Raw genomic sequence first — 72,089 nt, 5'->3', positions numbered from 1 at the left:
TGTAGCAGTGATTACACAATGAGCACCCAAACAAGCATCAACAAGGGAGAATATGATCTTACACCAATCACCAACCTGCCTCTCTGCAGGATTTAGGTTCTTTACTTCCAAATTTTGCTCCCAGACGACTCATCTTCTACAGACTGGACCACATGAGCAGCATCTGAGGTGTCGCTCTGCAGTGATGAGGGAGAGAGGTGTTTTCACAGCTGTCTGTGGCTGCGTGCACTTGCATCCCCACATGTAGACAATACACGCACACACAATCTCACACACACTCTGAGCTTACTGCCAAAGTTTCCCAGTATACACAGCAGAGAATGGAGATTACATCCTTCCCCCAGCAGATGCAAGAGTGGAATCAACTGCACTGTAGAGGCAGTTTCTCATTGTGAGGATCAGAAAAGGAAACGAATTATGTCAACGTGAAAGGTTATCTTTGGATCAGTATAAACACCATATATAATTAGACACACGCATGTCGTGTGGGCCTGATGTGCCCTAAATGTCACAGCAAATCTGGCCCTTGCAAAGTGGACCTGTGGCTGAGTTGCAGCAGCGTTTCATCCTCCACCTTCCCTCCAAAAACTCCACACCCCAACCTCCCAAGTCAGCACTGTCAGTCAAGACCATAGAAAACTGCAGACCTTGGGCCAAACATACATTACTTTTCAAGTAGGCTATAAAAAATATTACTGCAATTGACACTTTCTAGAACATATATATATATATATATATATATATATATATATAATTTTACACATAAATTTTAACTAAAAATTAGCCCTCACTTTTAGTTTAAAGATGCACACTCTATTATATGAAATGAGGATTTTATCCTTGATCTTTTTCTTGTCAAACAGGAGTCACTTTAAGAAGAGGAGAGAGACTTATTACGCCAACCAACAACCTCTGGATGTCCATATGACGTGGAAAAGTTTGAAACCTGTCCTAATCCATTATATGTCATCAATATTTTAGGCCTCTGAAACCAGAGACCTCTGAAACTCAATAAAATGCAGAAAATGGATGGATAATTATGAATTCGTTTTCTGGAGTGAGTTCCTAAACACTGACCTTCAGTTCTGATGACGTTGTGGGGTTAGTTGACTCATGATAGCCTTCTGCATCTATGTAAACCAGATCCAGAAAAGGTTTGCCTTTAGTTGCATGTTGAATGCATTTTTCTGTGGTAATATTCCAATCTGAGTTAGGCAAATACATAGCAATTCCACATAAAGATGCACATGTGAACTAAGCCCTAAAATACAACTTAACCTAAGCAGCAGTTTGATGAGTGTTAAGAGATTAAGGGCTCAGCCCACTTAAACTAACATAAAGAGGCAAGAATTTCTAAGCTGCTATATCTGAAGGTGGCTGGCTGTATCAAACTCCTTCCCTGATCTCTTCAAACATTCTGCCTGCTTTTATGCTCTTTTTCCTCCAGGTTGATGTCCTAAGATTGATGTCCAACCAATAACCCGAACCCTGAATATATTCAATTAACAGCAACATCAAACAATAACAACAATCAAATCATCAGCTTTGTGGAGGGCTTATTTTTATAGAGAAACAAACTTTTTTCCAGGCCAAATAAAGCTCTTTTAAATTATGGGATGCAATTTCCTCTCCAGCTTAGGGGTTATCTGCTTTAAGCTGCGCATTTGTGAGTTATTCTGATTTGAGGCTGTAACACTGTAACATTATTAACAAGATAATCAACCTCTGTAGGAGTAGTGTAGGTATGTTAGGTAGCTGCTCTACATTGTGGCGGCACATAGCACTGAACATAACAGTATACAGGGAACATAACAGGAATTACATCCTTAAACTGAATTACAGCACTGTCAGAAAGGTGTCTACAGTAATGAAATTTATTTCCCACTGCTGTGTAGTCCATTATGTAAATTTAAATGTTATTAAGAAACAATCAGACAAATGAGGGTTTTCAGGGAATAGTAAGTCTTCAGTTTCTATGCCAAATATCAGAACAAGTTGTAGAGTGTGGTGCGTGGACTCATTTACATTTTGAGAGAAGCCAGTTGAATCTAATTGTCACGTCCACAGAACGAAAAGACACAAGGAGGGTGAGCGTTAACAGGTTTATTCACAGTAGAATGTGCGAGGGGAAGTGAGCAGGGGCGAGAGTTGTTGAGGGAGAGGAGAGGCTGCCTCCGACGAGGAATACGAGTGACGGTGGTCCCAAGGGTCCGCAGGAGCGGGGGGGCAAGACGGTGGCGGCGATGGAGCGCGGGCAGGAATCCACAGCTGACCTGAGGCGAGAGACGAGGAGTTAGATAAGACAAATGGAACAGGTAAGTCATTAGCCTGATACTGAGCCGACACTGACTGTAACTCTGTCAATGATCCAGCAACGAGTTGAGGCCTGCTGTCATCTTAAGACGGCTGTGCTGATTGCCTCAATGGAGAACAGGTGTGGAGCAGCTCCATGGAGGGACCGCCCTCACAGGGCATGACAGTACCCCCTCCTCAACGGGAGCCTCCTGGCGACCCGAATTTGTCTGGATGCCGCCGGCGGTACTCCTGCACTAGGCGTTTGTCCAGCATGTTTGTTTGGGACACCCAGGAGCGCTCCTCCGGCCCATAGCCCTCCCAGTCCACCAAATACTGATAACCACGGCCGCGGCGGCGCGCATCCAGGATGTGGTTGATGGTGTAGGCCGGATGGCCGTCGATGATGCGCACCGGAGGAGGAGAGGCTGCCGGCGGGCACAGAGGGCTGGTAGAGACAGGTTTCACTTGGGACACATGAAATACGTTATGAATACGCATGTTGCGAGGGAGGTTAAGCCGGACCGAGACAGGATTGACCAGGGAGTGTATTTCAAATGGACCAATGAATGTAGGGGCGAGTTTCTTAGATTCAGCCCGAATAGGCACGTGTCTGGTGGAGAGCCATACCTTCTGGCCAGGTTGATAGGCTGGCGCCGGGGTCCGATGTCGGTCTGCCACTCGCTTGTTTTGGTCCTTGGTGCGCTGTAAGGCCAACCGGGCCGCCCGCCACACACGGCGACAGCGGCGGAGGTGGTGTCGGACGGAAGGAACCTGGAGATCCCTCTCGATGGTGGGCAAGAGGGGAGGTTGGAAACCCAAGGAGGCCTCGAAAGGTGACATGCCTGTGGCGCTGGACGAGAGGGAGTTGTGGGCGTATTCGATCCACGCCAAATGGGAGCTCCAGGTGGCCTGGTTGGTGGAGGCCACACAGCGTAGCGCTGCCTCGAGTTCTTGGTTGGTACGCTCTGTCTGACCATTAGTCTGAGGATGATAACCTGAAGACAGGCTCACCTGGGCTCCGAGCGACTTGCAAAACTCCCTCCATACTCGAGACGTGAATTGGGGCCCTCGATCGGATACGATGTCTTCAGGAATGCCGTGCAGGCGGAAGACATGATCAGTAAGCAGTTGGGATGTTTCCAGGGCTGAGGGGAGCTTGGAGAGTGCAATGAAATGAGCAGCTTTAGAAAACCGGTCCACAATGGTAAGGATGACAGTCTTACCCTCAGAGGGAGGAAGGCCGGTGATGAAGTCCAGAGAAATATGTGACCAGGGCCGCTTGGGGGTCGGCAGGGGCCGGAGGAGACCAGCGGGTGAGGAGGTCGATGGCTTATTTTGAGCGCAGGTACTGCAAGCAGCCACATACTCCCGGACATCCTTAATCAGCGAGGGCCACCAGAAATACCGTTGGAGGAAGGTGACGGTTCGGTGAGCCCCTGGGTGGCAGTTAAACCTAGCGGTGTGGCCCCACTGTAGAACCTGGGCCCGAACCTGGGAGGGCACGTAGAGGCGGTTAGGAGGGCCGGTACCGGGGTCCGGTTCAGTCCGCAGGGCCGTCTGGATTGCCGACTCGATCTCCCAGGTGATAGAGCCTATGACACAGGAAGGTGGGAGTATGTAGTCCGTCTGGGAGAAGTGGTCCGGGGAGGCATACTGACGAGAGAGGGCGTCTGGTTTCACGTTCCGGGACCCGGGTCTGTAAGAGATGGTGAAATTGAATCGGGTAAAGAACAGGGCCCACCTGGCTTGCCGGGGGTTGAGTCGCTTGGCCGATCGGAGATAAACCAGATTTTTGTGGTCCGTCCACACCAGAAATGGATGTGTAGCGCCTTCCAACCAGTGTCTCCACTCCTCGAGTGCCAGCTTGATGGCCAACAGCTCGCGGTCCCCGACGTCATAGTTGCTCTCGGCGGGGGAGAGTCGACGAGAGAAAAAGGCGCACGGCTGAAGGTTACCTGCTGCCTGTTGAGAGAGGACGGCCCCTACTCCCACATCGGAGGCGTCCACCTCCACGATGAAAGGTTGTGACAGGTCGGGTTGGAGCAAGACCGGGGCGGTGGTAAAACGGTCCTTCAGGAGCTGGAAGGCCTCGGCCGCGGCAGACGTCCACCTGAAAGGGGTTTTCGGAGAGGTAAGAGAGGTTAATGGCAGGGTGATCCGACTGTAATCCCTGATGAAGCGTCTGTAAAAATTGGCAAAGCCCAGGAACCGTTGCAGCTGTTTGCGATCAGCGGGTGTTGGCCATTCCAACACGGCCTTGACTTTGACAGGATCCGCCCTCACCCGCCCCTTCTCAATGACATAGCCCAGGAAAGAGGTGGTGTCAACATGGAACTCACACTTCTCCCCCTTCACGAACAGGCGGTTCTCCAATAACCGTTGCAGCACCTGCCGCACATGTGTCTGATGTTCCTGTAATGAGGAGGAGAATATGAGGATGTCATCGAGATACACAAAGACAAAATGATTAATGAAATCCCTGAGTACGTCATTAATGAGGGCCTGGAACACTGCGGGGGCGTTGGTCAGTCCGAATGGCATGACCAGATACTCAAAATGACCGAGGTGTGTATTAAACGCTGTCTTCCATTCGTCTCCCTTGCGGATTCTAACGAGGTGGTAAGCGTTGCGGAGGTCCAGTTTCGAAAAGATGGTGGCTCCTTGTAGTAGCTCGAACGCGGAGGTGAGTAAAGGAAGTGGGTACTTGTTCCGGATGGTGATGGCGTTGAGGCCCCGGTAGTCGATGCATGGGCGGAGAGACTTGTCCCTCTTGGCAACGAAAAAGAATCCGGCCCCTAAGGGAGACGTGGAGGGCCGGATGAGACCAGCTGCCCTGGCCTCCGTGACGTACTTTTCCATAGCGTCTCGTTCCGGTTTGGAAAGGCTGTACAGGCGGCTGGAGGGATAGGGAGCTCCCGGGCGGATGTCGATGGCGCAGTCGTAGGGGCGATGAGGCGGCAAGGAGACAGCGTGATCTCTGCTGAACACTTCAGCGAGGTCGTGGTATATTTCGGGCACTCCGGAGAGGTCGGGTGGCGTGTTGTCCTTAGGAGACGCTGCGGGCGGGATGGAGGGAGTAGCGGCCTTAAGGCATCGCAGGTGACACTGCTCGCTCCATCCAGAGATGCTCCGAGTGGTCCAATTTATGTGTGGATTGTGTCGTTGAAGCCAAGGAAAGCCGAGAACGATGGGTGTCTGGGGAGACTCGAAAAGGTAAAATGAGATTAGTTCAGAGTGGTTACCTGAGAGAGTGAGCGAGATGGGGTCAGTCCGGTGGGTAACTGTGGAAAGTTTGGCGCCATCTAGGCCAACCACCTGAAGCGGCTGAGGAAGCGGGACGAAGGGAATACCATACTGGTGAGCGAGAGCACGGTCCAAAAGATTTTGCTCAGCCCCTGAGTCCACTAAGGCGAGCGCCGGATGACTCTCGGGAGGAAGGTTAATTTTTGCCTGGATGGTTAACCTGGGTTGGGAGGGACTAGCATTGACCGCGCCCGTCAGTATCCCCACCATTACCGACGGGCGGCCCCTTTTGGCCGAGTCGGGCAGGAATTAATGAAATGCCCTTTTAGTCCACAATAAAGACACTCACCGCTCGCCATCCTCCGGCGGCGCTCCGCTGCTGACAGTCCAGAGTGACCGAGCTGCATGGGCTGCTCCACCAGGCCAACAGGTGTCCCCGCAACCTCTGGTCCCTCTTCCGGGGTGTCATCCTGATCAGCCGGGGCCGTGCGACGAGAGGCCTGATGGGAATTGTAGTTTCGCAGCCCGCGCCGGGTGCTCAGGCGATCGTCCAGGCGAATACAAAGGGAGATCACAGCCCCCAGTGATGGCGGCAGGTCTCGGGTGGCGAGTTCATATTTGATTTCCTCATTTAGGCTGTTAAGAAATATACCTCTGAGCGATTTTTCTTCCCAGCCCGCCTCCGCCGCGAGGATCCGGAAATCCACTGAAAAGTCTGCAACGCTTCTTTTCCCTTGGCGTGCATTTATGAGTTTTTGCGCGGCCGCCTCCGGACAGGAGCCCTTATCAAACACCTCTTTGAATTGGGATAGGAACTCACGGTAAGTAATTCCCGGGTCCCTCTGCAGCACCGCGTGTCCCCAGTCCAGCGCCCGTCCCCGTAGTAATCCGAGAATGAAGCCGATCTTGGTGCCGTCTGAGGCAAATGCGGTCCGCTGCTGTTGGAAGACAAAAAGGCATTGGGTGAGAAAACCCCCACATTTTCCCAGGTCCCCATGGAAAGGCTCCAGAGTCGGAAGGGCTCTCTCGATCGGTCCGGCTGGTCCCGGGAGGTCTCCCGGCGGCAGCTGGGGCTGTGGTGGAGCCGAAAAGAGGGGAGCGGAGGGCGTTCGTGATGCGGTGGCCTCCAGCATACCTTTCAGCTCCGCGAGCTGCTGCGTGGTGGCGCCCAGCTGGCTGGAAACCAGCCGCAGCATGTGCTCATGCCGCTGGAGAGTCTCCTCCTGTAGAGCCATGGTCCGATCCAGGGGGCTGGCGGTCGACGCGTCAGTTTGTGGCTGGATCATTCTGTCACGTCCACAGAACGAAAAGACACAAGGAGGGTGAGCGTTAACAGGTTTATTCACAGTAGAATGTGCGAGGGGAAGTGAGCAGGGGCGAGAGTTGTTGAGGGAGAGGAGAGGCTGCCTCCGACGAGGAATACGAGTGACGGTGGTCCCAAGGGTCCGCAGGAGCGGGGGGGCAAGACGGTGGCGGCGATGGAGCGCGGGCAGGAATCCACAGCTGACCTGAGGCGAGAGACGAGGAGTTAGATAAGACAAATGGAACAGGTAAGTCATTAGCCTGATACTGAGCCGACACTGACTGTAACTCTGTCAATGATCCAGCAACGAGTTGAGGCCTGCTGTCATCTTAAGACGGCTGTGCTGATTGCCTCAATGGAGAACAGGTGTGGAGCAGCTCCATGGAGGGACCGCCCTCACAGGGCATGACACTAATAATAGATTAAATGCATTTTCATTGCCATGTCATTTTCAGCATCTACATGGGTGTTAAAATCACCCACTATAATTATTTTATTTGAACTGAGCACTAAATCAGATAAAAAATATTTGAGAAATCAGACAGAAACTCTTAGTAAGGACCAGGTGGACGATAGATAATAATTAAACCAGTTTTTGAATTTTCCAATTAGGGCAGACAAGGCTAAGAGTCAAATGAATTAAAACTTAGTCTGGGTCTTTGATGAATTAATAAGCTGGAGTGGAAGATTGCTGCTACTCCTCCTCCTCAACCTGTGAGGAGCTCCAGAGAGGCGTGTAAGACTGCAACTCTGCTTCCTGGTCTCAACCCTGGATAGTCAGGTTTTAGGAGGGTTAGGGGAGAGTGGGGTAAGATGAGCCACTTTTTACTTTTTTACAGGAGGAGTACATTGAAAACATCAATTTATAATTTGGATTGTTGTCTAACAAATGAAATTATAAGAATGAGTCTATAACAAACAGCTCTGGAAATATGACATCACAAAAAAATTTTTCCATTATTAAAACAGACATAAAACAAACAAAAAAAAATAAATCCAGACAAATCCATTTAAATTTAGGTTACCTGAAACAACACAAAACCAGCTGGGTATGGATTGATTTTCTTTTATTTACCACTGATAAACAATAACTTTAAGGTGAGGGTGTAAATGGTCCGTGTACTTTTTGTTTAGGAATCAGAAAACAAAAATCAGAAAATGACTTGTTTCATGATTACCATTTCAAAATTGGTAAACCAAAAATGAAAAATGAGCCATTTCCCGTTTTTTTAACTTGTTTTTAAACAGAGTGTAGCCTGGTCTCCTGTTCACTAAGCCTAGCCTTCAAAGGTACAAACAGGCTATATTTATTGCAAGTTAATAAGTTAAGTATTACTAAAAGAGGCTGAGGAATAACTATACATTTGACACACTGAGAAGGAAAGTGCAGGAGTGACAGGTGAAGAAGCCATGCTGATAGTGACTCAGCTAAGTTAGTAGCTACGCTAAGCTAGTGGATCCATAAAGATACAATGAGTAAATACTATGACTATAATTTGCAGGTGATTCAGCAGAGAGTATGCTTTGGATAAAGCATGTGAAGATTACATAATGAAATAAGTCATTATCCAAAGTTTTGTAATTAAACATTTGGCCTGGAAAAAAAGTTTGTTACTTTATTTAAAAAAAAAAAAAAAAAAAAGGCCCTCCCTAAAGCTAGGACATTTCACTATTTATTATTGATAGAGGAGAACAGGAACAACCTCAGGTTTCTTTTCAGCATTGTAGCCAGGCTGACAGAGCGTCAGAGCTCTGCTGAGCCGAGTATTCCTTTAACCTTAACTAGTGATGACTTCATGAATTTCTTCACAAATAAAATTTTAACTATTAGAGAAAAAATTATTCACAGCCTTCTTACCGATGTGTACTGTAATAACTGCTGATATTTACGTAGACTGTTTCTCTGATCAGTCTTGCTGAGTTAAAGTCAATAAATACTTCCTCTAAACTATCAACATGTCTGTCATAGCCCAAGTCTTACCACTAATTAATCCTCCAATGTCTGATTGTCTGCAGAAGGTTTATTTGAAGAGTTTGTCAGGATTGTATCATAGCACAGAAACAGCACTAGTGAAAGTTGCAAATCTTCTTATGGCCTCTGACAGTGGACTCATCTATCTGCTTGTCTTGTTAGACCTTAGTGCTCACCCCCTTTTACATTGCTGCACTGTATATCTGCAAATCCTCCTAAACTGAAAACCTCTTTATGATTGCTTTGGTTGCTAGCAGATAGTTTCTGTGGAAGATGCTTAATTATCTGCAAACACTCTGCAACAACTCGCTGAGCAGCACTCAAACTTTGAAGAGTGTGATGCAGACCAGAAATAGAGGACATTTGCCTTCAACATAAAAATTACACCTTTTGAAGCATGTTGGTTGTAGCAGTATGGCACAGCTTTTTCTCTGAAGGCAAACATTCTCCTTTCACTTTTTCACATTTCACTACCTGTACAACCCTTTGCCAATCAGTTTCGCTCGTGAGCAGAGGTTGTCAGGGCATTGCCAACCGGTCTCTAGGCTGGTGTGATTGAGACCTTAAGCCACAAGAAGCACAAGGAGTCCACCAACGCAATGTCACAGAGGCAAGTCCTCCAAGACACTGGAGCAATCAACATACTAAGTACTTTGAAAAACTGTTCACAAGTGAACAGCAAAAACTGAAGCTGTTTTAATGCACCAAATAATGTTTGGATTTAGGTTTTCTGTTTACTATAATATGTATGACATTCATACATAGCATTTGCACAGGACAGCATGCACAAAGAATTTCCTCACACCCCTCACACACTTGTAAACTTTGAGTTTGTTGCAGTTTTTATCATCCACAGCTATAACTTCAGACAGGTAATCCAACAACCATTTTGAACACTTAGAGCTTAGAAGTGATTTCTGCCCGGCATCCTGGATAGTTATGTAATCTTGTTCTTCATGCTGAGCTAAATGGGCATAAATGAATGTGATACAAAAAACACCCAATGTAATGATCTATCTATCTATCTATCTATCTATCTATCTATCTATCTATCTATCTATCTATCTATCTATCTATCTATCTATCTATCTATCTATCTATCTATCTATCTATCTATCTATAAGTTTTGACCTATTTGTGTGAAGCTGCATGAACAACCATGAAGCCACATTCCAGGGAGTGGCCTGGTTTAATTTTGGACTTTCTGATTGAGAACAGAATGTGAACGGATGAGGGACATTGTATCCTGCCATGCGAGTTGTATTTGTCACAGTGTTATTTCATGCTCCTGACTGGAATAATCTCTAAAAAGTCTTTGATGTCTCGACCCTGCATTTTCATGGACTCTTATGGTTGGGTGGCTAAAGCCACTCTGCGGGGAAAGGCTCAGTGTAAACACAGTGAATCACAACCACACATTCAACAAGTTTGCAAGCACATCCTGAAAATAATTTGGAAATGTCCTCTCTAGGAAGAGATAAGGAATGAAAAGGAATTAAATCTTGTGGTATTTGCATCCTGGGCTTTCACTCTAACCCCTGATAGCAATATTACTGTATTCATCTGAATTCTAGCCATCACCCACGCTCGTAGGTGTGTGTTTGAGCATTCATGAGTGGGTGTGTGGTATCCACACCCAGAACTATTCCCACACAGGAATCTAAGCCTCACTCATAGGAATGTGGCTTCAATTAGATCCATCTGATTTAGTCCAACTCTGCATGAGTCAGGAGCATCCTGCTTTCTGTTCATCATCCCTGATCTCCTGTGTATTCAGCTTTAAATGTGGCAAACAGAGAGCCTGTAAAATAGCATTTCACAATTAGGGCTCTCCTCTTGCCTTTTCCCACCTGAGGGACTCTTTACATGTAAATTGAATTTGGGTCCTGTTTCCCAATATTTATTGTATTGTTTTCATACTAGGAAACATGTGAGTGGAGTTTACAATACCAAGCATAGCTGACTGGTGAACCACAAACCTTGAGACTGCAAATTCATTTAAGCTGCAAACACTGTTTGTCACTTGGATCAACAGTAGGATTTGGAATGGGAATTTCTTTGTTAATGCCCTTGACGTTAAAACAGCAGTTATTCTGCCAACCTGAGACATTGTTTTGTATATGAACTCAAACACCGGTTGATGCTTGTTGTTGCGTCAATATATCTTGAGTCTAATATCCAGTGTCAACATGTTTTAGTGCCTCACAAAAACACTTTTGTTGTGTGTGATTCCTGAAATGGCACATTCCAGCTACTGTAAGTACTCATTCTGTTTTTATAGTGTGTTTGGTAGGTCTGAAGATGAGGTTCAAGTGAAAAACAATGCATCTATAAACAATATTTTCCTCTGGTTGTGAAAAAAGTCAAAAAAAAAAAGTGGATCGTGCACAGTTGTGGCCAAATGTTTTGAGAATGACACAAGTATCGGTTTTCATAAAGTTTGCTGCTTCACTTTCTATGGTGGCAATTTGCATAATGCTCCACAATGTTATGAAGAGTGATCAGATGAATCATAAATAATTGCAAATTCCCTCTTTGCCGTGAAAATGAACTGCCACAAAAGTAACTGCTGACATCATTTCAGTGATACTGTGGTGGCCACATATATGCACATTTCACACCAGAATGCCCCAAGCTCTTATTGCGGAGAGAGAGACCGGAATAGATCGGGAAAAGGCGGGAGAGAGAGGCCTGGGATAAAAGGGCTTGACTCCTCCTTTTGAGGAGTTATATTTGGAGTTCTAGTTGTTGTGTGTTTTACGAATAAAGCTGAGACTACATACCTGCTCGTGTCTCCTTCCACCGACTCCTACATTGGTGACCCCGACTAAAGAACATGTCTGCTGACGACAGCTCAACGGCCGCGGCCGCTGTTTCCTCACCAGCCGCCGCCGTTTCTCCCGCTATTTTTGCGGCCACGGTCAAGCTCCCGGAGTTCTGGCAGCACGATCCAGAGCCTTGGTTCCAGCATGTGGAGGCCCAGTTTCACCTCCGCGGGATCACCTCAGACGACACCCAGTATTACCATGTCGTCGCGGCGCTGGACTCTGCTTCTACCCGCCGGCTGATGGGACTGCTCCGGGACCCGCCGCCTGCTAACAAGTATGGAGCGCTGAAGGAGAACCTGCTGCGGATTTATCAGCTTTCAGACGAAGAGCGGGCTGATCGCCTGTTGTCCCTGAATGGCTTGGGAGATGGTAAACCCTCCGAGCTGATGGAGCACATGCTGGCTCTGCTCGGCCCGGGCGACGCTTCGTTTCTCTTTACGCATCTGTTCCTGCGCCAGCTCCCCCCTCCCGTGCGCACCGCGCTAGCCAGCTCCGCTCTGATACGGGCCAAGGATTACCGCGGGCTAGCTGAAGAGGCGGACAAGATTTTGCTGGCATCCAGGCATTCCGGTGTGCATGCACTTTTACCGAGTGCGGCTCTACAAGGGGCGGAGACGAGAGAAGCTGGTGCTGTGGCCGCCGTCGCAGAGCGCCGGAGGAAGGAGAGCGTGCTCTGCTTCTATCATCGCCGGTTCGGAGTGAAGGCGAAGCGCTGCATTCCGCCGTGTACCTTCCAGCACCAGGGAAACGAGAGGGCCGGTGCTCACTAGCAGCTGTGTGCGCTGGCAGCTCGGACAAGCTGCTCTTCATTGAGGACACTGCTTCGGGACGCCGTCTGCTTGTGGACTCGGGTGCTCAGCGTAGCATCATGCCGGCTTCAGCTGCGGACGCCTTGGGACAATGTCACGGACCCCTGCTGGACGCGGCGAACGGTACCCCCATTCGCACATATGGAATGAGGTTGGTGACTGTGTGTTTCAAGGGACGTCAGTTTAACTGGGACTTTGTGATAGCGTCTGTGTCAGTACCTATACTCGGCGCTGATTTCTTGTGTGCTTTCAGGTTGTTGGTCGATGTAGCTAATAGGTGCTTGATAGATGCTGTGTCTTTTGATACCTACCCCTGTACACTTGGTAGTCCTCGCCCCCTGCCCCTCGCTAACATGCTTGCCACAGGTGATGAGTACCAGCGTTTGCTTGCCGAGTTTCCCACCCTCACGGTTCCCACCTTCTCTGCAGCCGTAGCTAAACATGGTGTGGAGCATTACATTACCACTGTGGGTCCGCCGGTTTTTGCGCGTGCACGCCGTCTCGATGCCGCGAAGTTAGCGATAGCCAGGGAGGAGTTTGCAAACATGGAGCGCCTTGGTATTGTGCGCCGCTCAAACAGCCCGTGGGCGTCCCCGTTGCACATGGTCCCTAAAGCTGACGGTGGGTGGCGCCCTTGTGGGGATTTTAGGCGCCTTAATAATGCGACGACTAATGACAGGTACCCGGTTCCCCACATTCAAGATTTTTCGGTTCATCTTGCGGGGGCAACTATTTTTTCAAAGGTGGATTTGGTGAGGGGATACCATCAGGTTCCTGTTCATCCGCGTGATGTGCCCAAGACCGCGGTTATCACTCCTTTTGGCCTTTTCGAGTTTTTGCGAATGCCCTTCGGTCTGAAGGGCGCGGCACAGACGTTTCAGCGCCTCATGGACTCCGTTTTGCGTGGTATGCCATTTTTGTTCGTCTATCTGGATGACATACTGGTTGCCAGCCCTTCCGCCGCGGAGCATTCAGTGCACCTCCGCCAGTTGTTTGAGCGTCTCAGTGAGCACGGTTTGATTGTGAATCCAGCTAAATGCCAGTTCGGTCTGCCGGCCATAGAGTTTTTGGGACACCTCGTTTCGCCCCAAGGGGCGTTTCCCCTGCCCGCTAAGGTGGAGGCGGTTTCTGCTTTTCCGCGCCCTTCCTCAGTGAAGCCCCTGCAGGAGTTTTTGGGGATGGTGAACTTTTATAACCGTTTCATCCCCCGGGCTGCTCACCTCATGCACCCTCTGTACAGTGCACTTAAGGGCAAGAAAGGCAACCAAGAGATAGAGTGGACACCTGAGCGGGTGCAGGCATTTGACAGTGCCAAAGCTGCTCTTGCCAACGCTGCCCTGCTGGCCCACCCGTCTCCCGAGGCGCCTGTTGCCCTTACTACCGATGCCTCCGATTTTGCAGTCGGGGCCGTGTGCGAACAATGGGTGGGTGGTGCTTGGCAGCCCCTCGCCTTTTTTAGCAGGAAGCTTCGGGATGCGGAGAGAAAGTACAGTACGTTTGACAGGGAGCTCCTTGCCCTTTTTCTCGCGACGCGTCATTTCCGGTTCCTGCTTGAGGGCCGTGACTTTACCGCTTTTGTAGACCACAAACCTCTCACATTTGCCATGGCAAAGGTTTCGGAACCGTGGACTGCACGGCAGCAACGGCAGCTTTCTGCTATTTCAGAGTTTACCACTGACATTCAGCACGTCGCCGGCAAGTGTAATCGGGTGGCTGACTGTCTGTCCAGGGCGCAGGTTAGTTCTGTGCATTTGGGAGTGGACTACTCTGCCATGGCTGCCGACCAACTTACGGATACGGAGATTCAGGCTTTTAAGGTGGCCGAGTCCAGTTTGCGTTTGGAAGATGTCTCATTTCAGGATAGTGGCGTAACCCTACTTTGCGACGTCTCATTGGGCAGGCCTCGCCCCTTGGTTCCTGCTTGCTGGCGTCGGCGGGTTTTTGAGGCAGTTCATTCTCTTTCGCACCCAGGAGTTAAAGCCTCAGTTAAGTTGGTAGGGGCCAAGTTTGTGTGGCCCGGCCTCCGGAAAGAGGTCAGGGCGTGGGCTTCCTCATGTGTTGCTTGTCAGCGCGCCAAAGTGCAACGACACACCAAATCCCCTCTGGAGCACTTTCCCATACCCCAGAGAAGGTTCGAACATGTCCATGTAGACCTGGTAGGTCCATTTCCCCCTTCCCGGGGTTTCACCCATCTCCTGACAATGGTGGACAGGACGACTCGGTGGCCTGAAGCAGTTCCTTTGGCGTCAACCACCTCAGCAGATGTTGCGCGTGCGTTCGTCTCGTCCTGGGTATCTCGGTTTGGCGTACCGCTTGACTTGACATCTGACAGGGGTCCTCAGTTCACGTCTGAGCTGTGGACTGCTGTGGCGGAGAACCTTGGCGTCAGACTCCATCGCACTACCGCGTACCACCCGCAGGCCAATGGCCTTTGCGAGAGGTTCCACCGTACCATGAAGGCTGCCTTACGGGCTGCGCTGGTGGACAGCAGCTGGGTTGACCGCCTTCCTTGGGTCCTGCTGGGCCTGCGTGCGACACCTAAGGAGGACCTGCAGTCTTCTTCAGCCGAGCTGGTCCTGGGCCAGCCTTTGAGGGTTCCAGGGGAATTCCTTCCTGGTGCATCTGCTTCGGGGGCCGACAAAAGGAGCGGGCCGGTTTTCCCGGGGAATGATAGGTTTTTGGCCCCAGTAGCGGCGCATCACTGCCTTCCACAGTCATATGTGCCAAAGGACCTGATGTCTGCCAAGTACATTTTTATCCGCCATGACGCGCACCGTTCTCCACTTCGACCTCCTTATGATGGTCCATTCCGTGTGCTAGAGGTGGGACCTAAGGATTTTTTGGTTGAGCTGGGAGGTCGTCAGGAGCGGGTTTCGGTGGATCGCCTTAAGCCTGCTCACATGTTTCCGGATGGTCCAATTGAGTTGGCCCAACCTCCGCGCCGCGGTCGTCCTCCCGTTTCTATGCCTCACTCGGAGGACCTGCCCCCAGCTGCTGTTTTTTCCCCTGCGAGGGGGCAGTCTCGCCGTAGTCGGGGCTATGCCTCTCCCTCGTTTTCACCACCTGTGGTCGCCAAGCACAGCCGTGGCGGCCGCCTTGTTAAACCCCCTAGGAGATACTCTTGATGTGGTATTTTATTTTTGCTATGTTGAGTTGAAAATGGTTGCTGTTTTTATTATTGTATTGTTTGCCATTCTGTGTGTTCAGGGGGGGCCTGTGTGGTGGCCACATATATGCACATTTCACACCAGAATGCCCCAAGCTCTTATTGCGGAGAGAGAGACCGGAATAGATCGGGAAAAGGCGGGAGAGAGAGGCCTGGGATAAAAGGGCTTGACTCCTCCTTTTGAGGAGTTATATTTGGAGTTCTAGTTGTTGTGTGTTTTACGAATAAAGCTGAGACTACATACCTGCTCGTGTCTCCTTCCACCGACTCCTACAATACTCTTGTTAACACAGGTGAGAGTGTTGATGGGGAAAAGGCTGGAGATCCCTCTAGTGCGCTGATTAAGTTTGAATAACAAATTGGATTCTTAAAAGAAGGTTGGTTCTTGAAATCGTTGTTCGTCCTCTTTTTACCACGGTTACCTGCAAGGAAATATGTGCACTAATCTTACAGGTAAGCAAGATTACAACTAAATCAAACATATACATCAAGAACTTGAAGGAGAGAGGTTCAGTTGTTGTGAAGAAGGCTTCAGGGTGCCCAGGAAAGGCCAGTAAGTGCCAGAACCACATGATTTCTACTTTAATTACCACCTCAGCTTCAGCAGGAGCTCTTATAACCACACCATGTCTTCTTCTGTGGTGGTTTGTACCCGATCAACCAATGAACTTCAGCTGCAACCAGCGAACTGCAGCTAAAGGTGCTTCAGCTGCAGGACTGGACCACCACCTGTGCAGAGCGGGCTCAGGAATGGCAGAAGGCAGGTGTGAGTGCATCTGCACGCACAGTGAGGCAAGAAGGGCAGCAAAGAAGCCACTTCTCTCCAGGATTAGACTGCTGAGGACTGGAGTAAAGTCATTTTCTCTGATGAAGCCCCTTTCCAGTTGTTTGGGGCATCTAGAAAAATGATTTTCTGAAGAAGAAAAGGTGAATGCTACCAGCAGTCCTGTGTCATTCCAATAGTAAAGCATCCTGAGATCATTCATGTGTGGGGTTGCTTTTCATCCAATGGAGTGAACTTACTCACAATTTGGCCTAAGAACACAGCCATGAATAAAGAATGGTACCCAAATATCCTCTGAGAGCAAAAAAACACTGAAGCAGCGAACACAGCTCTATAAAGACTTTCCTGATGAGGTCATCATCTCACTTGCCAGCTTCAAGTCTTTTTGAAAACATCTTCATTTTGTACATTATACTTGCCCCATTAGAGACAGAAAGGACAATAAAGTTGTGTCTGCACAGGAAGCAATTCACAGTAACATGGTAGGTCAATGACATTCTGCAACTTCAAGCAACTATGAGTGAAAAAAATTGCTGGTGGGTCTCAAGATAAAGGTTTCTCATCTTCAAGGTGAACAACTGACACTATGAGAGCAATGAGAGTGCAGAAAACTAGTGACTGATCTGGTAGTAAGTCCATCATAAGGTTATCTTGGTAACTGGAGCATGATATGATCACTTACAACCAACCATCAGCTTCAAAGTGATGTACAATAAGTGAATCACTCCCTGTGTGGATGCATCTTCTACCACCAGGCTGCTGGCCTATCAGCACGCAGTATCGCTCAATTTCTTCATCATTCCATCCCTTGCTATTAAAAACTAACATGGCAATGGTGGAAATGCTCCACTGGAGGCTTCAAAAATAGGATGATGTCATCTTTTATATGCATTTTGACAATATTAATGTCAGGTCAAGTCAAGAGGGCTGTGACAATGTTATAGAGTCCAATATTTGTATTCACTGTATTCATTTGTCTTGTTTGTGTTAAACACAAAGTTAATATAATATCCATTATCATGTTTAATAAAGGATCAAGGCCAAAACAAATGATGTCAACATTTATTTGATGCAGATACAGTCATAGCCGAAAATGTTGGCACCCCTGAAAATTTTCCAGAAAATGCCGTATTTCTCCTAGAAAATTATTGCAATCACATATGTTTTGTTATGCATATGTTTATTTCCTTTGTGTGTATTGGAAAAACACAAAAAAGGGGGGATAAAAAGCCAAAATCTATATAATTTCATGCTAAACTCCAAAAATGGGCCGGACAGAATTGTTGGCACCTTTTCAAAATTGTGGGTAAAAAACTTTATTTCTAGCATTTGATACTCATTTAAACTCACCTGTGGCAAGTAACAGGTGCAGGCAATATTAAAATCACACCTGAAACTAGATAAAAGGAGAAGAATTGACTCAATCTTTGCATTGTGTGTCTGTGTGTGCGACACTAAACGTGGAGAACAGAAAGAGAAGAAGAGAACTGTCTGAGGACTTGAGAACCAAAATTGTGGAAAACATATCAACAATCTCAAGGTTACAAGTCCATCTCCAGAGATCTTGATCCTCCTTTGTCCACGGTGCACAACATAATCAAGAAGTTTACAGCCCATGGCACTGTAGCTAATCTCCCTGGACATGGACAGAAGAGAAAAATTGATGAAAGGTTGCAACGCAGGATAGTCCAGATGGTGGAAAAGCAGCCCCAATCAGGTTCTATAGAAATTCAAGCTGTCCTGCAGGCTCAGGGTGCATCAGTGTCAGCATGAACTATCTGTCAACATTTGAATAAAAGGAAACACTATGGCAGGAGACCCAGGAGGACCACACTGCTGACATAGAGACATAAAAAAGCTAGACTACAGTTTGACAAAATCCTTCTGGGACAATGTCTTGTGGACAGATGAGACCAAGATAGAGATTTGGTAAAGCACATCATTCTGCTGTTTATCGAAAACAAAACGAAGCCAACAAAGAAAAGAACACAGAACCTACAGTCAAATATGGTGGAGGTTCAAAGATGTTTTGGGGTTGTTTTGCTGCCTCTGACACTGGATTCCTTGACTGTGTGCAAGGCATCATGAAATCTGAAGATTACCAAAGGATTTTGGGTTGTAATGTAGGGCCCAGTGTTTGCATCCAAGGTCATGGGTCTTCCAGCAGGACAATGACCCCAAACATACTTCAAAAAGCACAAAGAAATGGATGAAAACAAAGTGCTGGAGAGTTCTGAAGTGGCCAGCAATGAGTCTGGATTTAAATCCCATTGAACACCTGTGGAGAGATCTTAAAATTGCTGTTGGGAGAAGGCACCCTTCAAATATAAGAGACCTGGAGCAGTTTGCAAAAGAAGAGCGGTCCAAAATTCCAGTTGAGACATGTAAGAAGCTTGTTGATGGTTATAGGAAGCAGTTGATTTGAGTTATTTTTTCCCAATGGGTGTGCAACCAAATATTAAGTTGAGGGTCCCAGTAATTTTGTCATTTTTGGAGTTTTGCGTAGAATTATATGAATTTTGGCTTTTTTTTTTTCTCTTTGTTTGTGTGTTATTCCAATACACACAAAGGAAATAAACATGTGCATAGCAAAAGATGCAAAACTGCAATAATTTTCTGGGAGAAATACCTAATTTTCTGTAAAAAAAATCAGGGGTGCCAACATTTTCGGCCATGACTGTAACAACTTTAACAAGAATTGGCTGTCAACATCACAGGAACATGTCAACACGGTCTTGGTGTTTACAATATCTTGCACAAGTTCTGCAACAAGCAACAATACAATTACAGAAGTACCGAGATCCAGAGGGGTGTACTCCAAAGCAAGATCGACAGACTAGTGAGCTACACTGAGCTTAAAGTCAGAGGTTTCCATGTCAAGAATGTGGCTTTCTTTTTTTATTATATATACATTGTATATATAAGCTATTAAATCATACCTTACTAACATTACAAGTGAAATCCAGCTCTAAAGTTAAATCAGCACTAACTATGCATTGCATTGTCACTAGAATTTGCATGTATTCATCTGATGATGCAGAAAATTCATAGATGTTTTTATACTTGTACGTCTTTTTTAAACTGCAATCATTGCAGCTAGTAGAACACAGGACACACTAAGAATATCTCTTCAATCAATAAAATTAATTTCCCTTTGATCTGCCTACAAACTAAATTTCCACATCTCCTTTATTGGGCTGTGAGACAGTGACAGAGCTTAAATTTCTAAAATCAGAGCAGTTACATTACAAATAAACAGGAGCATGGAGAGCTCACTCAGCATTAAAATAAATATATTATTTGAAATAAATGTTTATTTTATTAGATCAGCAGATGAGCAGTTTTCTGGAGCATTAATTTTTTGTCTTATTTGCAACACTGTTGCAAGTTACTAACAGTCAACAGTTTGGACACACTCATCCATTCATATCAGTGGGTGAGTGTGTCCAAACTTTTGACTCGTACTGAATATTTTTTGTTTTTTATAGTTTTGTTTTTTTCACAATAGGCAGCACTTGTAGGGATTATTCTGTGCAGAAGAACAGTCACACAAAGTGTTTTTATGTGAGTGAGGCAGAAAGCCAGAGAGAAAGCTGATAACCAAGGTCTTGATGCCCATTATCTCCAGTGGGGTTTTAGGTTTTGTCTGGCCAGCTAACACAAAGAAAGCCCGGCTGTGTTGAGCTTCCTTCATAGTATGTCCCGCTGGTAAACATAAGCTTAATGTGAATGGTATGTTGTGAATGTTCAGTGTTTTGAATATCTCCAAGTGGCCATTCCAGTGGTTTTTGGCACTTTAGTCTTCTTTTTTCAGCACTTGGTTGGTGCAAAACAAAGGAAAACACCCACTCCCCAATTCTCTTGCCACCATGAACATGCAAACATGAACATTGAGTCAGGGAATGGAAATGCCACTTCACAACTGGCAGCCCTGAGGTTTAGATGCTCTGCCTTACTCCCACCATTCCTAAAATGTTTGCCATGACAACCAAACCTGAAAAAAAAAAAACATATTTCCCATTTGCTTTTTATCAAAGGAATGAACAGTCATGTGCACTGAGACACGAAGGAGTGTTATGAAAGGAAAATGATCTAATCCACTTCCCTCTGTAATGCCTCACAAGACAATATTTACTCATTTTCAGAATCGATACCACTGGCAACAGATGACAGAAAGGAGCGAGACAGAGGAGAGATTCATCATCCAAAAATTACACTCCATTTACATGTTCTCCATGCAAACATCAACACTGTGTGACAGGCCAAAGACATGAGCAACCTCTGATGGAAGCAGCCCCAGTGTGGATGCAGAGACCTCTGCATGACTGCACTCTGGGCCCATCTGCATGCAAAGACTTCTGTGTCTTACCTCAGCATAATCCCACACAGCTGAATCCAGTCACCGGGAGACCTCTGATACCACCGGTGCACTGAGCTAAAAATAATTCCTGAGGATTAAATGTGGACTGTGATAAAATCAAGGTGAGTTTGTGACTTTGGACGTGTCTTCAGCAGTCCATTTTTAATCACTGCTATCAAAACAAGCAGCAACTTCAAAAGTGCACTTCCTAACCCTCCTTCCATGTCTCCTCTCGCCTTGTTTTCCATCATCCCGTCTCACTTGATCGGAATAGTTTCAGCACTTTTTCCTGTTTGGATATCTGGCCTGCCGCTTTGACCACGACAATTACTCAAAGAGTGTTGTTGAGAATGTATTGGAAAAGCTTTGGCTGGATGAGGGCAATAATAGAGGGGTGGGGGTGGGATGGGGGTGGCTGATAGCATGACGAAGGTACATAAACGGATGATTCTGTTGTTGCCTGGGAAAATACAACAAACAAACCTTGGAAAAAGATGTTTATGCTCAAAGACCGAGTCCTTTTTTCTCATCCTCTGTTCAAAACACCAACAGGACTGTTCTGTGACAAAAGGTGTTAAACCTTGGATTTCCTGGTAGAAGGAATGTTTGGAAAGTGAACATGGAAAATGGGCCGTTTTTTCCATCCAGCTATCACACCTGATTTATTTGAGATATTCCTGGAAAGTCTTGCCACTGCTCCTACCTCTGCGTACCCACGTGAAAGCCCGACTTCAGGCTCGCCAGGCACCCTTAATCACACACCACGCAAACACTGTTGAGCGATCTGAGGCTGCCGGAGTGTATTTCCAGATATTAACATGACCGCAAGAGGAAATAGTTATGATTAAAAATAATAATAAAATTTACAAAAGGAGGAGAGAGCAGCCAAATGAGATGCAGCTGGAATGTCAGTGGTGGAGTCGACAGTTGGCTGCTGCAGAGGCTGCGGTCAGGGAGGTGGGGTTGGAGTGTATAGAATCCTGTATGCAAGCATTCCCAATATTCTGATCTGTGGTATTGCTGAATCTCTGCCATAGATGTTGTGTTCTAGAGACATTCTGTTGTTGGTCTCAGGGGAGCCTGTCTGTAGACACCTGTGGGCTCACAGACCTTGCACATGCCTCTACATATAAAACTGAGAAAATGGGGACATGTTCTACACACTATAAAACATGATGGCAGCCCCCTGAATGTGTCTAGCTGAAAAAGTCTGTGTGTGTGTGTGTGTGTGTGTGTGTGTGTGTGTGTGTGTGTGTAACAGGGCCGAGAACGTGGAATCCAGCACAACATCCCGAAGTACACAGAGTTAATGAAAGAAGTGTTGAGTTTACACTTCGGGCTGCATGTGAACATCCAGCCAGTGAGGTTGGTTGATTACGCAGATCTGTTGTGGTGACTGACCGAGTTTATCACCTATTATTTGTTTTGACCTCAATTTATTTGGATTTTTGTCATTTTATTTTGCTTGAAGTATTAAACACCCTAATTGCAAATAATTAATGTGGAAAGTGTAATTCAAAGCTTGCTGGAACTGTCATGGTTCTGGGTCTGCGACCCCTTGTTTCTTGGTTTTTGGTCTTTTGTAGTTATGTTGCCTTCATTGTTACTGTTTTGTTTTGTTATATTGTTTCATGTGTTCTCCTTACGTATTCTTAGTTCCCAGTTGCTTTAGACTTTAGTTCTCCCTGTGTTCCCCTCTGTGTGGAGTTTCCTTTGTCTGTTTTTCTCATGTGTGTCTGTCTCCCCGTGTTGTGTCTAGTCTGCGTCCTTTCTATGTGGTGTCAAGCTTCCATTAGTTCTCCAGTCTTCTCACTTCCTGTTTTATTTTGACATCCCCTGTCTCTTGTGCAAGTCTTCCCCTTGTCAGTTGTTAGAGTCTTGTTGTCATTGTGGCTGTGTTTTGTCCCTGTGGTTCTCCATACTCCTCATGTTCCTTAGTGTTCCCCGGTTTAGGTTTTCTCTACTTTTGTAACCAGCCTTGTTTTGTTCGTGTGTACCTTCAGTCACAATAAAGGCTCGTTTTTCTTTCACTCCTGCCTGCCTGCTCCTGAGTCCAGCATTTGGGTCCTCACCTCCGCGCACGCCACACGGTCTGCTCCCACACATCGTGACAGGAACTAAGAGCTGAAGTTGTTCCAGATTAAACATTTCACTCCAAAATTGGATTTAGGTGTTTTTCTGATGCCATGTAGTGCTGACACTACTCCGGTTACCTAGGTAACCCTTCAATGTATTTACCACCCTGTCATCTTTCATCTCTGGTAGTCGCTTCAATCATTCTCCAGGAAGTTGAGAAAAATTGAACTTGGGACCCGCCCACCTGACTTTTCCACTGGTTATTTTGTTATTTTCAGTCACTGAATGTCATCGGCTTTCAAAGGAATCTGGTCACCATATTGCTGACAGCTGCTTCCTGTATGGACATCCTTTAAATCTGATAGGTTCCTGATAAGTCCTGTGGCTTGCTGGTCTCTTCTGGTCCAAAATAATCCAAAAAAGGTGTTTTCATTTTTAATCTTTTCCTTCTTCTTTATTGTATTTGCTGAAAATGGTATTTGGAGACTTCAGCCCCATTCTGTCCTGTGCAGGTGCTACACACACACATCCACAAATATATTGGCAATTCTAGAAGTTGGTCTGATGATGGCCACTTGGATATTCTTTTTTGTATTTTTTTTTTTTACTCAAATCCATCCTCCGGTTTAGTTGGTAAGTGTTGGCTGTAAAGTCGACAAAGACGTCAGTGGACGATATAATTTATATTGTGGGTTCTCCTGGCCACATGGACATGGAAACACCTTGGCATAAACTGAGCAATGGTGTGTCTGCTGTGGAATGCACTGAGAATTGCTTGGACCTATTCATGAGAGACCAAACAACTACTCCACAGATACATGGCACAACACAAGAGAGCCAGCTCATCAGGACAAACCTCAGCCGTATGTTTGCACTTAAAGGAGAAGCGCAAACATTCACGTTTTGGAGAGAAACGACGGATGGTTTGAGAGAGGCCATCTAGGTCCAACTGGAATGATGAATGTTGAACAGAAGTGGCCTATGACAACAACTGTCAGCCACCCTGCAGTCTCTTCCCAGGTGATTTAACTGCTATTCACACCTTGAACCGTATGATCTTAACAGCTCACGTGATGGTGGGGTGGAGCAATGACACAATCATGACATTACATGTCCTGGCTTAGCAGAACCACCTCCAAGGTGACAACCCCACTAGAGGTTAAACACCTGGGCCTCTCCATCAGCTTTTGAAGCTGAAGGTGCCTTTCAGATAAGATTTCTTCAAGAATATAAAAACGGTCCAGTTTCCTTGCACTCAAGTTACTTAGACTACGAATGACTGAGAACCTATGCAGGCTACAGTTAACAAAAGTGGGCAAGATGAGCATTTATTTGGGGTTGTGCCATCTTAAGGTCTTCTTTATAAATATGTATCCAATGTTCAGGCTTCTTGTTTAAATCATATTTGGTCTCCAGCTACCGAAAAAATGTTGCAGTAGTTTTCCAGCTGGTACCTAATGAGAGCAAAGTAATGAAGGTTTTTGTTTTTTAATCTACAACTGGATTCAGAACCAAATTGCATACAGTCCTATATGCCATGAAACATGCTGCACATGACACGTTTCACCTAAAATAAGCAAATGTCAATAAAGGCCACCCTCAGTGCAGTCAGAGAGCAAAGCAAATCCACACAGAGAGAGCTGACACACTGAACACGTCTATTTAGAGAAACGTTAGACCTTCAGCCTAATCCACCTCAGGCATTATCAATCTACACAATCACATCAGCTGAGGCTGAGTGGAAGAAAAAGTTGATTTGGTGACTGTCCAGCTCTGACACAAGACTTTTATCTGTTCTCCTGGCAGTATTTTTGCAGTATTTTTGTAATGTAACACAATCTGAGAGTTTATTAAATTTTTCTATCACAAGTGACCATCGAGTGTGGCCTGGAATTAAAAGAAGCTGTAGAGGAGATCATTAGTTTCTGAGTATGTGGGAACACAACCACAACTTTGAGGGTGATCGTGTGGCCAAAACTATCAGGTAATGACCCAGAGGTCAGCTAGAGTAAATTTTATACTTTTTCAATATTACTCTACAAATGGTGTGCAGGCTCACACCAAAAAGCATCAACTACTGTATACAGAAGAGAGTACTATATGTACCCAAGCTCCTCCTTAACGTGTGGACCAATCTGAATGAAACTTTGCCTGAACATCATCACACATACAGCAATTGTTAACATCTGTGTGTTTGTAAAACAGATTTACTATAAATCCCAATTCTTTTGATTTTTTTTTTGTATATCATGCTCCGTTCATCATCCCTCTGCAAATGTTACGTGCTCTGAGTTTGTTTCCCGTCTCATATTCAGCATAAGTTCATCAGGGGATCAAATAATTATATATATTTACAGCCTATTTCTAATATATTTTATAAATAGCATAACTGTTGTGACCCTGCAGGATGACACTGTGACCATGTTGAAAGACGTGGATATTTTATCCCAACGTGTTTTTCTTTTCACAGAAATGTTTTGGAGTTTAATAATGGTGTACAGTTGCTGCCAGGGTGAAGGTGAATGGTTGTTCTTGTGTTACCAGCTTTTCATCCTGGGTATCAAATACCATAAACATATAATTAACAGCGCATATTATTGTTACAATAAGGAGAAATGGGTCTCTCTTGGGTGTTAACTTTTCTTTGTTGGTTTCCCCTCAGCACTCGCCAAGGAAGGAAGCCATTTAATGCTATCAGTTGGTTTGGTATACCCTTTTGGCTGCGTAGGAAATACATTGAAACTATGGGCACTGATTCCCAGGCATCTGATTGGTGCAACTGAGCACTGCACCCTGGGAAGTTCTGACTAGTCCATTGTCCTGACAGATGAGTTGGTTCCTGAACAGCATGACCTCATTCCCTCCCCGGGGAGAGGTCCTGAGCAGAATAGCAGAGTGTTGAAACACCTTACTGAGCTTGATGTGTAAAAATGAAATAATCCATGGCTATAAATTTAAAATGTTCCTCACAGTTTGTGCAGGGTTTATTCAGCTTCCTCTCTCCACCTCTGAACAATGTAAAGCTTTGACTGATCAGGACTGTAACAGCATGACACAGCTGAGTCTCCACCCAGCTTTTAAAGCACATCGATTGTGGCAATGCAGGCGGCTTTCAGATAAAGGCTGCAGCCAAAGAGGAGCCCAGCAAGCCGACATGCCGCTTCACTGCAGCAGAGAGCTGAGTGGAAACCGAGGTGAGTGCAGAGCATTATTGCCTTTGGCCCCCGGGACTGGGTCACTGACTTGCTGTGCCATCTCCCAGGGGTGAAAACCTGTTCGGGGGCTCCGTGACGTCGCAGGAGGACAGAAGCATGTGCTGCTGCGGACACGTGTTAGCAGCATAAACACCTTTCACGCTTTTCATTCACACATTGGCTTTATGTTCACAGCACTGCAGTTCACGCAAATTATGAAAGAAAAAAAAAAAAAAGCATTTTCCTAACAAAATTTTGAATCGCGCAGCTGCTCTCAACCTTTATTTCTGCTGTTCCTCAGAATCCTGCCTGATTCCCTCTTACTGACCCCAACAACCTCCAGCTTTACACTGGTGATTCATACTGTTTGTTACAAAAGCAATAACATTTGGACAGTGAGGGATTTAATGTTTGGGCTGATTTGTTTGATTAGCTGTTTCAGCATCAGATATGTAATTTTTCTACCTTAAAGTGCAGTCAGAAGCTTTTTTGTGATCATATAGGTGGATGAGCTGAGAAGCTGCTCTGAGGCCAGCATGAATCATGCAGAGTCAGTCTATTTGTAGTCCAAGAATAAAAATCTCCATCCATCCCTCCCTTCTTCCCTCCTTGATTATCCAATTCAGTGTCCCATGGGGGGGGTGCAAGAGGGGATGGTGCTGAAAATTATCGGCCCTAATCTTCTTAGGCTCATGACTTAATTTTAGTTGTTAAGTACAACACATATGTGTTAACCCATGACTTCCAGCTCATGTTTATGTCTGTGTTTGCTTCATAGCTAGCTGTCATGTGCTCTCACTTTTCCACTGTTACAGCTGCTTTAATACGTAAATGCAAGTTGGTCTGGTCCTTACTGTGAAGGTGGCTGTCTTAACTACGCTGATCATGTTGATGGACTGGTACTGTATATCGCACTTTTTGACTCAATTTGAGCACTCAAAGCACTTTCTTATGACAAGCCTCATTCACACACACTTTTTTCTATGCCTAAGCACTCTGAACCATACATTCACACACTCACACTCTCATGAATGCATCGGAGGCAATTCAGAGTTCAGTATGTTGCCCAAGGACACCTCAACATGTAGGTTGGTGGAGTCAGGGATCGAGTCACTGACCTTCCAGTAGGTAGACAACCCACTTTACATCCTGAGCCACAGCCGCCTCACACATGAATATAAATAATGAATAATTTGGCCTTTCTCATTTGCATTAACTGTGGCGAATCAAGGCAAAAGTACAGGTGATTACAGCAACATTAAAATAAAAGACTTGTTAACAAGTATGAAGAAGCATTCTTCGAGGAAATAAAGATAGTTATTGTGAGAAAGCTTTTGCAGAGGAAGACTATTCTTTAAATAAAAAAAAAGAAAAAGAGTACATCAAATCAGCGGTCATCCTCCTCCAAAAATTTCAGTATATTTCAGTCAATATAATCACTGATATTTTTACTGGTCAGCTTGGAAATGGTCAGTGCTGCCCAGCTATTGATTTGCTTTTCAGTTCAAAGTTCAAACAGATTCTCTGTCAATCATTGTTTGTCCAAACATTTGTTTCGCTTTCTAAGTACTCGCTTCCATCTAAAAGTGTGCTTGTTGTACAGTAAATATGTGATGCACAGCATTACCATAGGTGTACACAGTGATTTATTTTTACTGTAGAAATATCCCAGATTTTGACACCCCCGCCTTACTAGACTGTTAGCTCAGACCTAAATTTATGACTAAACTCACTGGAACAGGAATTTTTCCGCCTGCACAAGGAATCTCCATCTGGGAATACTTGCTGTCAGATCACCTTGCATATTCATTCACACATGCTGTCAGGCTGTTTATGTGGTCACTACATTATTTGGGTTTCTGATTAGCTGTGGGTCTTGTTTCCTCACCATCTCGGCTTCTGAGTGTTTCTATTTTAGTATTTCAGGTAAAATATCTCAGGTGCAACATATTCCCCAAATCCCAGTGCTTCCACTGCATTGTGCTGCATTTTCTTTCTAAAGTTTCACCTCAACTCTGTATTTTTTTTTCAATCTTTTTATTTTTTATTTTATATGTGCATGTAAATTAGTGCAGAGCTATTAGAGAAACGATAGCAAAGCAATATGATGCATCAGGTGGAATCTGACAGCAGGGTTTTCACTGTAGACTTCTGGATCAGTTATAAATGTTTAGATGCTGCAGTGCAAGCATGCTGAGGCCTTTGAGTTTGTAAAGAGAATTTAACACTAACAGAAAGTCCAAGGTTAATAAAGTTATTAATTTTATTAATCAATAGTTCACAGACTATCTCAGACTGTGCGACAGACCAGCAAATGCAGTTGTCCCCTCGCCTTACCCAAGGTGCTGTTTTCAATAAGTTGAGGGGGTAGCAGGATTGACTTCAATGAAGCGGCTTGGTGTTATCAAAAACATGATTCACGTTGTCCGCGTGCACAGTTAACGACACACAGCAGTGGCCGAGTGGAAAAAGCTGCCCTTGTTTTCCAGATAGAAATAGGAAATCAACTTGCGACCTTTAACAGCAGAGGGAAAGAAAACAAAGACGTGGAGGAGAGGAGCAACACAAATAAACAGAGCAACAACTGTAGTAACAGTGACATGTGATCTCCATGGTGTTACAAAATCATTACAGAGGGTCCGTGTCTCTCAGAGAAACTCACTAGATTTGCTTTGAGTATTTAATAGGTGCATGTGGCTCCTTTTCAACTCCTAGCTTAACAGCGAGGAGTGAATGAAAACAGCACTGTGGTGGGGAATAGTTTGGCTTTTATTTTGAAAGTTAAATAATATGCCGAGAATAGCTCAGGCTCATAACAGTTTGAGTATATTTGTCTCCATTTGTCATCCTAATACAGTGTAATGGAGATAATTAGTGGAAAGAAAAGCAAAGGCAGCAGGTTTGATGTGGAAATTGTTCCAATACCAAAACCTTCATTTTGTCGGGGGAGTGTTCATTATTGAAATCGAGGGTTGAAGATGATGGTATTCACTGTACAGACTATAAAAACACCTCGAGAAGAACTTGTGGTTTGAGCTGTTGGCCTGGAAATCAAACTGACCTGACTTCAGAAACCAACACAGGTTATTTTATGCTGTAAATTCAAGATAACACAAACTCTCCAAACTGGCATAACCAGAGTCGTTTGTTTGTTCACAGAAATCGAGGATTTCTACATCTTAAAGTAGTGGAATTGTTATTTTTTTTCGAACGCTGGACGTCCCTGCGCTTCATTTCTGTTGTGTTAAACTTGGCAGAGCTGAGAATTTAAATTACAGCTTTGATTAGGCTGTGGTGGAAATGTGAACACTGGCTGAAACATTTCAAATCTCACGCTGATTTTTAGAAAAAAAAAAAAAAATCAACATTTGAATTCAAATAGATTTAACTATTTAACCCTACACTTTAATAACACTGTTTTTTTAGGCTGTGGTTTTGAAAACTTAAGTTTGGGAATTTTGGCCATCAACAAAAAGGCAATGTCTATTTATTTATTATATTTTATTCATTTATGTATTAATTTATTTATTTATTTATCAACATGTAGCAATAATTACATGAGGGTAGCAGAGCGAGCTGTAGAATTGCACAGCTAAAGCTAGTGCCAGCTTGGCTAACAATGGGTATTCATAATTCACAGCCATAAGAAATGGAAAACCAATTTTGTACTAAAAAAAAAAAAAAATGGCTTCAAATAAAATGTGCTACGTGGAGCAGATGAACAGTAGACTCTTCTTTTACTATTGGCTGTAAATGTGCTCATTTCAGCTGTAAATCTGGATATTTTTAGCTATAGACGGTAAAGAGCTGAAAAGGGACCACCCACTTTATTAAGGGCTCTGCTTCAGGAAGTGAATTTCCTGTTTATTTTCTCCACTGATGCTTCAGGAACTCCTTATATAAATAGCTTTTAAGCCTTGAAGCAAAGCAACCAGCTACAAGGTGCATGATGACCGTAAAACTGTTTGATCTGGATCAGAACAAACTACAAGGCTATGTACTTTCAACAGTGAAGGAACTACTCATTCCAGTAGTTCTTTTCCACAGTATTGCAAGTATTTGTTAAAACAAGGTTGGTATCATGCAGCCTTGTGGTTTCTAGAGAAGCACACACCATTATTTCACAGTCCCGCTGCACGTAGTGAGTCTAGTTCGGATAGCTTGTAATCAAAATCTCTGTGGAGAAAATGAATGTGATTTTTATTTCTGGAACCTCACTCTACAAATGCTTTTTAATGCTGGGCATTATGAGGACTGATTCACTTTTGGTGCAGCCTCAAGTGGCCAACAGACAAAGTGCAGTTTTTGGCACTTTTATTTTCCGACCAGAGTTCGTCTTTCTAATGTAACTAAGGCAGCAAAGGGCTTTCAGTCATGTGTAGGTGATTCCACACTTATGTTCTGGTTCAAGCACCCTTTGCAGGTCTGTTTTGTCTTTTAAAGCGGAAAGATGTCTGGGACAGCACTGAGTTACAGCAGCCAGATCCCATATTAGATTTATTTAATAGTGGAATCAGGCTGTGAGGAGACATGATGACTTTAACTCCCAGTAGCTTTGACTTGACATGTTGTTTGGACCTCAAGCTGCAGTCCATGTGTAGCCAGATGCACAGAGTACTTTTGAATCGCTGCCACAGTTTTTAAGTTTGTCATCAAAACATTTTTTTCTGTTCTCATTGTTTAAGTCAGGCATCAGGGTAGCTTTATTTAATAGTGTATATTCACTTAGAAATTGTGTTAAATTCTTCACTATAACAGCAGGAATGTGCTTGGACTGTGCTCTGATTCAAACTGATTTATTGGAAGTTAGCAATGACTCAGATTTTCCTTCATGTGTGAGAGATCTACAGTGCTTCCTCTGCTGTAGGGTGGTCTTGTGTGTTGTGCAAATCTGTGTGATTGGTGAGACGGTTTCATGGCATCTGCCCAGATATACTTGGATTTGGTCCTTTATTTCAACACACTTATGATGTAAAGTCTACTCGATGGCAACAAGGCAAAATGTCAACATCCTCAAGATTTCAGGTGATGTTCCCCATGACTGGTTTGCTCACATGCATGGGACACTTCCAGCAAGACATTCAGGGGTGACATCAAATCAAATGGGCGCCTATGCAGCAGGTGAATAATCATCGTCCGTTTGGGGAATACAGGCCAGTAAGATATGACCAGCAGGACTGCGAGTAGACTCGGAGCTCAGCTGCGAGGGCGGCGACCTTTTCGGTCTCGGTGGTGGTGAGGAGGGAAGAAGGTCAGTGCCAGGGGCCTAATCCATTTCTCTGGCCCCTCTCTTCAGGGGTTGTTGACAAGCCTCGGGGTAGGCAACTGTATCAACATAGTCTGGGGCTACGTGTGGTCTGGTTCAGTCGGACCCCTCTGAACGGTCACCAAATCCGACTGTGCACCTCGTGAAAACACGGGGAAAAACAGCAGAAGATGAATAACTATCGCCCTCGGGGGTGCAGAATTTCTGGAGATGGGGATCGAGTTCAGTATTGACTGGAAAGAATGCTTCAAGGCAGCACAGACACACACGCGCACACAGGCGGACTTTGCTGTATGTTGGCAATAGTGCAAATACAACGATAATTAACAGATAATATTGACATACTCGTCAAATTGTTATCATGCAACTTGTTTTTCAAAGGTAATTGATGGAGAAAATTAGGTCATGAAACTAAAATACAAAAATGTGAATATAATCAAGAATATTACAGGTTGTAATGATGTAGAGCCCTTATTTTATTGGTGGGACTATTGCAAAGGAAATATTCCATATTGTATTATTGTTATTGGCTAGTATATGCATGTTTTTTTTCCTGTGTTGTATGTTTTGTTTTGTTTTGTTTTTCATATATGTTGCATTTCTGGATTTCGAACGTTTCCCTGAATATTTTCAGCAATGACTCACTGAATACAAGGACTAAATTTGTAATCTGGAATTTCTAAACATTTCATTTCATTTCTCTAGTTATAAGGACAAGACACATTAATATTTTCAGTGACTTGCTCCATCCATTTTCTGCTGCACATCTGGGTCATGCATAGGGGCAGCAGTCCAAATAGACATGCCCAGACCTCCTTCTTCCTGGCCACCTCCTTCAGTTCTTCCAGGAGAAGCATTCAACAGCCAGCCGAGAGCCATAATAACCTCAGCATGTCCTGGTCAGCTTCGGAATCTCCTCAGAGGAAGACATGCCTAAATCACGTCACCTAGGAGGCGTCCAGGAGGAATTCCAGGAGTCAGATGCCCAAAACATCTCATTCAGCTCCTTTTGATGTGCAAGAATAATGGCTCTACTCTGAGCTCTTCCATACTGACCGAGCACCTCACCCTATCTGGGCTGAGCCCAGGCACCTTTTAGAGGAAACTAATTTATGCCACTTACATCTGTGATCTCATCCTTACAGTCACTGCTCACACACACAGGGCTTCACTGTAATGCTTACATATACTTTTCTAGTCTTACTGACCAATCAAAGTACTTTAAACTACAAGTCACATTTTAGCTGTGCATTCATAGAACACTTGATTCCATACATTTTATCAAGCACTTTATGTATCTCACATCCATGGCCAACTTAGAATCACCTAAATTGGCCATGGATGTGATCAACATAACATACATGTCTTTGGAGTTAGCTTCCATTCCACCACCATGCTGCCCTGATCAACCAGTCAATTGATAGCTCCACCTCCAGGTTCACCTCTCTGCACCACACATGAAGTCAGAATCAAAGGCACGGATCTGACTTGGTTCAAATCATAGGGACCAATAGAAGTTTCTCTGTACATTTAGGAAATTGTTCCACTATAATTGCTCTCCTCACTTGCGGAGTACCTCAAGGGTCCATCCTGGGCCCAATTCTTTTTTCATTGTGTGTGTGTTGCATCTAGGGTCTGTTTTTAGAAAACATAGCTTTCTACTGCTTCGGTGACGACATCCAGGCGTATACTCCCATCAGACAGAACAGCAGAGATCCATAGAAGCCTCTGCTTAATAGTATTAGTGGCAATAAGTCCTAGATGAGGATCAATTTCCTAAATCTTGATGAAAGCAAGACTGCGATTATAAAATTAAAATTATTAAATTTGACCTACAAGCAACTCTTCGGGCACACTGTCATGCTGCTGTTAAAAATCTGGGTGTAACTTTTGATATTTAAATATATATATATATATATATTTTTTAATGGGTCAAACAGAAGGGCTGTCACTAAAGTTAGTTTTAATCAAATCAGAGTCATTGCCAAGATAAATCTGTAGCTCCCACAAAAGGACCTGGAAAAAGTTATTCATGCTTTTATCACTTCCTGCCTGGAGTACTGTAATACCCCTTACTTTTGTATAGAACAATCATCTGTGCACCGCCTGCAGTTAGTCCAGAATGGGGCAGCTCGTATTTAACTGGTACTGAAAAACATGAACGCATTATCCCAGTTCCATCATCCCTTCATTGGCTCCCTGTCCATTTTAGAATGGATTTTAGCAGACTGGCAATTTTGTATCGGTCTGAGCTGCATCCCATTCACGTAGCTGTAGGAGATCTGAGGTCGTCTTGGCATTTGGCTACAGTGTGACATCCTTTTAGACAATTGTGCAGACAGTAGTGAAGTCTAACACACCCAGGTAGAAATCTGACTTTTCCACTCATTTCTTTCAGTTTTATTTATACAGTGAGTGAGGGTGAAGAGCTGGATCCAGTGTTCTATGGCTGGGATGAAAACTGAACTGTTACTCCTGAATCCAAGGTGATGACTGCAGTCATTTAAATGGGGTTTTCAACCAATGGAGTTACTGTCAGACGTCTAAATAGCAGCAAAAATTAAAAGTAATGCACATGAAGGAACAGAATTCACACAAAGCAACAGAAAGAAGCAATTTGCATTTGCTACATTACTGTACATCCAAGCAGTTGATATTAAGCACACAGAGCAATGAGATACAGATGAAGTCAAAGATGTTTTGACCCCTGAACAGACATATTTTCTTTAGTGCTTTTCTAGGAAATTTGTTAAAATCCCATTCATGTTTTTAATGTCTGTAGTTTACCCAACAGCAGCAGGAGTGGGCTGTTTCTATTGTAAGCCTTTCTGTTGTAGCTCTTTGCATTCAAAAGAAAGATGCTGTGGGCAGGATGTTGAAAGATACAGCATGCTGGCATCTGCTGATAAACCCATCTGTGTGTTTTGGCAACACACAGATTAACATGCAGCAGCGTTCATTTTTCTTTGCTCTTATATTTTGGTCACCTTAATATGATGATGCACACGTGCAGAGTAACGCACACTGGAAAATTTGTGTGAGCTAAAGCGGGTAGTAAGCGTTGTCAACTCACAGGAAGAAGGTCCTGGGTTCAAATCCAGTTTGTGTGGAGTTTGCGTGCTTTGTCTGCTCGGGTTCTTTCCAGGTACTCTGGCTTCTTCCCACAGACCACAGTCCTAAGACACATTTAGGTTAGGTTAATTGGTGATTCTAAATTGGCCATAGATGTGAATAGTTGTCTGTCTCTATGTGTTAGTGAGAGATTGGTGAGCTGTCCAGGATGCACCCTGTGACAGCTGAGATAGGCTCCAGCCCTCCTGCAACTCTGAAGTGGAGAAGCAGAAGAAAATGGATGGAAGGAGCAACAGTAAAAAAAAAAAAAAAAAAATCAATTTTAAACATTAGCTTTTAGAGAAAAAGGGTTTGGTGGCTGAAGATGCCAAAAAAATTCTTTCCACACACAGTGACCTTGTAGCGTATCAGTGTGTTAGGTAACACTGACATAACTCACAAATTGGATCCTGGTGGTCTCACAAAGTTGGTGTTTAAACCTGCATCAAGTGTGAGAGTTGCTGAAGTTTTAACCTTCAGGGATCAGCTTGCTGACGGTGTCACTGTGAACATTTTAGTCAGCTACTGTAGGCATTCATCCTGGACCACAGCTAGGGATCAACTGGATATTCCTGGCCATTAATCTGATCCTATAGTCACCATTTTTCCAATTCATTTTATCCAGTTCAAAAATATTCAGTATTTCATTTAAAATGCTTGATGACTGGGGACATCTGAGGTATGTCAAGGTTGCAGTGTCCATCTTTAATATACAGTTTTGTGGTTACATGTCACAACTATATATAATGTATGTATATATATATATATATATATCTATATATATATATATATATATATATATATATATATATATATATATATAATATATATATATATATATATATATATATATATATATATATATATACATATATTGGGTCATATCAGTCAGCATGCAATAACACTAAAGTGTGTCGGTTGGTGACATTTACATGTAAAATCCTGTATTTATAGTGAGTACACAATATTTGAACAAGCACAGTAACCTTCACACGTTTGCCTCATAGTAACGCAGTAACAACTGTTATGTTTTGCAGGCTTGTACTGATGATGTTTGCTGGAACCTGCAGTCATGAGCAAAAAGCAGCAGCACCAGAAAACTTGAGCGGTCCACTGACGCAAAAGCTCATTAATCCTAAAACTTTCCTGTCATTACCTTTACTCCAGCATGCTGCAGACACGACACACTTTGAGCCTTACACACAGTCACTGCAGACACTTGTTTATTGTTTTTAGGATTTTACCAGGTCACATTTTTCTTGGGATGTTTTAACTTTCGAGTCTCAGGTTATGTAATTTTTGCAGATGGTCAGGTCCGATGGAATTAAAGTCCCACAGCAGTAAAACGTGTGTGTCCAATTCTCAAGTCCTACAGCTCTACCTCACAGGCTTGGCTGACCTTGGTATGAGAGTGCCACTGCGTGTTGTTGACTTCCTACTGTTCAGACGTCAGGTCACGAATCAGCAGCCATGATCCTTTCCAGCCTCGGGGATCTGTCATCAGCAGCGGCACTTATGTTTGAGTTTCTCATTTAAGTCTCAGACCTCCGATGGATCCGGGCCCACAGGCCTGCCGTGACCCCGAGATGTACAGCAGGACTTGCAGCGGAGGTTTTGGCAGGGCCTGCGGTTCCCGTGCAACTGTTTGCTAATGACCTGCACAGCTGTGAGATCAGGAGGACATGTGTTTAATAACGGAACATGGCAGGCCAAAGACCCAAAACATTTCTCTTCTAAGTATTTTATTTTTTTATGATCTCATTGTCAGACCGAGGCTCTATTTGCCCTTTCAAAGCTTTTCTACATGTAATACATCATCTGCTGTGCTTATTTTATGACTTCCCATTGCCTGTCTTGGACATGACAAAAACCTGGCCAAAAGTCAGCCCTTTTATTTGGCAGCTGTACACAGACATAACATTTACATGGACTGTAATATTTCCAGTATTAATTTCATTAAAGGCAACACCCTGAATAAGAAACTCATGCAAACAGCATTTTCTGATTATACTGACCCGACAAAGGTTATAAGTGAATTAAGACTTGGAGTATTTCAGCTTTCACATCAATGAGGGGCGGATTAGAAACACAAACAATCTTTAATAAAGCATTTAAGATCTTAATAGCTTTCTGGATCACATAAAGACAAACCACCTGTTGCCAGATTGGTCGGGTCACTGAAGAAAAAAAAAAAAACACGGCGGTATTAGATGAATATCGTGCTCCTTTTATCTGTATTTTGTGATCAGACTGTTTTTTGCATGTGCGGTATATGGATTTTTTGAGTGACTTTTTTCCATCACAGGGGCAGTTTTAGGACAGGAAACCAAACTGTCAAAAGTGCTGTGGGTCTCCTCTCATGTAACAGGTCAAACCACAGCTCTGTAGAAAATAGACAGTGTATACCGCAGTAGTAAAACTGCCAAAAACAAAAAAATGGGGTTTTGGGGGGACGATGGAACATTTTAATGAGGTGTGGAGGCAGCGCTGCAGAAAATGCTTCTGGAAATTTACTTTAAAGCGAGTTATGGTTCATGTAGACAGGATCTCTCATCTCCCGTTGATTGTCTATATGAGCGGCAGTGCTTTCTGGTACCATCACATTCCATTCTGTGCAAGCGGCAACCTCCAGAGCTCAACATGAGGGCCAGTGCCAGTCACTGAAGACTAGCCCCAAAAGTTTTGCAGCACATTATAGCAGAAAGAAACATGTTCAACAGCCTGGCACAATGTTCAGCTTTTTTGAATTGCACTAGTACAGTTCATGATTTTGAGTGGCAGGGCAACAAGTCACCTGCTTCTCAGTGGCATAAAGTAGTAGTATAAGTCTTCTATATGCAAATCTGGGCAACTTGGCTATAGAATAAGAGAAGATTTTGACTTTGGGTGGAAATCCATAAGCAGAGATACTAGAAAAATCAGCTGTAGCCCAGTTATTGCATGGTTGCAGGAGGCTTAAGTTGGATTTTCATTTTGTGCACCTACTCAGGGCCTGCACATGGAAATTAGCTAGCAGCTAAATCTGGCACAAGACATCTCTCATGAGATCAGTGTTTTTGTGCCTGAGCCCTGACAAATAAGGAATAAAACTAAGCTAGGAGGATGAGGGAGAACATATGCCACTTTCATGTGTCGTGACTCTGTCCCATCAAGTGTCCAAAGCTGGGAAGCAGCACAATTAAAGTCCTTCTGGAACAACTGTGCCTTTGGGCAGTTCTGTTGAAGGCCCTACCTAAATGAATGGTGAGAGAACCTGAGCATTCTTTTTAGTGGTCACAAGACATTAAAAGCTGAAATGAAATTAAAAATTTTTTTAAATGAACCAATTTTTTTTTTTTTTTTTTTTTTTTTTTTGCATTTCTGATTTATTTTGGACAAAAATAAGGTTAAAAAAAAAAAGCTTTCCCCAGAATGTATGCTTCTTTTATGCATGTGCACAATTACACGATCACTTCATTCATGTAGACACAGGCTGACCCATTTCCTAATTCCTTGCTGCTTTTAAACCCAGTGTGTTGCCTTAGTCCTCAGCTTTCTGTATTAACAAATGATCTCCTCTGACTAGCATGAAATAAATTTAATATAATTACTAAAAATAAACTGGTTAACTGAAATGAAACTAGGGCAGCACTGTGGTGCAGTGTTTAGCACTGCTGCCTCACAGCTGGGGCCTTTCTGTGTGGAGTGAGTGCACAGCTTCTCCCTGAACCTGCATGAGTTCTCTCCAGGTCCTCCACCTTCCTCTCACGCTTCAAAGACATGACTGGGTTACATTCTAAATGAGCCATAGGTGTGAATGTGAGTGTAGATGGTTGTCTGCCTCTCTCTCTGCAGCACCCTGCAACCCTTTAATTGGAAGAAAGTGGATGGAAGGATGAAGAAAAACTAAAACCTTGATATGAAAACACAAAAATCATACTTGGTGCAGGAGCCAAAACCGGCCTCCCAAAGGATCCACTTCAGGATGCCTTTGTAAAATAAACAGCTGGCACATGCTGTCTGATCACCATCTGTCCAAAATGGATCACTCAATAAATATGAAAGTGTAAACCTTTTTCTTCTACTATTAACTTCTACTTCTTTACATTTAGAGGGGAGTTTGTTTGTTTCCTTCTTGTTTATCAGGACTGGGATGTTGACATGATTGTGAGTCACCTGTTCTGAACTTCTTAAATCTTTCCCATGAAAAATACAACCCATACTCTAACAAACAAGAAACTAAAAAAAACCAAAAAAACAAGTAAGCTCAAGCAAATCAATACACTGTGGAAATGAAGTGAAATCAAGAACTAATAAAGAAAAAAAACAATCACACAAAGAAACACAAATGAAACAGCGAAGAAAAAAAATCAACTCTGAGGTCACAAATCTGCCTCTGCTTTTGATTATTCTACTCAGAATAACATGAAAAGCATCCAAGCCGAGTGTGTGTGTGCACGTGCGTGCGTGCGTGCATGCGTGCGTGTGTGTGTGTTTCTTATGTCACTTTGTGCGCTTATAAAAGGAAAGACACCACAGGAGCAGACATGATGTTTTTAGGTCAGGCAGCAGAGGCATCGTTCATCGACGGTCTGCACGCTTACAGCTGGAGTTCAGCTCCACATTTAAGTGCTTTCACATATCTCTCTCTGCTCACCCGTGAATCTCTTCACTGCCATGATTGCATCTTTAAGGAAGGGAAACTGACCATCTTACTGCAGGAATGGCATTAAACACAACAGGAAGACAAAAGGGCAACATGGGGTCAGACTGAGATTAGGGCCCAAACCAGGTGTGTTACTGCGCTGTTTACTAAATAGTGAGATCTAATCTCTCGGCCCTGTCGTTCCGCTGTCTGCCTGAGGGTAAACACCACCATGTGGCTCTGCAGCATGGATACAGAAATGACTGAATCAGGACTACTGTAACAACAAACCAAAATTAGAGCTCCCATTGGTCTATATGGAAACTGCTGTAGTCGTCACTGGGTCAATCTATCATCACAGGTCATTATGGAGCAATCCAAACAATCGAGTACCCGGTGAGTGGGTGTTTTTACACCACCAATCTTGGACTCACAGATGTGTATGCTATGAGCACCCGGTTGCATGCAAAATGACATAACTTTGACAGCACATGCTCTTGCATTACGCTCGTGTGTTTTTCACTGAAGTCGATTACGTTTATTTTCCATGCTGCTCATCCCTGTGATGTTTTATCCCCCTAATTCAACTGATTACAAAGCCTTGTTTAATGTATTTAATCACTGACTTAAGATAAGTCTGATTCCACTTTGGGCTACTCGTTTGGTAGCTTTTGCTAAGAATCTACTTTGAAGTGGAAAGCCTTTCTTTCCTGAGTGCACCTTGACGAACAAGCAGCAGCAGAGGTGGGAGGGGAGGGGGACGGTGTTTTAGAATCAACAAGAGCAAACATGACATAAACACACAGTGATGCTCCAAGTGATTTACTGAACCAAGGAAGAGTGTGCGTTTCATTAAGGCTGTTTGCTCATCGCGCCTTTTAGATTTTCCTTTTGTCAGATAGAAAGGAGTCCTGTGTGGATCCTGGATTCCTCTCTGTGGTAACTTTGCTTGGAGAAAAAAAACTCTGAGCCTCCAGGAGGACAAACATGAGCGCAATCCATTTGTGAAACAGCAGGACCAAAACTTTTCCCCTCCTCAGGGGCGGTTTGGGTTTGGAAAAGGAGGCTCCTGTTTTACCTGACCTCCATGTCGGAATGATTACCTCTGGAGAGGGAAAAAGGGAAACATGGAAAAATGCTGCAATGGAAATAAAAAAATGTATGTTCTCATAAAGGTCGTTCGCTGAATTAACTTAAAGGACGCTGATTGAGTTGCCATTCAGTGGGGATGTGCAGCTGGAACATTGTTGTCTTACTGTAGGTCAAAAGCTGGTTTCTAAATTAATTTCGAAAGCTTGGATTCGAGAGCCGCCATTCATGTGAATCCCCGTGCTGAAGTTAGATTAGCTCACATTAGTGAGAAAATGTCAGAATTCAGGGAAGCTCACCAGATAAATTGAGATCAAAAGCAAGATTAAGTTGAATTTCCAATACAATTTTTCAGTTCAGTTTTATTTATATAGCACCAATTCACATTAAGACCCTACTGTTAGAGAGCTATTAGAGGGAAAATCCCAACAATCAGATGATCCCAGAGGAGTAAGCTTCAGGATGGGCATCGGTCTTTGTTTTCCTGTGTTTGCATATAAAGACCTTCTAAGAGTGTTTAAAGGAGCATTACACCACTGAATAACACGGGGAGGACTAGAGTTTTGCTGCAGGTCAGGAAAACCTTCATTCTAGTGTTTTAACATCCGATTATGAAGTGCAAGGAAAAAGAAAAGCATAACAGGAAACCATCTCCTTATTGACACAGGACACCGCAGCGCTGTTTCTAGTCTCACTGTATAGTTCAGGTCAGACTTCAGTCTGTGAGTTATACCTATAATTTGAGGACCTGGTCAGCCTGTGCACACAAGTTTAAAAGAGGGAGAGGAGCACAAAGCCCCAAGCACAGAATAAAGCATGCATGAACAACTGCAGATATGATGTTTATTAAAATAGAAGCAGGCACAAACAGAAGGGCTAGGGTTGCAAAGTGCCTTGCAGAGGCGGCATCAACTGTAGGCGGGATAAAGCAGATTAAACAGTATGACAGTATAAACAGTATTCATGAGGTCTGCAAATAGGAAATGGGTCCGCTGGTCTTGAAATCAACTGAATTACCTAGATTATGGTTTATTTTTATCATGTAAAAATAGACACAAATTTGACTGTGTTACATCAGGTTTTATATCAATGTATTGCTAACTTGCTTTTTTACCCATGTATGTGCATAGATGATGTTGGTCCATTGTTATTTGGATTATATAAACAAGGAGGACCTGACCTGAAAAAAAAGTGGATCTTTTTTTATTTTATTTGGCACAACACAGAAAGTGTGGCAACACTTAAAGAGCGGGTGCCTGGCACAGCTAAGTGGCAGTCTGCAGGACAGAAAAATTAAGTCCACACGGTGCGTCAATACTGCAGTTCATCTGGCCAACTGTATTTGTGATCTTGGGGCCTTTTGGACAAATAATATGATTTGCTGTGAAGTATAGACTGTCAAAGTTTTGGTAACTGAAATCACAGTAGTGTATTACTCTGTTACTTAGCAGTAATTTGCAGTGTTGTCAGTGGTGGTTCTTTAGTAGTCACTTTACTACATTTTAGCATTGAAGACAACAGTTGGTCTTTGAATTGAACTGATTGGTCAGCTCAAAGTATTTTGATCTCAAGGTACTTACATTCTAATGTGAAGACCTTTAATATCCAGTATCCATTATCTTCCACTTCTCCAAAGTTGAGTTGTGGTGGCAGCTGGCTAAGCAGAGTATTCCTTCTCCCTGCCAACACTTTCCGGTTTCTTCTAAGGATGCCAAAGCCAAATGAGAAATACAGTCTCTCAGAACAACCTCTAAACATGTTGCAGTGGTGAAGATCTTTACAAACTGTCATTCAGAACTATAAATATGAACATCATGTTAGAAGGACACCTATCAGCAGGGTCAAAAGGAGTCATCGCCTGGTAATTATGAAAGTGCAACTAAAATTATTGTGAACTTCTTATCTATAGTCATGCCACTGTGTGGCTAAAAGTGTAAATTAAAACTAAAAAGTTAAATAAAAAAAAAAGAAAGAATGGCATAAATAAATAAAATTATACCATTAATTTCAAAATGTGTAATCATCTAAGTATTTAATAAAATCAAGTCTGGCCTGTTTCCTTAAAGAGCACTTTCTCTTTCCTGTCGCATGTTTCCTGTCTTTTTTTCCCTCCACATGTAGAAAATCATGGTGAGCAGGTTCTGCAGCAGAGAGATAGACTAAGCACAATTAGGGGGCTTGCATTCCTCTCGTTTTTCTATAAATACCCTGCACATTTCCTCTCTGTGATTCTCATTAAACCAGTGGAAAATCTGCCTGCTTCGTGTGGTACTGAGAGCCCCTTTTAGTTCTCTTGGCCTCTAAAGGGGACATACTGAGTGGCAGTGCTGGTGGGGGCACCCAGCCATGTGGGGAGGATAATTGAGCCCTTATAGGCAGAATTAGAGGTAGTGGAGTGAAAAAGAAAATATAGCTATGCATTTTACCTGCTGCGTGTGGGCTCTGCAAACTTCCTGTGATCAAATAATGATGCTGAATGGCTGGATTTTGACTTCTGAGTTCACTGAGTTTGTGCGAGCTGTGAAACTAGTGTTCTGTAGAGACCGGGCTAGGTTAGTGGCACCAAACAAAATGTGTTTGAGTTCAGGTGACAAAGCCCTCTATTGGCCACATTAATTGTTACACTCTTTCAGGGAAGGGTTAAATGGATGGGTCAACAAGTGAGTCAACTCTCATTGGCTCCCATCATAAAATGTCAAACTTTAACTTTAACTTATTAAAACAAATGTTTACAGCCTGGGCCAAAAACTAGTTTAGGGCTTTATGGATACCTTACGGATGTTATGAATTTTTCCTTCATAACATCTTTTTTTTTTAATAACTCATTCTGGAGATAGGCTGTTAAGGTAAAGTTAGTCAAGGGGCCACTTTGACTGACAGGTTTCCCAAAACAGGGACCTTCTAGCACCTAAAATCCAACATGGCGGCAGCCCAAAACGCTAACCTTGAGGACAGAGGGTGACATCATACATATGTGTTGGCCAGAAGGGGAAAAGGTCGCACTTCTTCAGAAGGAAATGTAAGGATTGTGTTAGGCCACATGAAGTAAGAGGAATGGCATTTCGCCCAACCTGATGCTCTGTTGGTTTGATCTCAGAGGCTTTCGGGAGTCACTTGAAGGCAGAAATTAAGCATGAAAGTGTCCCATTAGGGACCAGACATTAGGTAATGAGGTGAAGTAAAACTGTCCCATTTAAAGCAAAAGGGCAAAGGTGCTGTAACCAGAGGATGTGATGAGTCTAAACTGCAACTGTGCTACTGGATTTCTTTTCATAATGGCGTCTTCTTGAGACTAGAATGCAACACTATATGGTAAATGCTGTTGTATGCTTTATTTTACGTATCCGTCCACATCACACAGAGAGCAGAATATGCACCATAAAATGCATCTGTTGCTGGCAAACACAGAATAGATTCCTTTGTTATTCTCCTTTATCAGAACAAAACATAAAATCTGCCGTAACGTCAAAGGTCCACTCTCGAAGGGAGGAGGTCCAAATCACTTCAGTGTGTGAGAGCTCTCTTAAAACACAGTGTTCTCTGTCACTTTTCAATCAAAAGGTATTCATAGGCTGGAAATATTTTTATGGTCCAAACAGCGGAAATGTTTGACTCGAGTCAGTCTATTCCCTCAATCTGGAGCCATATGGACACAATAATAAATGCATACAAGCAAACACTTGATAGCACATCATCAAACTCAAGTGTATCATAAACCCTTGGACATGAGACGGTAATAATGAGATGAGGAGAGACTGATCGATCCGGCCCGGTGATATGAGGTTCAGTGCGTGCTGCTCTGACGTCAAGAGAAAACAGAGCTGGGTTTCTGCAGGTCCTGTGGTTTCGGTACTTGAAAGGGACGGTGCAGAGTCCACACGAAATCCCCTCTGAGAAAATCTGCTCCTGCTCCTTCAGTTCTGGCTGTCCTCCGTGTAGCCGTGCTGAACTTTCACAAACCTGATCCCACACCCATGGGAAGGGTTTTGTTATGATAATAGATATGCAGCATTTGTGTGAATGGAGAATTCAATGCAGAGACCTGCACAGACTGAGAAAATACAGCACTACAGTTCTACTCTTTAAAGCAGGTACCAGAGAGGATGCCTTCATTAATTATACCATAAATAGCTGTTTTGAGATGGTTTAGAAAATAATGTACTCAACTTGAATGTACGGTTAGTACATGATTTTTGGCTGTAAGTCCACTTTATGTCAGCTCACTTTCCTTTAAATGTGTTGTGCCGTTGTCCAAAGAGGTCTCACGGCACTCTGCTGCAGCTGCACGCACCGTAGACCGTTTTCTCCTCAGGCCACTTAGGCTTCAATTTTCCAAACTCTGTCCGTTTTTCCCTTGACCAGCACATCTCTGTGTACTACAAGTGTTACTGTAACTTTAACTTCTCCAGACTTTCTCCCTGCACTTTGGAAGCAGGTGAATTTGTTCCAGAAATCTCTGCTCTGTCTCTTAGAACTCAGGTTGCCGCAAGCCTGAAGGCTTCTGTGTGGTCACCTCACTTGAATCAACTTGGCTTCCTGAACCATCTAAATCTGATGAAGACATACACCATCTCATCTCATTGTGCTGGTAATGGGGGAGCACACCTGCACTCATGTCATAGAAACCTGGAAAGGCTCATTCGCACGACACCTTACTCTTCTAGTTCAATGTTTTTTTACTTACTTTAAAGACCGCATTTGCCACACGCACAGCACAGACCTGCGTGAGCAAACTTGGCAAAATGTCCCTGATGTTGTAATTGCACCAAAGGGCAAGGAAACGTAATTCCAGGTGGCCCAAACATCACCCAAAGGTCTTTGCCTTTAGCAGGGGGTGAAGAAAGAAGGGGCATAATGTGGTCGGATGTGTTTGTATTTTTCTTAGTTCTGCAGAGGAAATTCGTGTAGAGGAAGGGAAAATTAACAAAGGCCCACAGCTCTGTTTATGTAAAGAGCAATCATCACATTATGTCACTGTGTGCCTGTTTCTATACATTTATACTGCTTATTGCCAGAAAAGCAAGGGAAGAAATAGATGAAGCTCCATGAAAGGGACTCAGTTGTGCTAACATGCAAACAAAATTAAGGGTTTACAGCCATGCTAATGGCAATGCTAGCAGCTCTGCATGGCTGCAGTTTTGTTGTGTAAATGTTTACTGTGTCACATCAGTGTTAACTAGTTAGCACTAAACACAAATGGGAAGGTCATTAGTTTCTCGTGTTTTTTCCTGATAAACCAAATTATCAGGCTAACTGAAACTTTGATGTTTAAATATGTCGAACTGCTCAGAAGGTTCACTTCTGGGGACTTTTAATCTTATTTGGGTATCTGATTCTTTTATTTCATGGTAATTTATCTTATAAATTGAGACATATTTCATCAGTTACCAGAAGTATCTATGTATTGTCCTCAGGGGACCATACAGTATCTGAACCAAAACTTTTATTGCAGTCCATCCACACCCACCAGCCACCTTCTTAGGTACCCCTCTTCCTCTGCTCGTTAAGCCAATTATCAGCCAATCACGTGGCAGCAACTCAATCCATTTAGGCATGCAAATGTGGTCAAGGAAACTGAGCATCAGAATTTGGCAGAAAGGTGTTTTGAGTGACTTTGAGCATGGCGCAGTTGTTGGAGCCAGACGGGGTAGTCTTTCAGGAACTGCTGATCTACTGAGATTTTCCCACACAACCATCTCTGGAGTTTACAGGAGTGAGCAGCAGTTCTCTGGGTGAAAATGCCTTCTTGATGTCAGAGCAGAACGGTTAAACTGCTTGGAGCTGATAGGAAGCAACAGTACCTCAAATAAATCGTTACATCCAAGATTTGCAGAAGAACATCTCTGAACACACAACTTGTCAAACCTGACACAAAAAAGTTCAGGCTGGTGGTGGTGTCATGGTGTAATGGTGTGGGGGATATTCTCTTGACACACTTTTGGCCCCTTAGTACCAAATAAGCATGGTTTCAGTGCCAAAGCCTACCTGAGTATTGCCGCTTATCATTTCCATCCCTTTATGGCCACACTGTCCCCATTTTCTGATGGCTGCTTCCAGCAAAATAATGAACCATGTCGTGAAGCTCAGATCATCTCAGATCCAAACATTTGACTGGTACTGTACTACAAAGACCTCGTCTACCTCCTGAGCCACAGCCAGCTCTAGAAGAGTCAGGAATTCACCAAAGTCATTATGATTCTTCCTCTGGAGACCATGAAGATCACTGACAGATAATTTTATTTACAGTAGACTTTACTGACTACTCGTGTCATTGCTGGGCAGATGCGGGAGCTGTGTTGGTAATGCAGATTCTTGCAGTTGCAGAGCGGCTGTATTTTCCAGGTGCTGAGTCCAGCTGCTTAGCGCTGACACCAGACTGCCCGGCCAGATGGACTCCACTGGCGGGCGAAGCTGCTACTGCTCCTTTTTTACGAGTCTCCACTGCTGTCCAGCTCCAGTTTGGTAGAATCAATTCTGGTGTATTGTTACCAACAGTGTGCATGAGCAGCTCACGTCTGTGCTGTAATACGTAAGCAGCAAAACGAAAAAGGTCTCTTTTGCCTTACAAATGACAGATTTTTACTGAGATGACAGTTGGCTGACTTTAAACACTGTAGGAGTCGGAAGTTGAGTCATTTAAATTGTATTTGAATGATTCCTTCGTTACATGTGGCCAGTGATTGATTTCTTATTTTTTAGAGACGTTGTTTGTGATCAGTTCAGTTGATGCAGCCCCTGTTTGTGATCCCGGAGACGTTCAAAATGAGAGGAAAATGTGACATCATGAGGCGTACCATAAGTCAGTTTGTGGTGAGACATGTTTTTCAGTAGTCACAGAAGCCTGAGTCGCGTGTGCCTGCCTCCTTTGTGAATCATCTCTATTTGACAATGTTCACTTTCTGTTTAACAGTTTTTGTTTTGTTGGAGGATTTTAGTTGATTTTGTTGCAGCATTTTTTGGTGGTGGGGGGAAAGGGGGGTTGGTTTTGTTTTGTGTTTTTTCCACTTGTGCCAGATCTTGTGGTTTTCGCATGACGAAAGTCCGTAAAGCACATTCTTTTCCGGAATGGGGGGAGCACACTCGGCCAATAGGTCCTTGAGTTTCCACCGCATAACAACAATGTTTCAATTTGTCTAATCGGGGGTATTTAGGCTAAGTAAACTATCACTCTTCAGGATTTCGTCTGTAGCCGCAGCCCAGTCATGCAGACCTCTTATTCAAACCATTTGTGTGCGGTCGAGAGTGGGAGTGGGGAGGGCGGCCAGTGGAGATGACAGGGGGATTGGATAACTCAGGGAGAAAGTCTGGGATGCAGAGAGTGAGAGGTCTTGGCAAGAAGTTGGAAACCACACGCAACTTGCGTGATTGTGGTTCTCTCACAGCCTTCTCCGCTTTTCCCTCTTTACTTTTTCTTGCAGCTTTCCGAAGCACCTGCGTGCTTTGAACTTTGCGACCTTTGAACCCAAGTCAAGTTCTGCTCTTATTTAATCCCAGCGGTGCGGTGTGTTGTGTGAGTAGGTGGACAGGGAGAGATTGTTTGTTTTTTGGCTTCAGCTCAGTACATTAGAGTTGCAGTAAATGACTGAAGTGTCATCTTTAAGGATTTTTTTATTCATATGGTGTGAGTCAAGTGATCTCCTCTGAATGCATCCGTAATAAGGACCTGATGATATTATTATAAGCGATCAGATCACAATATCAGCCCAGCAACAGTCTGACCAGAAAACGATGCGGCCAAAAATGCAATTGATGGATTTAACCAAAGGATGCATTGATTCAGCTTTTTCAGTTCCAGAATCAATAACAATGCTGGAGCTTTAGACATCCAGACTAGAGGAGCAAGGAATCAAACAACTGACCTTCCAATTGCTACATGATGCTCTACCTCCTTCTGGATGACATCACACGGAGCTTGTAAGATGGCGAGCTGTGATCGGTTACGGTCACGTGTCTTGTGTCTGACTATAATCACCTAACCTGGCACATCAGGTGGGTTTTCATCCATATTTTAATGGAATTTTAAAACAATCCCATTCATGCCAGTTTCCATCCACTGCTGTTAGATATAATAAAATGAAGCCCTGTAACATGACTGATAGCTGCTGGTTTTGCAGTGACTGCAGATTCAGATATGCGCAGCATCCACCCTTAAAGCCGAAGAATGCTTTATGTGATGGTGCAAATAACCACACAACCACCAGCTCTACCTTTTATTCATGAGGTCATGGCACTGCTTACCTTACCCAACTCCTCCATCTCAGTTTCCTGCATCGATTTAGGATCATAACTGGCCTCATAAAAGTTTGAGAAGGGACGCGAGAGCCAAAATCCAGACTCAGCCAGCAAGTTTTAATGGTACAGGTTTATAATGAAACACTCCTTGAGCCTCTCTCCCAAAGCGCTGACGTTATCCACTGGACACACGCGCATATTAAAAGCACACGCTATTTATAAAGTGTGGGACTATCGGTGAGGCAGCTCGGTGTGTGTGTGTGTGTGTGTGTGTGTGTGTGGTGTGTGTGTGTGTGTGTGTGTGTGTGTGTGTGTGTGTGTGTGTGTGTGTGTGTGTGTGTGTGTGCTCTAAAATGACCATTAGCAGGAGGTTCATCAGCCTCTGTTCCTCTGTGGAGTTTTGCATTGAGGCGTTTTTGTGGTGGTTCGAGAGGATGAGTGGAGCACCGTGTTGTTGGAAAGAGCAGATGTTTTGAGGTCAATGCCTCTCGATCTGCCTCACTGCAAGTGTTGACACTTGTGGGTTGGAGTCGTTTGTAATGAGGGAATCATGATGTGTGGGTTGTGGCCTGCGTGAACACACAGAGCGAGCGCCGTGGTCGTTCTTGATTAGCTTTAACACCACCCTGCAGATCCCAAATCAACCCAGCCTCCTTTTTTAAGCACTCTGATTGCATTTTCACTTCCACAGAGGAGTTTCTCTAACTCTGCATCCCCTGCAGATGCCCTGTATCAGGTAATGATGCGTTCAGTGTGTCCATGTTGGTCAGAGCCCATTGCCTCCACCTGCAGCTCCACACACTCTAATGGTTTCTTCTGATTAAAGTTCAAATATTCCCATGTGTAGTCACCAGTCTCACCCCAGCAGGCAGCTTTCAACATTCCTGCATCACCCCAGCCAATGAACACACACCAATGATGTCATTTCCTACCTGGTGTTCCTGCTGTTTGGTAGCAGGACACATGAGTTAATCTTGATCTGCCTGAGAGTCACCTCCTGCAATGAGAACAGAGAAAAGCTCCCCAGCTGACTCTCCAGTGTTTCCCAGAGCCTAAAAACACACGCTGATGAATTATGTTGGATGCACGCGATGCTTCGACAGCTGCAAGCCGGCCCCGCACTTTAATCTTGTATAATTTCTTACGCTTCATCGACTTTGACTAAGCGCTCTCAGGAGAGCGTCATGCGAAGGCGAGGCCGTCATTTGTCAGTTGTAACTTTTATCACTACCCAGCAGGACTGACACATGGAAAACCCAAATGACTTAATGCATCACAGAAGCTTAAAGGGCCCGGCTTCTGGTGGATGCTGAGATCGGAGTAAACACGGAGCACCATCTGTAACTCTTCTGGGGCAACATCCACTGATGAAATCTGTGTGTGTGCGTGTGTGTGTGTGTGTGTGTGTGTGTGTGTGTGTGTGTGTGTGTGTGTGTGTGTGTGTGTGTGTGTGTGTGTGCGTGCGTGCGTGCAACAAGCTGCAGTTGTGTTGTTGTTCACTGAGCTGCTGCTGCCATCTGCTGGCAAATGGGTGAAGTAGGGAAAATGAAATGAGATGGACTTTACTGGTGAGCCAAAAACAGATTGATCTCAGTAATATTTCCTCTATAAATATGACTTTATGAATCACATATTTGTGACTTTAAATCTCTTGTAAAAAAGAAAAATAAGTGAATCAGCAAGTAACGTGGTTACAGTTATTGCAGTATGAAGCTTTCAATATGAGCTTTCAGGACTTTTTGCTTTTTTTTTTTTCAGTTTTTCTCATATTAGTGGTCTTCCAGGGAAACTATTTTGCTCATTTCCATATTTTTATTCTTTGTACACACACTGACCTCTGGAACACTGTATATATGACAGACAACATCATATATATCCTGAAAAACAGATTATGTGCTCTTCAGCTTTCATTTCCAGACTATCCAAGCTCAGTAGATACAAGGGGCAGAATGGCGGTTCAGTGGTCAAGCAGCAAGGTCCTGCATGTTCTCCCTGTGCTTGTGTGCATGTTTTCTGGGAGCCCTGGTGTTCCCCATCTATGACAGAAAAAAAAAAAGAAGCTTGCCAGTCTTGGGCCAGGACATTTGCACAGAACAGATGGTTAATCTGAAGAGTTTAACTTCCTGCTTACAGAAATGTTAAAAAAAAAAAAAAGTCCAACCTAGCCTCCACTGAGAATGGAAACATAAAAATTGAATATGAACTTGCTCCAATACAAAACAGTAAATTTAACCTCTCTGAGCACTTTGACCTGGTTAGGGTCAGAGTCTGGGTGACTTAAACCTCTGTGTGTAATGGTTTTGCCCATTTGACCTGCAGCAGTGGAAAAAGTTAAACCAGAAGGGCCAAAATACATATATGAGCATTTACATGAAAACAAAACTCGCTTAGTATCTTCAGGGTCTTTTAATTAGCGTTTGGCTAAAGCATAACCAAACCCTGAAGTCTTTCTGCCTTATTTTGTCAAACTTTGAGCCAAAAGTTTCAAAATAATGGCGAATAATTATTGAAAATAATCAGAGAGCACCGTGCTTATTAATGCAGACAATTTCATTCCCAATTTTCATGTGGCTCTCCTGTGCTTATGAAGCTGCCAGGGTGCTAAAATAAGGGCAAATTAAAATGGTCAAATTTCAATCCACCCCTTTGTACTTTGAAGGCCAGTAACTCAGAAAAGGTTCATAGTATGAAGGCAACATTTTGCATGACTTTATTAAACATACTAAAGTTACTGTACAGAAGAAATCAGCTGTGTCATGTGGCAGGCAGTCAGTGATTTTCTGTTGAATAACTACAGTGTCCAGTCAGATGGAAACAGACCAAACTGTTTGGTCACACAGCTGCTTATTAATTAATACATGAGACTAAGAAGGAAACCCCACAATCAAAACATCATCATCATCATCAACCACCTGATCATGGGAAGTGAAAAATCTGCAGTTTGCTCACACAGGTGATGACAAGATTCTAGTTCAGGCTGTGTTGAACTTCCTCAGACTTCCAGGATGTTTGACGGTGGAGTAACTCAGACTCCCAGAGGACGAAACAAAAGGCCAGAGGCGGACACTTCCTCCTGGATACTCGTGGATAAAAAAGCAGGCAGTCTGTTAAATTTAGTTGAGTGCGGCTGTTTGCATACGTGCAGCAGCTGGACGAGGTTACCACGTCCTTGTTTCTTGGTGTGTGTGCGTGTGTGTGTGTATGTGTGTGTGTGTGTGTGTGCACGTGGGTGCTGGTGAGAAAATGTGAGTCAGAAAAGGAGGTCACAGCAGCAGGGTCTTTGGGTTCCCTGTCTGGGAACGTTGAGCTGATCTCTCCTTATAAAGTGTGCACATAGCAATAAATTGAGCAATAATTAAATAACACAATCACATTCACACCACAACCCTCACAAAATAATAAAGCAACAGAAGTCTGCAAACTTCAAACACACTGGGTAACCAACCCAGGACCATGACACCAACTCTGGAAACATTTAGAGTGACCTGGTTTCCTTTCATTGGCTGTGTTAAACCAATGAGGCTAACACAAACATTTGTCCTGCTAGCTCAGTTAATTGTGGTACACTCATAAGCAGATGATGAGATAAGGGGAGAGGAAGTGCAGGTGTATCTGTCCAGACTTTAGGGCTGCACGTGTCACAGGAAGTAAAAGAGGCTTTCATGCACATAGATGTGGTTGTTATTACTGGAAACTGAATATTAATGGGAAGGAATCGCCTGAGCCCGAACATTGTCAAAGATTTTTACTCGTGAATAAAAATCAATAAAGCACCCCCCCCCCCCCCCCCCCCCCCCCCACCTCCACCCAAGCACTTCCTGTAACTGTTTATCCACAAACACACCACACACTGTATACATACAATACTTTATTGATATACCACAACTGATCCATTGATTTATTTAATCTGGTTTTACAATACCACAAATGGAGATTTTGATATAATAATTGCATAATTATGCTAAACGATCCGCCAGACAACATGTAACAGCAGGAATGCTGCACCTTAAGTGTCCAGCAGATGTCAGCACTCCCTAATGAGCTGTTAAACGGGGCTTTGTGTGATCAGGCTGTTGGTGAATCAGCTGGCCGGATAGATTCAACACCTTCACGGGGCCTCATCATGCCACCACTGACAGACAAGCACACGCAGAATAGTCGAAAAGGAAGCCGAACAGCAACATAGAGGACAGGTACATTTAAGTTAAATTTGAGGTTGAGTCACTGCAGTGTTTCAGACTGACCATTGTATTTATGTCGATAGATTTGTCTGTTCTGCTGTTTGCTTTTGTTGTCTGTTACACAGTTGGACATTAATGTTCCACTTGTTTTGGGATAAAATGCGTTCACACCAAAAGCTTTGACTTCTGCCCTTTATTGTTTGCAATGGGGATTTCAGGGGCTGATAAATAAATGCATAATTAAGAAAGACTACATCACTCAAATCTTACTCATTTGTATTGTTTAAACAAATGACTTGAGCCTGTCATACCTGAACAGGTTCTTTCTTCCTCGGTGGTGTCACGGTTTGAAGGCTGTTCTTCCTTTGCGTTGACCTGGGGACACTTGCACCTGTCGGGGTTTGGTGACTGTTTGCGGAGATGGTGAGAGCTGCTCTCCCTCCACTGTGTGTCTGGATCAGAGTCCGTCACGCAGGAGTTTCCTGCTGGAAATGTTTGCGCGCAGACGCGGCGCGCGTCTCCACGAGCCTCGCCTTTAACGCTGCTGGACAGAAGTCGGAGCGTGTTTATTAGAAATGAATAGAACCTAAAGATGAATGTCTCCTTGTTCAACTCCTCCACTTGGAGAGCGGAATCTGCGCTCATTTCTGCGGGATTCGCCCTCATCTTCCTGCTCGGCACCGTGGGGAACTCTCTGGTGCTCGCGGTCCTGTTTCGCAGCGGACAGATGAACACCAAAACCACCAACCTGTTCATCCTCAACCTGGCCATAGCGGATCTCTGCTTCATTGTGTTCTGCGTGCCCTTCCAGGCCACAATCTACACTCTGGATGAGTGGGTGTTCGGTCCTGCAGTCTGCAAAGTGGTGCACTTCATCATCTTTCTCACCATGTATGCGAGCATCTTCACCTTGACAGCCGTTTCCCTGGACAGGTGAGCTTCTGCACTTTATATAAGTTGCGTTTTTGGCTGCTTTGCTTTTGTGACATGTCTTGTTTCAGCCTCGGGAGGCAAACACATAAAAAGACATTTACAGTGTTCATTCCTTTTGTCTGTTGGACTTTTGTTCAGATCATTCTTTGTATCTTTTATAAAATCTGAGAAAGCCTATCAAACTTTAATAGTAATAAACATGAGGGTAGGTTTCCTTTGAGCATGAGGGGTGTCTGAGGATGCTCCCCCAAGAAGATATGAGCTTCAGACATCATTTATCTCATTTCTAGTGGATTATGTACATTTTCTTTATCAATTTATGATGCATTTTTTTTAATGTAAGTGCTCAGACAAAAGGTGACACTTGAACATTTACTGGAGTATAATGAAGTTCAGTTTGGGACTCTGTATCACTTTTCTCACACACACACAATTTACTCTTTCGTGTCTTTTGTGTTTTCCTTATTACAGACATCAAAGTTGAGCTGTAACGGGCTGATAATTCTCTCTGATATCAGATCAATTTTGTGTATTTTAACTGGGAAAAACCTGCAAGTAGGTAACCGGTCACAATGGATGGCTGAGACTCCCTGAGTCTGGTTCTGTTGGAGATCTCTTCCTGTTAAAAGGGAGTTCTTTATTCCCACCATCACCAAGTGAGGATTAGCTCATTGTTGGGCTTTTCTCTGTAATATTGCAGTGTTTACCTTGTGATATAAAGAGCCTTGAGGCAGATGTTTTGTTTGCAATATATGATTCCAAAGGAAAAACTAAATGCAATATGCACAATCTTCATTTAGCTAATTCTATAAAACACATATTAGATGTGTGTTCTGGGATTAGTAAAAACACCTCTTTGAGGTAGGGAAGCATATGTAATATTTCTGTTTTATGTTAGGGAAAAAAACAGCTGACAAACCAACAGCCATCACCGTCACAAGCAGTCATGCTCAGTTTGTATCCTGGTATTTATCCCAACACACCCAGGTCTGGATTTCAGGGACAGATGCGGTGTGATTGGAGTCATCCTGTTTGTAATGATTTTTTTCCCAGTTTCAGCATCACTGACAGCAGGAAGGAAAGTGTTGACGGGAACATTTGTTTGTTTAGCGTCTTGCACTCAATCTTCAAGATTACAGCGGGCAGAAAACTCTGGGTAGAAGAGGAGAGAGGTGAGGTCGTCACAGGACCAGCCAGAGAGGCAAACTTATAACCTTATAAACCTTATAAATGTTTTACAATCACAGCTACAAAAACACAGTAATGAATGTTTAATCACTGCTAGTTACACTATAGCGGTTTTCTTTTGGGCTCCATCCTGTTAGGGAACAGGCACAAAACAAGCACAATTTTTCTCATCATTTTGATTTTTTTTTAATCAGCTGAGGCATTTTCAAGGCAGAGCATGGGGACCAAAAAGCTTTGAAAACCAAACTATTTAATTTTTGCAAAATAAAAGAAGTATTTCAAAACATTTTGAATAACTTTTATTGATCAATGAAGGAGACAGGTAATTAGATGGATTTTTGTGAATTTTGTATCTTACAGGATAGAAACATCTTTGCACAGTTCTCTATACGCTCATCTGCAACAATCGAGTTTTCATTGGAGAAGGGAAAGAAATCAAATGAGGAAAAGACGAGAATTACCAAATGCCATTCTCATGTTATCATATTAATATGAGTCTGTTCAGCATCTGAGGATTAAGAATGAAGAGAAATAACAGCCTTGAGCCTTGAAAGAAAATGAGTTTACAGTATGATGGGAACCAGGGAGAGCTGATAATGTTGCCGTTTGTCTTCATAAATTTCAAGTAGCACAAACATACAAGCATCCAGATTTAATTCATTTCTGTGTTCTGCACTTTGTATAAAGGTAGCTGATGAATTAAAAAGTCTTTGTGGCATCTTTTTATTTTAAAGTAGCACACTGTTTCATCTGTGGCAGAGATCAAATCTCTTGGCTTCCGTGTTCTGGCGAGATTAAAGCAGGATGAGGTTAAGTTCCAAAAATTGATATTTAGGGAGAGTTTCTCCTTTAATAATAATTTTACTTTGTAAATGGTGATTACGTTTCACTAACCTGGTTAAAGTTGAACTCTGAATGTGGGTAACATCAGGCTTAGATTTAGGTCTAGATTCACATATGGTGCCAGAACTGAAACCCAACACAGAACCATTTTAGAAGTGCCAAAAACTGCAGTTCCTATTATGTCCACTTGGGGGTGGCTTCAAACGTGAACGAGCCCCCATAGATGCCCATGTTAAATGACCAACTTTACAACATCAAGGAGTTTGTTTGCAGCCTGCTACAGAAAACATTTTTGGTCTCTTTAGCTCATTTTCCCCTTCATTAAAATGTGCAAAGTGTGAATATTATTTTTTTTAATATACAGTATTGTGCAATAGTCTTGAACCACCCCCGAGCCATCTGCAAACATACATGGAAATATAGTATATGAGGCAAAACAGAATTTCTCTTCTGTCTTCATATTTCCATTAATTTTGACAAGATCTCCAACACCACTGGCTGATATGCAGCCCAAACATGACACAGCCTCCACCGTGTTTTATAGCAGGCTGTAGCCTCTTTGTTTTACTTCTCTCCTGACCACCTCTTTCCATAGTGCAGAACCAAACATTTCAACTTTAGATTAATCAGAAAATCCATCAGACCTGCTGCCACTGACTGGGTGACAGTACAGTGGCTCATTCACTTTTTATTTATGGTTTGTGTGCATCATAGTCTTTGTCCTATTCTTGGCAAACCTCATTTAAAGCTCGCACAGTCATTCTCTATTGAATGGTGGACCATGAGGGCTAATTATATATATATTTTTTTTATGTTGCTTTGCTTTGTCTTTATTTTTTGAGATTCCAGTTTTTTTTCACACTTCAGCCTCAGTAAACACCAATCAATCCTTTAATAAGTCCTTCATTTTGGTACTGAATTTGTAGATCATGTGTCTTCCTCTGCTCTTACAGGCATTTAGCCATTTGCTACCCGTTCCGCTCCAGGGAGATGAGGACGCCAAAGAACGCCCTCACTTCCATTGGCTTCCTCTGGGCCCTGGCCTTGGTTTTTTCTGGACCATATCTCAGCTACTTCTCACAGATGGACCTGGCTGGCAGTGTTGTGTGCATTCCTACCTGGGAGTCCAAACCTCGCATCATAATGGACATGTGCACGTTTGTCTTTGGCTACCTTGTCCCTGTGCTGGTGCTCGGCCTCACCTACACTTGCACCATCCGATACCTGTGGACCAGCGTGGGCCCGTTGAAGGACATGTCAGAGTCAAAGCGGGCCAAGTGGAAAGTCTCCAAGATGATGATCATCGTTGCTGCTCTCTTCTGCCTTTGCTGGCTTCCCCATCACCTGGTCATCCTCTGCATGTGGTTGGGCCGATTCCCCCTCAACCACACCACCTATGTCCTCCGCATCCTCTCCCACTTTGTGGCCTACACCAACTCGTGCCTCAACCCCATCGTGTATGCCCTCGTGTCCAAGCATTTCCGCAAAGGCTTCAGGAAGGTGTTCAGCTGCTCACTGAAGAGGAGGGAGGTAAATAAGGTGCATGCTCAGGCGGTGAACATGGTCAGCAGCATGGAGATGACCAATTAGAGACAAGAGCCTCAGAGGAAGAGCCAGCCATCTAGAACATACCAAGAAATGCTGATGCCAGAGACGACCTTTTTAAGGCCAGTAATTTGTCTTAATGGCATTACATTATATGATCATCATGATTTCACGAAGGGCGTTCCTATCAGGACGATGAAATGTCATCCTACTGGCTCCAGGGGTGGTCAGCCTGTTTGATGTTGTGATAAATCTGACATTGGTGATCCCCGCTATGACATTTCTTGCATGTCCATGTATTGTCACAGAAATTATCATTGTACTTGGACGAACTGTCTTACATACAGTATATTCATGGTCCCCAGTGAATCAATCTGACCTTCCCTCTGTCACCAGCAGCAGGTTAAACCTTTCACATGGTCTGTGTTTTTGTTACGTCAAACATGTGAGTTGGAGAACAAAACAGTATCTTTAGCTTTTATGTCATGCTATTTATATGCACACAGTGTAAAAAATATTTTATATAGATATGAAAAGGTTATGTATTGAGACAGCCCAGCTCATAGACTGCAATAAAACAAGTAGACCAGACAAGGTAGTAACTCTGAAAATGATAATTTACTGATGAAACATGAAAAAATATAGAGAACATGCCAGTAAAGTAAAGCGTGCATGGATGTGTGGCAGAGTGTGGAAAGCCCCATTTTTACATAGACCACCCTAACTGTTTGTTGAACCCCCACCTTTACCTGACACAAGCCGCTGTTAGTTTTATGCGGTGTCAGTGTCGTCACTTAACTTCTAGTAATATAAAAAAAACGTAACACATTGAAAAGTAAAATATCATAAAACATCTTCTCACCTGTGGAATTTTACTCCATGTTTACAGAAGCATAATACAATGGGTCCATTTTCTGTTGTATTTGATTGACCTGAGCTGTGAACATGTATTTAGCATGTGAAACCTATCCCAGCTGTCATAGGGTGAGCAGCAGGGTACACCCTATACAGGTGGCCAGCCTGTCTCAGGGCTAACACAGAGAGACAGACAACCATTTACATTCACACCTATGGGCAATTTAGAATCACCAATTAACCTAACCCCAGTAAATATGAGTTGCTGTCCATTTTTTTTTTTTTATTGGCCAGTTGTATGTTGTTTGTAGACTACTCAAAAAAATTAAAGGAATACTTTTTAATCAAGTCAGGTAAACTTCTGGGCTATTGATCTGGTCAGGTAAGAAGCAGAGAGGGTTGTGCATCAGTAGAGCAACAGGAATGGGTTTACAGGTGGAGACCACTCACATTTTTCCTCTCCTCATCTTTTCTGACTGTTTTTTTCACTAGCATTGCATTTGGCTAGGGTCAGTGTCACTGCTGGTAGCATGAGGCCATATTTGGACCCTACAGAGGTTGCACAGGTAGTCCAACTCCTCCAGGATGGCATATCAATATGTGCCATTGCCAGAAGGTTTGCTGTGTCTCCCAGCAGCCTCAAGAGCATGGAGGACATTCCAGGAGACAGGCCATTACTCTAGGAGAGTTGGACAGGTCTGTAGAAGGTCCTTAACCCATCAGCAGGACCGCTATCTGCTCGTTTGCACAAGGAGGAACGGGATGAACACTGCCAGAGCTACAAAATGACCTCCAGCAGCCACTGGTGTGAATGTTTCTGACCAAACAATCAGAAACAGACTTCACGAGGGTGGCCTGAGGTCCTCTAGTGGGCCCTGTGCTCATTGCCTGGCATCATGGAGCCTGATTGGTATTTGAATACCATAATTGGCAGGTCCACCAGTGACACCCTGTGCATCTCACAGATGAGAGCAGGTTCACCCTGAGCACATGGGGCAGACGTGAAAGGATCTGGTGAAGCCGTGGAGAACATTATGCTGCTTGTAACATCGTTCAGCATGACTGGTTTGGTGGTGGGTCAGTGATGGTCTGGGGAGGCATATCCATGGAGGGATGCTGGTGCAGTGTGTCCTGGGTTTCTCCTGGTGCACGACAATGCCCAGCCTCATGCAGCGAGAGTATGCAGGCAGTTAATGGAGGATGCAGGAATTGATACCACTGAATGGTCCCCACACTCACCTGACCTAAGTCCAGTAGAACACCTCCTGATGTTGTCAGGTATGCATACAAGCCTGTGGGGGTCATACAAACTACTGAGTACTATATTGAGTTGCTGCAATGAAATTTCAGCAAATGTTCTTGCCTGCCACATCGTTTTTTTACTCTGCTTTTCAGAGTGTCTTTGAATTCAGCCTCTGTAGACTGATAATTTTCATTTCCATCAAACAACATGGCATCCTTTCATTCCTAACACATTATCCAGTCCATATCAGTGTAGCTTTCTTCCATTTTTTTTTTCTCCATTGAAATCTGATGCATTTTCACAGTGTTCCTTTAATTTTTTGAGCAGTGTATTAAACTGGCAGAGTGGAGCCGTAACAACATAAAACAGATCTGTTGCTGTGATGTGAGATGTTTCAGATGTTTTATATTCATACATTAGTGTTACTGTGAGGTAGAGATCACCATAAGAGCTGTTGAAATAATAAAGCCATTGAGCTGCTTCTGAGGATGTATTATTTTCCAACTTGTGACCCTTTTTTGTGAGATCTGGAGGCCGTCTGTGAAAAGAAATCCCACCATGATACCTTTGCCACTTCCTGAGACCGGAAAATAACGTAGACTTCAGTCACTGAAAGCATTTATTTCTGTCCCGTCCAACTCTCATCCTCTGAACCAAATTCTCAGAGGAATAATCTAATTTATTACTAATTTATCCGCACATAATTTTCAGATCAGATTCAACCTTTTTGCAAAACTTAAACACATTATCACTCACTAAAACACAGACTTACACAGTGACTCACCTGTGATGTTTCTTAAACACAACTCAGAATTGTTCACGCTTGTTGCTAATTATGTGGTGAAACCAATATAAGCCAACACAAGGTTTGCTTCATTCATATTTCTTATAACTATGTTAGAAGGAAAAAAAATGTGACTAGTGCTGCTAAATTAGTACGAGATCAAAAAACATCGCTAGAGAAAATCAATAATTTAAGAGCGCATGGACAGATTTGTTTGCATTACCACCAACGCTGCTGGCTGAACTGAGGCTGGACTTGAGTTAAAATGACATCAGTTGTGGTCATTTAAAAGCGTGCTATAAAAATAGACCTGATTCGATCTGTGACATGGAACAGGAAAATAGCACAAGTCTCCTTTTATCACCAAGGAAACGAGACCTAAAGATGCTGAGTTCTGCGGTTAGTGATGTTAGGTCTTGTTCCGACTCCCCGAGGCCTGTACTGAGCAAAAGTGGGCGAAGCGAAACGAAGCCTGTGCCCCGTATCGTTTTTTTAAGAAAACCACGTGACAAAAGCCAAACGAGGCCCCGTTTTCTGAAATCACGTGACTGCTTCATTATGTGATTCACGTTGCTGAAAAAGACATGGGAAATAGTGGAAGTGTTCTGGGTGATTCAAGTCTGATGCACTGTTATAGCATCAGACTTGTTGGGGTGGCTGTAGCTCAGTAGGTAGAGCAGGTCACCTACTGATCGGAAGGTCAGCGGTTCGATTCCTGGCTACTCCAGGCTACATGCCAATGTATCCTTGGGCAAGATACTTAACCCCAAGTTGCTCTCCGACCATCCTGTCGGAGTATGAATGTGTGAGAATGCTAGTTAATTAAAAGCACTTAGCTTAGTATAAACATGGAAGTGCTTGTATGAATGTGAGTGCATGGGTAAATGTAAACATGTTGTGTAAGCGCTTTGAGTGCTCTGACTGAGTAGAAAAGCGCTATATAAGAGCTAGTCCATTTATAGCAGCATAATCAGAAGCACCTGTATAAATTAGAATTTCAGATTCAGCACCCCTGCTTCTTCAGTCTTCTGTGAGAGTGTTTTCTAAGGCTGTGGAAGTTATAACAAAAAAGGAATTGTGGGGTAAGATAACTGTCAAAAAGAATGTATGGAATCTAAATTCGTAAATGTAAGTCAATAAATGTGCATAAATTTAAGATTTGTATTTGTTCTGTTTTCCAACTCATACGAAATCAGAGTTGTTATCTGTGAGAATACAAGTTTACAAGTTACGAATACAAGCTACAAAGTTACAACTGTGCTACAATACATGTACAAATCACAAACTTACCCTTAGCAAAAAGAAGTTTATTCAAGTGTACTATGAGTATACTTATTTTTTACTAAACCTGAGAAAGTATACTTGAAGGTCACTTTTTATAAACTATATTTTATATACTTAAGAATAGTATAATGAAGTATACTTGGCTTATACTGAAAAGTATAAACAAAAGTCTAAGACTAAGTACATTAATACTAAGACTTACACTTATACTTTAATACTAAAACTTGGACTTATACTTTAGTATACTTTTTACATCTTTCTGCCACAAAGTACTAATACTTACTATATCTTGCTCCAAGTGCATAATAAGGTCAAGTCATTGACTCATGCTTAACATTGAATTTATATATTGATAATATAATGCTGGAGTTTAAAACTTTACAGTATATAGTATGTGTGCTCAATTGCATTATCTTTATGTACCTTAAAAATCATACACAAAAACAGAAAACCTTTAACTTGACTTTATTGATCAAGCTAGTCCCTTTCATAAGGGTTTGGCAATGGTGTTATGTACATAGCATCAGCTGTTTCAACAAGAACACATTTTGTTTTGATCATGTCAGGCCAGACAGCATTAACAGTTTCAGCTTTTTTCACAACATGTACGAAAGTACTTTGTACACTGATGTGTGAATCTTTAAATACAGGCCTGTCTGATTTACTAAGTACCTCAACTAAAACACAACATAGTTTGCCACAAGAACAAAAAGCAGGGATTTGATGTGAACATGTTTGTTTAAAAATAACCAAGTCAGAAATTAAACAAAATGTACCATCTTTCAAGCATGCAGCACTATTGTGTCTCTTCTTTAGTCTGTCATAGTTTTGACTGTGATACACAAGTCCATTTACCAAAAAACGGTTCTAAGACCAAAAGCAGTTGCTTAGATTTCCACAATGGCAAGCCTATATGACATTTTTATACTTGTTTGCACCGGGGGGTGACCAAAACCTCTGACATTTTCATTTAGCATTTCACAATTTTCTGTTTTCCTTTTACTAAAGTAAAGTTCTTCAACAAAAGACTGAATTGAATGTGAGGGTGGAATCAAACCTGGAAACATTAGATTGAACAGTTTCAGTAAATGAGTAAGTGCTTTGCCTGTTAAGTTGTTATGCAGCACATAGGACATCAGCATCAATAAACTTTCTCCCTTTGAAACAGGTGCACCAGGATATAGGGGCTTGTCACCATCTGTGTGGTCTTCAATGCCCTATGGATATAGGAAAAAAAGATAGAAAAAGCATGTATAAATTAGAACGAGTAACAGTTAACACATACAGTGTGTATTATCATCATTATTATTATGTAGTACTGTCTCCAAATGTTCCAATTGTATGTAATGTGCGAATAGTAACTACTAACAATGTGTTATTGAACCACTGTCTACATACCACTGGAAATTCAGGTTCATTTCCTCTTGTACTCCCCTCCATCACGTCTTCGTCATCAGCATGGTTTTCAGCTTCATCAATGGCAGCACCAATCAAGTCCTCTTCAGAATGTGGCAGAGCTTCATCATTTTACAAGTTGACAAGGGAAAAAGATAACTTGAAGTAATTAATTAAAAGATTAAAGGAAGCGTATATAAACTAACCCATAGAATGGTGCATTCACCTCTGAGACGTCCACATCCAACTGGCTTGTGGTTGGTTTCTCAGTGTCGAGTTCATCATCTTCATTTTCACTGCTGGAAGTGTTACTCCAGTGGTCTTCTGTGTCGGTGTGGTTATCTATATTATCATTCTACATGTGAACAAAGGAAAGAGAATAAAAAAAATGTAACTTTTGCTTTTTTGTTAGCAATGTTGTCATTTGTCTACACTTTGGTTCAGCTAGAGGATAGCTCAAAATGCACATAAGTGTGGTATGAATGTGCTCAACCATTACAGCAAACCTCTAACTAAATGTATTGGAAAATGTGTGCACTGTTGACACTTCCGTGAGAGTGTCACTGAAGGCCCTCTGAAGCATATTACTATGCTAACAAACTTGGCCTAGTGTATTCCCCCACCCTACCCCAATGTACCTCTTGAATGTCCATATCCAACAGACTGTCCGTGGAAGAGCTCTCACTATCAAGTTCATCTTCACTGCTGGAATTGTTGAGTTCTTCCTCTCCACTGGTCGAAGTGTAAGTCATGTGACCATCTGTGTTGATGTCATCATGACTGATATTCTACAGTTTAACAAGAGAAAGACAATGAACAACTGAATGAATTAACTCCCTTTATGTCAAGTCCAATCATCAAATCATAAACAGAGTAAGTGTAAACTTTAATTTTCTGACAACTTCAGTGCTTTCCACCTTAACTGCTTATTGTGTCATGGGAGAAAAATAAGTCAGTGATGTGGCATATGACAGGTGCTTATGATAATGTACCTAGTTGGGGAGCTGAAAGCACAATTTAGGAAAGATTCTTAAACTTTAATCAAGCAGGATATGAAGATTACCCAGATACATGGGGGAATGTATACTGGCAACACAACAATTCCACTTAGACTGAAACTGTGCTTTTGCATATTTACCTGTTGAAGGGCAGAATCCAAAAGCCTAGGTGTGGAAGAGCTCCTACTGTTGACATCATCTGTAACTTCTCTATGGGAAGCAGTGGGCTGACTAATGTGATCTCGTGAGTTGTCCTGTAGTTCTGCCCTATCCTGAAAAGGTGGGGTGTTCAAACATAAATGTAAATTATTACTCAGGTCCTTTCATTCCCTTTGGGTATACTGAGTGCATTTAAGATCATCCCAACATATTTTGGGAAGTTGCCTCCACATGAGACTGTACATAATGCATGGGTATCAATTGTCTTTGAAATTAAAACCAGATTCAACTTTCCCTATTCTGCCAACTTCATTGAAAAGAAATCTCACCTGCATTGTAAGCAGCTAGCTGCTAGCTGTGTTCAGATCTTACACATCAAACATTAAAACATAACAGTTTTAATAGACTCCTTGCATATAAACATTTTTACTACGGCTCACTTACTTCCGGTTACACTGGCTGCATAACAATCACTGTAAAAGACAACTCACACAAACTTGCATTCGGACATTAGCTTACAAGTCTGTCACTCATAGTCAAACAAAAATGCTAACTTTAACAGTAGCAGCCATGTAATCTTTCATTTAAGATTACAAGCTGCTAACATTCCAACGTGACTAATGCGGCTAATGTAGCCTAACTGGAAACATCTGAGCAGTACAGAATTTTATGTGCGAGCAAATTCATTATCTGTTACTTACTTTTACTTTCCATCTGTACTTGGTAGTCCTTGGAATCTCTGCTGTGTAATCCTCTAAATATCTTTGATAAGGTCCACACTGTTTAGCCACGTTAGCTCTAATGAGCTAGCTCAGCTTCTTCCAGGTAGTATCACCACAGAAATTTCTGGTACGGCACTTCTGGCCATGGTCCCGCCCCTACCTGGCAGCCAATGGGAGCCTCCCAATTTTAAATTAGCGCTCACGCGCCAATTCAAGGTCTCCCTTGCAAAAAAAATAAATAAATAACGGTCTCAACCAGTATCAACAAGGAAAGGAGAAGAAGGAGAAGACATATCCTAGCTAAAATTGAATTTTCAGCATTAGATACCACAATGCCATTTGCCATTTATTATTTCAAGGACAAGACTGTGGAAGTTGGGAAGATTTTATGGATGAGTACTGACGACCAGCAACAATGTCCAAAAGTAATCACTCAGTGCCCTGATTTAGAAGAAGAAGACGGATGGATGGAGATAAAGTGGGACATAAAAGGCAGAAAAAAGTCAGCTCCAGCCTTTTTCCCAGCAAAGGTTTTGATGGTTGGTGGTAAGTTGTTAATTGTATTGCTTCTCAGTTAGCTTCATAGCTTCATCTATACCCTATATGAAAAAGCTAAAGGGGTGTTCACATTGGCAGTTTTTTAATTACAGAAAATAAATACCTTGGTATGACACCAGTTGATTCTAAGTGACATTTCTTTATCATTTCTGGTGTGCATAAAACTTAACTCCATAGTTATATGATTTTTGTTTTGAGTTACACATTTTTGAATCTAGGTATGATCCATCAGTGGTGCAGCTGACTCTGTAAATGCAAGTAAATCATCATTACCATGGATGTTATTATATTTGCTTGTTATAAACATATATAACAAGCAAATATAATAACATTTGCTTGTTATATATGCTGTTAACATTATAACATATGTTATATTTGCTGTTAACATTATAACATATAATTTTAACAGAAGAGAAAGAAGTCATCGTGTGCTGAAAAAGAGTGATGATAGAAGAGCTGAAGAAGCAGCTGGCAAACAAAATACCTTCAGAGGTAAAATATTTGACTATTGTGGTATTTTGAGGTGAAGCAATAATTATGGTGTGGATTTTCTGCCTGATCCTAATTCTGGCGGATTCTTTGATTTCACGTGTTTTGGTGTAGTCAACTAACTCAAATGAGGAGTCATCAGATGAGGAGCAGCTGCCCAGAAACCTGGAGTGGAGCACAGAAGAAAGTGAAAGAGCTTCAGAGAGAAATCGAGAGCCTGAAAGCAGACTATGGGAAAGAGATACTAGATGCTATGAGAGGTATTTTCTCTTTATCAATTCAAGTAGCCTAAAGCAAATTATAAAACAACAGCTTTTAACGACTGAATATGTGCCTATACTGATTCCTGAAGTCAAACACTGTGGGTGTGCAGGTCAGGTATAATGAACTAAACTTAATAACACAATAAAGTGAAATTTTCATATACTCCCATACTGAAGCATTGAAATCTGAAAAAAGAGACTCACAAATCACACAGACAAACAATTGCTGGCAGAGAGAGCTGGGATCTGCTGCCAAGTGTGGAAAAAGGTCCATACCTGGCTTCAACCTGACATTTATAGGTTTTGGCTAATTCAGTCTCCTCCTGCTTCCTGTTTCTGCCTAATCAGCGCCACTTCCAGTCACGGTCTTCATAACAAAAATGACTAATTTAATGTTTTAAAATGGTCTCAAAACACAGTAATGACACAAAGCTTTTGTTGCCTTGTTTTCATTCCCTTTACAGAGCTTCCAGCAGTAGTGACAATGCTGAAAGAGATCTTAGAAAAAAATCACTGTTCAGATCTCAACTCCTGCTTCCACCTGGTCAACACCCACACCAGACCAACAAGTTTGACCACCCGCCTCTCCTCAAGTGTTGTCTGACCCTCATAATATGGTAAATAACTCAAAATGCATTGACAGGGTATGTGTTTATCCATGTGGGGAAATGTTTGCTATACAATTTCCCTCTACACCTTGTGACTATACACATAATTTAAAAAGAAGCATATTAATCAACTTTGTGCTGGATGTATACAAATAATGATTAATTTGGAAATGCTTTGATGATGCCCCCCAAATTTCTCATGTTATGGAGTTAGTCTATAGATTATAGGCCAATGCATATTCACTGCACTGATAAATGAATAGATTTACAAAGAAATTTTATATAATTGTTTCATCATTATTTGGTGAGTAATAGTCAAATGTTTTGCAGGTGCCTCTATATGCCAGGTTGTGATGTAAAAGTCCCAAGACTAAAGCTGAAGTCTCTGCGAACTGCAAGTTCAGCATTGTACATTGGGGATCTTGCGGTGTTCATCTATGGTAGACACGCTGTCCAACTCAAGTTTGACCCGGAGGCAGTCGGGGCCCACAAAGATGTGGAATCAAAACCACAACTGGATAACACCAAGCTTGATGCTATATTTGGTGAGTGCATTTAATTTAAGGCAAAACTGGAATAATAGGTAGAGACATAGTTATAATCAGACACTCACTCACACTATCAGTACTACAAATAAAATAAAATAAAAACAATACATACTAATGCTTCTATATTATGGTAAACAATCGAGGCTTTTCAGTTGTCGTAAATTACAGAGGATTTACACGTGATGTCACTGCCAGCACGCTGTCCATTGTTTTGCCACTCAGTTACACTCTGCCTTATTCAGTCTGACTGGCGTGTGATGTGTGTGCAATCCCTTTATAACAGTTTTTGCTGATTGCATTTAAGTTCAGAAATGTACCTGATAAACCATCCTCCCTGCCATGACATGTGTTAATTGTGGACAGTGAATAAGAATAACACTGAGGTAATGGTTTGTTCTGTATGTGTTTTTTCACTCACAGACCATGCCCAGGTGAAATCTCCTGACACCCACCATGCAAGATGTGAGACGAATCATAAGAAAGAAATGCAACAACATAAGCTACACCAACAAGTAGATGAAAAGAAGTCATAAAAGTACAGATTTTGTTTCTGTCTTTTTTATTTTTGGTTCCAAAGGTGCGCTTTTCTTTTACCTTTTTTGACAAGGAAGGACTTTATTTCTCAGTTGAAGATGCTATGTTTACATTTTTACAAGCATATGCACAAGTTTTGCTTTACCACTTTTTACAAATAAGGACTTGATCTTGGAGAGACCATTATGTTTACATTTTTAGATGCAAATGTGCACTTTTTCCTTTCATTTTCTCCAGTAAGGAAGAACTTGATTTCATAGGTCTTTGTTTTTGAAATGTTTGAAATCTTTGAAAATATATAAAACTTGTTTTCAACATTCTGTCTTGTGATTTTGTAAATGCATCACACTTTCATAAACTTTAAGAATACTTTAAGGAGTATATTTCCAGTATATAAATAGTAAGCTACAAGTAATGTGCCAAGCAAACTTAAAGTATAACAAATAAGCTAGTGAAATAACCAACATTTATAACAGTATACTTAAAGTATACAATAAAAATAGGGACTCAAAGTATATAACTAGTACAATGGCAGTATATCGATAAGTGTACTTGTGGTATACTTTAAGCATATGAGAGGGATATACCAAGTACATTGATAGTATATAGATGAGTGTACTTGTTGTATACTTTTGCAAACTTAAAATGAACTTTAAAGTATACTTTCATAAACTTGAAATGTTCCAATTTAGTCTGAAAAAGTATTAAATTGGTATACTTTCTAGTACACTTAAAGTACATGGTCTATAGTATACTTGCTATACTTATACTTAAGTATACTTCATAAAATGAACTTAAGTATACTACTTTTTGCTAAGGGTATGAGTACAAATCTCTGTGACAGATTTGTCCGTAATCAAGGGTTCTTTCACCCTCAGCTCAGGCTCACAGGCAGGTTGCATTCAGGTCTGCTGGGACTTACTAATCGTTCTAACAGCATCAGATTAGCCTGCTGGTAGCAGTGTCTGTGCCATACCTGTGAAGTCTCCATTTTTGGCCAGGAAACTCGCATATTTTACCCCTCTGTCCCGCCGTCCTCCCGTATTATTATTTTCCCATAAATTTCCAGTATCTTAATAGAATAATTTTTAAAAAGCATTCCTGTGCCGCTCCAAATTGAATTCTGTCACTAGCCTCACGAGAAATGCCACCTGCAGTAGCCTGGGTGGCAGTCCTCGCTAGGTTAGCGCCGATGGGGGAACAAACCCAGAAAAAGAAATGGACCTCGGTTGTTGCCAACTTATCGGCTTTTCAAACCCCGCAGCGACTTTTTTTTTTTTCTTTTTCCAAAAAGCAACTAGCGACAAGTTTAGCGACTTTTTCCGGTGACATCAGCAAGTTTTGGAAATAAATCGGAAACCTGAAATCCTCCACTGTCGCCATGTGTTGTGTACTTACAGCCTTCATACTGCGTCCCTTCGTATGCTTTGGCATCGCCCAGACCTCACTTAGGCTCCACCCTTCAACCCCCGGACCTCGCTTCGGCCTTTATCAACCTTTGAAACAGAAGACAGCCAGTTTTCTTACACAAGCTGGCAACAGTGGCCCAGATAAAGGAGGAGGGCTGAATATAACTAGCAGTCTCACCCCACAGTGTTTTTGTTAAATTTGATATTCTAACATTAAACAATACGAGACAAAATTGATTTCTGTAATGTGGTTCTAAGCAAAACATTAAAGTTATTAAGTTATTTCATAAAGTTCATTTGTAGTTCTAAACATATTTAGGGTGTTTTTTCTTCACTTGTTGTCTCTCCAAAGATGTTTTTCCTCTCTCCTACAGCCTCAATTGCAATTACATGCAAAATGTCAGTTATGCAAATTAGGTGATGACGTCATATACTGCGCCTTCTATTTTTTCAAATTTCCCCTATTTTTAAATACAAAACTTGACAGGTATGGTCTGTGCCGATGCAAGGCTGGCTCAGATGGACACTTTGCTGGATTCAACACATGCTAACTGTGAGTAGCTGTTTCTGTTTGTTCAGTAGCTTCATGAGCACCTCGTATTGGAGCCGTGTAAAAAATCAAATGCATCTGTAACTGGAAAAGCTGATTACTCAGCTTATGGTTCACCAGCAAACTGATGTCAACTAGCAGAAGCAGAAGGTAAAACTGTCAGTGGGAGAATCTGATCAGTAGAGGCAGACTATGACATGACTGATGTAAGAATGGTCAAAGTACTCAAAGCTTTATCACACTGAAGGAATTATGAAACGTGAAAAAGCAAAATAAGTGTGTATGAATTCAATTCATCCATTCGCTTCCGCACATCCTGTTAAGGGTCGCGGGGGGGCTGGAGCCTATCCCAGCTGTCATAGGGCGAGAGGCAGGGTACACCCTGAACAGGTCGCCAGCCTGTTGCAGGGCCAACACGGAGTGACAGACAACCTTTCACACACTCATTCACACCTATGGGCAATTTAGATTAGCCAATTAACCTAACCCCAGTAAGTGCATGTCTTTGGAATGTGGGAGGAAACCGGAGTACCCGGAGGAAACCCACGCAAGCACGGGGAGAACATGCAAACTCCACACAGAGAGGGAGAGGCCTGGGCCAAGGTGGAATCGAACCCAGGCCTTCCAGATGGTATTCTAACTGTGAGGCAGCAGTGCTAACCACTGCACCACCGTGCTGCCCTGAATTCAATTCAATTCAATTCAATTCAATTTTATTTATATAGCGCCAAATCACAACAAACTGTCGCCTCAAGGCGCTTTGTATTGTGGGTAAAGACCCTACAATAATACAGAGAAAACCCAACAGTCAAAACGACCCCCTATGAGCAAGCACTTGGCGACAGTGGAAAGGAAAAACTCCCTTTTAACAGGAAGAAACCTCCAGCAGAACCAGGCTCAGGGAGGGGCAGTCATCTGCCGCGACCGGTTGGGCTGAGGGGAGAGAAAGACATGCTGTGGAAGAGAGCCAGAGATTAATATCAATTAATGATTAAATGCAGAGTGGAGTATAAACAAAGTAAATAAGGTGAATGAGAAACAGTGCATTATGTGAACCCCCCAGCAGACTAGGCCTATAGCAGCATAACTAAGGGATGGTTCAGGGTCACCTGATCCAGCCCTAACTATAAGCTTTATCATAAAGGAAAGTTTTAAGCCTAATCTTAAAAATAGAGAGGGTGTCTGTCTCCCGAATCCAAGCTGGTGTCATGAGTCGGGGCGGGCCATGTTGTTGGGAGTGTTTTCTGTCTTCCAGGTGGTTCATTGGGGAAGGCAGCTGTTCCCGGTTACTCATCAAGGTTAGGAGTATATAGGAGGGGCTGAGACGCTGACTCATCGCCAGATTGTTGTTCTACTCTTCGTGGTAGTAATCCGGCTACACAAGATAAAACTAGTTACAGTTGTATTCTTGTACTTACCAGCCTTGCCTTCTTCCCGTTTAGTGATCCTCCCGAGTGAACCAGCCCTCGCTTCCCGGCTCTGGATTCCTACCTGTGATCGGCGTTTTCACCACCACACCGGAACCCCTTCACCCGGTCCAGCTCCTCCTGTCTTCCCCTGCCTGCCTGCCCCTCGGACCACCTCGCCCTGACTCACTCGCCAGCCTCATCCCCGACCTGACCGTTAAGGTTGAGAGCCCAATTCTCCGTACTTGCCAGAAAGCCCTCACTAACCCCTCTTGTCCCTGTCAGTATTATTTTCTATTAAAGACTCTGTACTGTTCACTGTTGCCTCTGCGTCTGGGTCCGTTTTCTGCCGGCCATCATGACAGAACAATCTGGCCAAACCGTGGACCCAGCAGACGTAACAGTCCTCCACACAGCGATCACGCGCCAGGGTGCGATCCTAGGTGAACATGATCAGGCTCTATCAGTTTTGGTACAACAGACCGGGCAAGTTTCTCGTCACCTACAGCAATTAGATATGTCTCTACAAAACATCCTGGCACGGCTTTCACTCACATCTGAAACCCCTTTAGCAGCCGGGGCTGCGCCACCGGTTGCTCCACCCCCATCTCCCGCGTCTTCGGTAGCAGTGGCGGCTGAGGCGGTTCGCGACTTCTCCTCTCCCAACCCAGAGCCTTTCCGGGGGGAGTTAGGTCGCTGTCAGGATTTCCTTTTGCAATGTTCTCTTCTGTTTAAAGGCGCTCCGGGGCGGTTTGCCAATGACTACGGTAAGATTTTGCATCTTGTGAGTTTGTTGCGTGATCGCGCTTTAACCTGGGCGCGTGCGTATCTCTCTGCTAATCCTGTTGAATCTATTTCATTTGATAACTTCATCAGTGCCTTTAAGGCAGTTTTTGATCATCCTCTTCGGGAGGATGAGATTGCTCGTCGGCTTTTTGCACTCCGCCAGGGAGATAAGTCTGTGGCGGAGTTTTCCATTGACTTCCGCGTTTTGGCCGCTGAGTCCGGGTGGGACACAAGACCCCTAAAGGGAGCGTTTTACCAAGCCTTGGCTAGTCCCATTAAGGATGAATTGGCTACTCGCGATGAGCCCGCCACATTAGAGGAGCTAATCGCACTTGCGATAAGAATAGACAACCGCTTGCGGGAACGCGCGCGGGAACGCGGCTACAAGACACGATCACCACGCTCCCGGGTTTCCCTGTCGGATTCGCCCCGCGTTACCGCCTCCTGTTCCGCGGT

At 43.1% G+C, this 72,089-nt stretch overlaps 2 protein-coding genes and 1 long non-coding RNA gene across 3 annotated transcripts; 2 read left to right on the top strand and 1 right to left on the bottom strand.

Moving 5' to 3' along the window:
- Positions 1–52,935: 52,935 nt before the first annotated feature.
- On the top strand, positions 52,936–57,114 carry LOC115798759 (galanin receptor type 2). The gene is made up of 2 exons (XM_030755710.1): positions 52,936–53,466; positions 56,451–57,114. The coding sequence occupies exons 1-2, from the start codon at positions 53,126–53,128 to the stop codon at positions 57,085–57,087; spliced, it is 978 nt and encodes a 325-aa protein (XP_030611570.1). The 5' UTR covers positions 52,936–53,125; the 3' UTR covers positions 57,088–57,114.
- Positions 57,115–61,709: 4,595 nt separating this feature from the next.
- LOC115798546 (uncharacterized) lies at positions 61,710–65,241 on the bottom strand. Its single transcript, XR_004021487.1, has 6 exons — positions 64,462–65,241; positions 63,742–63,873; positions 63,242–63,391; positions 62,830–62,958; positions 62,607–62,725; positions 61,710–62,425 (listed from the first exon to the last, which is right to left on the bottom strand). It is a non-coding gene; the product is annotated as an uncharacterized LOC115798546 (long non-coding RNA).
- On the top strand, positions 64,393–67,735 carry LOC115798545 (uncharacterized). The gene is made up of 6 exons (XM_030755421.1): positions 64,393–65,028; positions 65,450–65,532; positions 65,644–65,789; positions 66,257–66,409; positions 66,731–66,945; positions 67,369–67,735. Exons 2-6 carry the CDS (start codon positions 65,485–65,487, stop codon positions 67,479–67,481), a joined length of 675 nt encoding a protein of 224 aa, XP_030611281.1. The 5' UTR covers positions 64,393–65,028; positions 65,450–65,484; the 3' UTR covers positions 67,482–67,735.
- The last annotated feature ends 4,354 nt before the right edge of the window (positions 67,736–72,089 follow it).

This window comes from Archocentrus centrarchus, chromosome 19, assembly GCF_007364275.1.
Source record: "Archocentrus centrarchus isolate MPI-CPG fArcCen1 chromosome 19, fArcCen1, whole genome shotgun sequence".
Classification (NCBI taxonomy): domain Eukaryota; kingdom Metazoa; phylum Chordata; class Actinopteri; order Cichliformes; family Cichlidae; genus Archocentrus; species Archocentrus centrarchus.
Note: the sequence above shows the minus strand (reverse complement) of the source record. Positions and strands in the feature narration are given on the sequence as shown.

Coding starts and splice junctions, on each gene's coding strand:
- LOC115798759 (XM_030755710.1), top strand. CDS start 53,126: ATGAATGTCTCCTTGTTCAACTCCTCCACTTGGAGAGCGGAATCTGCG. Junction 53,467..56,450: donor ACAGCCGTTTCCCTGGACAG/GTGAGCTTCTGC, acceptor CTGCTCTTACAG/GCATTTAGCCATTTGCTACC.
- LOC115798545 (XM_030755421.1), top strand. CDS start 65,485: ATGATAGAAGAGCTGAAGAAGCAGCTGGCAAACAAAATACCTTCAGAG. Junction 66,410..66,730: donor TGTCTGACCCTCATAATATG/GTAAATAACTCA, acceptor AATGTTTTGCAG/GTGCCTCTATATGCCAGGTT. Junction 66,946..67,368: donor CAAGCTTGATGCTATATTTG/GTGAGTGCATTT, acceptor TTTCACTCACAG/ACCATGCCCAGGTGAAATCT.